Source organism: Dipodomys spectabilis, unplaced genomic scaffold (assembly GCF_019054845.1).
Source record: "Dipodomys spectabilis isolate Male_0828 unplaced genomic scaffold, ASM1905484v1 ptg000552l, whole genome shotgun sequence".
In the NCBI taxonomy this organism is placed as follows: Eukaryota; Metazoa; Chordata; class Mammalia; order Rodentia; family Heteromyidae; genus Dipodomys; species Dipodomys spectabilis.
The window spans coordinates 1-67525 of record NW_024871229.1 but is presented as its reverse complement, the minus strand read 5'-3'; the positions used below and the strand labels follow the sequence as shown (position 1 = coordinate 67525).

Genomic DNA, 67525 nt, shown 5'->3' with positions numbered 1-67525 from the left:
CTTATGTGGTACTGAGGAATCGAACCAGGGCCTCATGCATGCAAGGCAAGCACTCTACCACTGAGCCACCTTCCCAGCCCGAGGACATAGCTTTACTAAGAAGGAAGTATTGTGGAAGGCTGTGCAGGCCGTGGGGCATGGGTAGTTTGGTGTCTGGGCTGTGGCAAAGCAGCTGCATTAGCCGGGTGCCGGTGGCTCACACCTGTAATCCTAGCTACTCAGGAGGCTGAGATCTGAGGATCACGGTTCAAAGCCAGCCCGGGCAGGAAAGTCCGTGAGACTCTTATCTCTAATAAGCAACCAGAAAACTGGAAGTGGCGCTGTAGCTCAAGTGGTAGAGCGCTCGCCTTGAGCTGAAGAGCTGAGGGACAGCGCCCAAGCCCAGAGTTCAAGCACCACAACTGACCAAAAAAAAAAAAGCAGATGTGTTGCAAGTTGTCTAGGAGCTGAGATCTATGAAGTATGGAGATTGGAGGGGTCTTGCAGTTGCATTTGAAGGAAGATTGATTTAGTCTTTTTTTTGTGTGTGGGGGGGGTCTGGTAGTGGGGCTTGAACTCTGGGCCTGGGCGCTGTCCCTCAGCTCTTCAGCTCAAGGCCAGCACTCTACCACTTGAGTCACAGCGTCACTTCCGACTTTTTTCTTTTTGCTTATGTGGTGCTGAGGAATCGAACCCAGGGCCTCGAGCATGCAAGGCAAAGGCTCTACCACTGAGCCACCTTCCCAGCCCCCTGATTTAGTCTTTACTTCCATTCTGTTTGGAAACAAAAACTAAAGTAATTCATGTCCCCTGCCTGATCCTGGAGCAAGCGAGTGTCCCTGCTGGCCCCAGGAGCTTTGCGCACACTCCGTACTGCTGCTTCCTGCTTCTGAGCCCTGGGAGGAGCAGAGCCTTCAGTGAAAATGAATGGACCCGGTTGCTGGTTATTCGTTTTAAAACTCTAAAGATACACAGGGGAGATATGTATGCAGGTAGAAAACCTAGGAAATGTGGATGATATACAGAGGAAACCAAACTCACTAATAAATCCTGCGCCTACAGCTACTCCCGGCATCTTGTGTTATGTTGTTGTTTGTGGCCTGAGGGCCACCCCCAGGTGCATCACCGGGAGCCCCAGCCCTCCTGGTGTTTGTGTTAGACCTTTATCTCCTACGCAAACACTGGCTTTAACTATTTTATTTATGTTTGTTTCTTTCTTTTTTAACAAATGAACTTCCTGAATAGGAGTGCTGTGAGGTCCTGCTGTGCCGTGTGTGGGTGTCTGGTCTGAGCCCTCGCATGGGAGCTCTGCAGACAGGTGTGATGTCCACACCTGGACAGGAGCTGGCCACATTCGAGAAGCTTGTTTTTGATGGCAGGGGAATGTGTGCTGACATGTCATCTCGCACACATTCTATGGATCCAAGTTTGGTGCCACCAAGTTAGAGTTGTCTTTAAGTTCCTACCATCTCCATTTCCGATGTTGAAAGTGGCCTATCAAGAGGTAAATTAAATGGTGGGGCTGGGAAGGTGGCTCAGTGGTAGAGTGCTTGCCTCACATGCATAAAGCCCTGGGTTTGATTCCTCAGCACCACATAAACAGAAAAAGCCAGAAGTGGTGCTGTGGCTCAAGGGGTAGAGCGCTAGCTTTGAGCAAAAGAAGTTCAGAGACAGTGCCCAGGCCCTGAGTTCAAGACTCAGGACTGGCAAAAACAAAAGTACATCCCACAGCTCAGGCTGAGGCCGCAGGAGTGGTCGATCAGGTCTAACAGAATAGACAGGCTGGCTCCAGGGCCGGGTTCTCAGTAAGATCGGCTCTCCTCTGAGTTATGGGGTCCGTGAGGATTTTACTTGGTTCTTTTTGCTTTCTCCTACCATTTTAATGTTGTAAAGGCTTTTTTATGTTTCAGTCAGTATGGAGACAAACATTGAAGGTCCTAAAGCAAAAAGCCAGACTGTACAGAACTGTGTCCTTCAAAACCGGGCATGATGCTGGAGCTGGTCACTGTTAGAAGAGGAGCCCTCTGTGCGGCCCAGCCCCGCCCCCCACTCCCACCCCTACCCCCCCTTCCCAGGGGTGTTAGGCAGCTCCTCCAACCAGCGTGCAGCTGTGGTGCTGAGGGTGTGCACAGTTTGGTTGGGTGGCTGCTTCATGGCTTGGTTGGTGGGTTCTCAGAGCCGCTCTTGTATTGCCCAGGCTGGCTTCAGGCTCTAGCCCCTCCTGCCTCAGCCTCTCGAGCCTGGGGTCATAACGCAGGCCATCCTGCCTGCCTGAGTTAGGTGCTTTTTTTTTTTAATTTTAGAAATGCTCCTAAAGAAAGCACTCATCTTCCAGCAGCCGAGTGAGCCACGCCCAAAGGCTTGGTGCTAAAACCTGAGACCACATGCCAGCCTCCCCTGCACCCCTGGGGGGCTCAGGGCCTCCCATCCTTGACGGCAGGACCTTTTCTCCACACTGTCCTGGGCACGCCGGAGCCAGAGCCAGTGTGGCTCCGCGCACGCTTGGCAGCTCCCCGTCTGCAGCTGAGAGCATTGCCGCAGCCCGGGGCAGAGACACCCGCCTGAGGCCTCCGCACGTCCTTTCAGCCTGCGGCAGGCCAGGCGCTCTGGGGTCCAGAAACACAGCTAGGCAGAGCTTTGGGACTTGCAGAGGAGGGACCCCCATTTCTGTCTTGCTTTGTTAGGCCTTTTGTCCTGAAGTGAACTGGCTAAGGTGGTAAAAGCTATGTCACTAATACTTCATTTAGGCTGTGAGTCTCAGGTCCTTAAAGATAGTAAATGTGTGATGAATACTGCACATACATACATGTATATATTTTTTACATGATACACAGAAGTGTACATAAATATAATTTTGTCAGTTAAAAATAATAAGGGCTGAGAATGTAGCTCAGCGGTAGAGTGATCGCCTAGCATGCATGAAGCCCTGGGTTCCATTCCTCAGTACTGCATACACAGAAAAGGCCAGAATGGTGCTGTGGCTCAAATGGTACAGTGCTAACCTTGAACAAAATAAGCCCAGGGACAGTGCCCAGGCCCCAAGTTCATCAAGCACCAGGACTGGCAATCAATCAATCAATCAATCAATAAAAAGTCTGTGTCTTACAAGCAGCAAAAACAACTTTCCATTTCGTATGACTTAGGAAAAAAATCACTTCATCTCTCATAACCTGTTTTTATTTTTTGGCCAGTCATGCGGCTTGAACTCTGGGCCTGGGCACTGTCCCTTAGCTCTTCAGCTCCAGGCAAGCGCTCTACCACTTGAGCCACAGCGCCACTTCCTGTTTTCTGGTGGTTTATTGGAGATAGGAGTCTCACAGTCTTTCCTGCCGGGGCTGGCTTTCAACAGCGATCCTCAGATCTCAGCCTCCTGAGTAGCTACGATTACAGGCATGAGCCACAGGCGTCCAGCATAACCTGTTTTTTCACTTGCTTTTTTTTTTTTTGGGTCAATCCTGGGGCTTGAACTCAGGACCTGCGCGCTGTCCCCGAGCTTCTTTTGCTCAAGACTAGCACTCTACCACTTGAGCCACAGCGCCACATCTGGCTTGTTTTGTGTATATGGTACTGAGGAACTGAACCCAGGGCTTCATGCATGCTAGGCAGGCTACTCTACCACCGAGCCGCCTTCCCACCCCCCTCTCCCCCTTTTAAGTTATAAAGGAGATGTACAGTTACCACTTCATAAGTGGGGTAGTGGGAACATTTCTTTCTGGACAGTCACTCCTTCCCTTGCTCTCTCCCAGTTTTTTCCCTCCCGTCCCTCTCAAAGTTATAGTTCATTCTCAACTTAGTGCCTACTGAGTACCACTGTTTTCTTTTTTTTTTTTGTCGGCCGTGGGGCTTGAACTCTGGGCCTGGGCGCTGTCCCTCAGCTCTTCAGCTCAAGGCGAGCGCTCTACCACTTGAGCTACAGCGCCACTTCCGGTTTTCTGGTGGTTTATTGGAGATAGGAGTCTCACGGTCTCTCCTGCCCGGGCTGGCTTTGAACCGCGATCCTCAGATCTCAGCCTCCTGAGTAGCTAGGATTACAGGCATGAGCCACCAGCGCCCGGCTAGTACCACTGTTTTCTAATTAGAATCTTGCTGTTGTCTTGAGACTGGGTTGTCTGTCTGTGATCCAGCTGCCCTGCATCCTCCGGCTTCAGCTTCCCTGGTGCTGAGATCACCTTGAGTCCACCACTCCTCACCAGAGCTCCATTGGTGTTGAAAGTCCTGCAGAGCTCTTGTGCACCTGGGCCAACAGGGATCTCTAATCTTAGGTCAGTTCTGAAAAGCCTGTTCTGGCCCAGCCCTAGCTGGTGCTCGGTGAACTTGACAGTTGTGAGATGAACTTTGCCCTCAGGCCTTTACCCGCTGTAAGCAATTAGGAAACGGTTTGCTTCCAGACCTGAAACGTCTTAAGGAGGCTTTTCTTCCGTGGGCCGTGGTTACTGTCTAGTCTGAGGTGCCAGGGTTTCCTCTAGGGAACATTTGCTAACACCCAGGATGGACTGAGTGTCCACTTGGGAGAAGAGCATAGTGACGCTCCCAGAGCCCTTCTGTTTTGGTGGCCCTGGGGGCGGAGCCCAGGCCTGGCACATGCCCGCCCACTCTAGCGCCGAGCCGCACCCCAGCCTCATGTCCCGCGGCCTCCTGACCTGCCTGTGCCCTGCTCGCAGAAGAGCAGCCCCGCCTGCCAGGGTGAGTCTTATGCCTGCATTCCACCCCTGCCCTCCAGTCCCTGGGGCCAGAGGCCTTGCAGCTCCATCCCAGAGAGCCCCAGCCGAGGCCACACTCCTAGTAGCTCACCACCAGACAGTAAGTATCCATCAAGGGGAGACAGGGCGCAAGAGACCCAGTTCTGGCTGCTGGGTAAACCAGGGCAGCACAGAAACGCCTGCTGGGCTGCGTTCGGCTCCCTGCTGGTGCGGGAATTGTCAGGCACCACGCTAGAGAGCTAGAGATTAAGTTTTCTTAGACTCCCTTTCCAGGCGTTGACACTTACCTGTAGGTTTGCTTAAGCAGCATTTGTTTTCTTCTCTCCACAGGTGGTGTGTGGACTCCAGACCTGGTGCCTAGTCCCCCTCCCACTCCTGGGGCCTCTCGCCACGCCCTTGCTCTGAGAGCCGCCCGAGGTATGGAGCCAGGCTGACTGGCCTCCCCTACAAATGCTTCTCCGGTCCTGGGGTTTTCTTTGGTTCTGTGGTAAATGAATGCAGCACTGCTAGTCACTCCCTAAATGGGTGGCTCCTTGGCCCTGAGCACGTTGGCGGCTGCAGCCCTCCCTGCAGCCTCGCTTTCTTTTCTTTTTTTCTGCTTATGTGGTGCTGAGGAATTGAACCCAGGGCCTCAGGCATGCAAGGCCAGCGCTCTACCACTGAGCCACCTTGCCAGCCCCTGCTTTCTTTTTTTTTTTTTTTAAATTTTAAAATTATATCTTTAAGTAGTTGTACAAAGAAGCTCCCATTCTACAAAACAGTGTATGAGAACAGGGTGTCTGACAACATTGTCACCATCCCTCCAACCCATCCCTTCTCTTTTTCTTTAAATTGAGATTAGGTGATTACATAAATTTCACATGTTTCACAGTATTGTGGAATAATGATACTTAGTTAAAGTCACAAACACATTTTAACCTTCACAAGGCAAATTGTATTATCATGGCCTATAAGGTTTGTGAATTCTATGAGCTTTGACAATACAAATTATTTCTCCCACATCAGGTGATGATTACATTTCTTTCCTTTGCCTAGTGTGGGCTGTTCCCTCTTCCCTCTCATTCCTCCCTTCCCATCGCTGTCTTTGTGTTGCTTAGTTCTTTTTCTTCTATGTCCAGTGCAGCTGACGGGCCCCTTTGTTTGTTGTGTGTTGTTCTGTTTCCCACTTATTCTGTTCCTCCTTCTGGCGTCCTTCCATTGCGTGCATATATCTACCATTTATATGGTCAAGACCAGGGAGTCATTTAGCAATGATATGCCAAAGTGGGTGGCTGTCCTTTGTTTCTTGAGGCCTGTTTAATCTTGCATTTTGGCTTTAGCATCCACATATCAGGGAGACCATGTGCCATTGGTCTCTTTGCTCTCCCCGCCACCCATTTCAGAACCTGTTCCTCACTCCCTGAAACCCTGTCCAGTCTTCCCACAGCCCTGGCAGCTGCCTCTCCACTTTCTGACAATGGATTTGCTTTCTCTTAGAGGGTCACAAGTGGAGCCATTCAATTTTTGTCTTTTGAGTCTGACTTGTGATGCTGTGTCACGTAGTATAATGTTTTCAAGGCTCTTCCGTGCAGTGTGTTACATGTCAGATTTCCTTTTGGGGGGGATAGGTAGCTTGAACCTGGGCTTCACACATGCTAGGCAAAGGCTCTACCACTGAGCTATATCCCCAGCCCCCTTCCCTTTGTGTGTGTGTGTGTGTGTGTGTGTGTGTGTGTGTGTGTACATGCACGCGCATGCACGTGGGTGCTTGTCCTGGGGTGTGAACTTAGCGCCCGAGTCTTCTCTGAGCTTCTACTTCCAGCTTTTTGCTAATTAAGTGGAAATAAGATTCTCATACTTTCTTGCCTGGGCTGGCTCCGGGCTGCAGTCCTCAGATCTCAGCTTCTCAGGGAGCTACAATGATAGGTGCAAGCCACGGGCGCTCAGCCCCACCCTTCCCTTTTAAGGCCAATAATATTCCATTTATTCAGACGTCCACATTTTACCATCCACTTGCCCTACCAGGTACCTGGTTGCTCCTCCTCTTGGGTACGGTGAGCAGAGCTCTGTGAGTGCGGGCATGCAGTACCTGAGGCCCCCTTGGATGAGCATGTGCCCAGGAACACCTCGCCCTGCTTAGGACCTCAGTCTCGTTTCTTAGGGCAGCGTGTGCTTTGGGGATGTCTTTGCTAGGTTCGAGGAAGTGAAACCATGCAGCCCCGGCACAGTGGGTCTTAAGTGAGGGCAGGACCGCAAGCCTGAGTTTGCTTCGATGTCTTTGGGGCCTTTTGGAGTGAAACCAGCCTGGCTTATTGAACGGCTAGCTTAGAACATGTTATTTTTAAAGTATAATTAGAATTACTTCTCCCTAAATGTTCCTTCACAGTTGCTTTCACTGGTGGTCATTTGCCGTAATTTCCCTGTTTGTACAGACTCTTAAGAACTTGTGTTTTAATTTCCAACCTCACTTTGGAACAGCTTTAATGCCTTTTGCAAACATGAAGGTTTTATTTTATTGCTTCCACAAATATTCATTGAGTACCTAATGGGGAAGGTAGTGACGAATGACAGATAAGCCTCTTCATAAAGCTTACAGCTCAGCTTTATTCCTCTGAGTGATTTTGAGTATGTGACTCTTTTTCATGGCCGGGCGCTGGTGGCTCACACCTGTCATCCTAGCTGTCATCCTAGCTTCTCAGGAGGCTGACATCTGAGCATTGTGGTTTGAAACCAACTCAGGCATACAAATTCCTGAGACCCTTCTCTTCAATTAACCAGCAAAAAGCAGAAGTAGAGGTGTGTTTCAGGTAGTAGAGCACAAGTTGTGAACAAAAGATCTGAGTAAGAGCGTGAGGCCCTGAGCTCAAGCCTCAGTACCGGGGACACACTTGCCTGGTTAAGAACCTCACTGTTCCTAGTTCTCTGTAGTGACACCACCTAGACGTTCATGTGCGCACAGAGACAGTGCACATACCGCCACTCAAGTCCTACGAAATGTAGTTGCTGAGTCTTTTGGGGGTGCAGTTTTGGCAGTGGAAATTCTGCTTACTAGTTCTACTATAACCAGAAGTCCTGTTTCTTTCCTCTCACTTCTAGTAGGCCTGGTGACCCCCTTCCAAAATTAAGATCATATTTGTTCCTCATGCCCCGCTTATGTGCTCACTTCAATATTTGCTAAAGTTTCCTAGATGAATTCAGAGACCCTCTTAACAAACAATGGGAACTGGTAGTAACCCTTTAAAAAGCTTCTAGATCTTTCCTGAATAGAAACTTCTCTGAAGGGCTGGGTGCTGGTGGCTCATGCCAGTAATCCTAGCTACTCAGGAGGCTGAGATCTGAGGATCGCGGTTCAAAGCCAGCCCAGGCAGGAAAGTTCGTGAGACTCATCTCAAATAAACTGCTAGAAAACCGGAAGTGGTGCTGTAGCTCAAGTGGTAGAGTGCTAGCCTTGAGCTGAAGAGCTGAGGGACAGCGCCCAGGCCCAGAGTTCAAGCCCCATGACTGACCAAAAAAAAAAAAAGAAATTTCTCTGAAGAAAGGGCCTTGTCATACCAACTTGCCAGTCTGGAGTTGTCTTTGCCCCTAGGGGCTCCACTACCTCTCCTGTAGGTGAAATTTGCTCTCACTTCAGACGCAGAAAGCCAGAGAGCTCTGTCCTTTAAACAGCCCAAGTTAGGGAATCAAGCGTGCACTTGCTGAGTAGAGAAAAAGATACCTGGGTGTGGATACCTGGGTGTGGTGTAAAGTCAGGTCTCCTGTGAGAATCAGAAGTGTCCTGCAGGGAGGAAGAGTTCGTGCCATTTTTGTTCTGTTTTTCTAGTGCCATTTTTATTGATTTACTCACATTGGCACTGAAGCTGGATCTCTGGGCCTTGCGCTTGCTAGGCAGGCACTCCGCCCCTTGAGCCAGGTCCCTTTCGCTTCTGTTGTATTTTGGATCAGCTCTGCTGTTGCGGCCTGGTGCTCGGGGATGAGAAGAGCACGCGCGTGTCTGAGTCAGCTTTCTAAGAAGGAGGCTTCTGGCGCGCACCGCCACTGCACGGCACCCACGCCCTGACGCCCCTGAACGTAGCGTGCGGGAGGGGCGCCCTCGCTCCTGGCCCAGAAGCCAGCCCGCGCTGCCCTTCCAAGAGGCTGTAAGAGCTGGCAGCGGGCTTGTCACTGTGCATAGCTGCTCCTCTCCTCTCTTCCCTGCAGCATGGGCGCCCAGGGAGATGCCCGCGTGAGGGGTTCCACATGGCTGGTGGGCATGGGCGTGGTGGCCGTGGATCTGTGCTCTGGGGTCACTCACATTGTCCCCTTCTTTCCTAGCCCTAGCCAGCATCCAGACATGGGGGACATGAAAACTCCCGACTTTGATGACCTTCTGGCTGCCTTCGACATCCCGGACCCCACCAGCCTGGACGCCAAGGAGGCCATCCAGACCCCCGGCGAGGAGAGGGAGGGCCCCCTGAAGCCCGTGGGCCTGTGCGCGGATGACAGTGCGGCCTTGTCGCACGCAGGGGCCGCGCCGGACGCACCAGCCGTGAGTGTCATCGTCAAGAATACCAGCCGCCAGGAGTCACTAGAAGCGGAGAAAGACCACATGGCACCCAGCCTCCTGCCCAATGGGTTCCGGGGCCCAGCGCCACCCCCGGAGCCCCACCCCGGCGGGAAGTTCGACTCCCCTTTTGTGAATGGAGATAGCGCCCGGAGCTTCCCTGGCAAGCTGGAGCTTCCCAAGTCAGAGCCGCTGCCAACCTTCAGCCAGTTCAGCCCCATCTCCAGCCCAGAGCCCGAGGACCCCATCAAAGAGCATGGCTTTGTGATCAAGTCCAAGCACGGAGCCGACAGTTACTTCCCCCCACCCCCTGGGTGCGGAGCCGTGGGGGGCCCGGTCCTCGAGGCTCTGGCTAAGTTTCCAGTGCCAGAGCTGCACATGTTCGACCACTTTTGTAAGAGAGAGCTGAAGCCGGAGCCCCTGCCCTTGGATGGCCGGCAGGAGCCAGGGCAGGGGGTGCAGAAGGCCGCGGAGCCTCACAAGGAGCTGGCTTCTGGCCAGTTTCTTGGGGAAGCCTTGGGGTTCGGCGGCCCCAGCAGTATTGAAGGGCTCCCTGCGCGGCGGGCCCCCGCGCTCAGTGCCTGCGCCTCCGCGCCCCCCCGGCAGCGCCTTAAGCCCGCGCACTCCAAGCTGTCCTCCTGCGTGGCTGCCCTGGTGGCCCTGCAGGCGAAGCGGGTGGCCGGCGTCGCCAGGGAGGACCACCCTGGCCACGCACAGGACCCCCCGGGGCCTGCCAGAGAGGCCCCCAAAGTGCCCAAGTCACCAAAGAGTCCCCGGAGCCCTCTGGAGGCCACGAGGAAGAGCGTGAAGCCATTGGACAGCCCGCGCAGTGCCAGCCCCCGCAGCACCTGCTCCGACAGCAGCAGCCGGGGCTCCCCGCCTGCCATCCCCAAAGTCAGGATCAAGACCATCAAGACGTCCTCGGGGGAAATCAAACGGACTGTCACCAGGGTCTTGCCCGATCCAGATGACCTGAGCAAGTCCCCCGCTGGGTCCCCTGTGGGGGGTGCCCCTGCGGAGGCTTCTAGCAAGGTGCCTGGGGATGAGGGCCTCCCCCAGCCTGTGGAGGGGCCGCCGGAGGCAGGCACGAGTTCAGGGAACCCCCGGGGGGACAGTGAAGGGGATGAGAGCTCTGGGCCTCAGGTCCCTAAGGGGGCAGTCCCTGGCCCGCAGGCAGGCAAGACGCAGCAGAGCACCGCCCTGCAGCCCACGGCCCCGGCCCACCTCCTGCCCAAGGCCGTGCACCTGGCCAACCTGAACCTGGTTCCCCACAGCGTGGCTGCCTCCGTGACAGCCAAGTCCTCCGCCCAGGGGCGGGGCCAGCCGCAGCCCCCCCACATGTCCGTGCCCCTGGTCCACCAGGTGCGGAAGGCCGCGCCCCTGATTGTGGAGGTCTTCAACAAGGTGCTCCACAGCTCCAACCCCGTGCCCCTCTACGCGCCAAACCTCAGCCCGCCCGCAGACAGCAGGATCCACGTGCCGGCCAGCGGCTACTGCTGCCTCGAGTGCGGGGACGCCTTCGCCTTAGAGAAGAGCCTGGGCCTGCACTACGCCCGGCGCAGCGTCCACATCGAGGTGCTGTGCACACTCTGCTCCAAGACGCTGCTCTTCTTCAACAAGTGCAGCCTGCTCCGGCACGCCCGCGACCACAAGGGCAGGGGCCTCGTCATGCAGTGCTCGCAGCTGCTGGTCAAGCCCATCGCTGCCGACCAGATGTTCGTGCCCGCCCCCCTGAACACCGCCACCGCCCCGGCCTCCCCCAAGCCAGGCTCCTCCTCGGGCAGCGCTGCCCCTCCAGTCCCGGCCTTGCCCCTCTACCCAGACCCCGTGCGGCTCATCCGGTATGGAACCAAGTGTCCCGAGTGCCACAAGCAGATGAGAGACTACATGGTGCTGGCCACGCACTTCCAGAGGGTAGCCAGCGAGACAGAGGGTCTGGTAAGCAGCCCATCCAGTGGTGCTGTCAGGATGAGGCTGATGTCCAGCAGGGGGGTGAGGGGGAACTCTCAACATGGGAGCAGTGGAGGAGTGCTAGGAGTCTCAGAAAGCACGCCCTGGCCATAGCGTGAAGTTATAGCAAGTCGAGCCGAGTGTGGTGTGCATGCCTGTAATCCCAGCATGTTGGAGGCTAAGGCAGGAGGATCGTCCATTTGAGGCCACCCTGAGCTACCTAGTGAGACCTCCGTCTCAAAAAAATGAGAGAGCTGGGAAGGTGGCTCAGAGGTAGTGTGCTCGCCTAGCATGCATGAAGCCCTGGGTTCCATTCCTCAGCACCACATACACAGAAAAAGCCAGAAATGGTGCCCTGGCTCAAGTGGTAAAGCGCTCGCCTTGAGCAAAAGAAACCCAGGGACCGTGCCAGGCCCTGAGTTCAAGCCCAGGACAGGCAAAGAAAGAAAAAGAGAAATGATCAGCAAGTATATTTTGGACATGCCGTTTTCCTCGACTCTGCCTCCAGTGGCTGTGAGGGGTTGTGGGCTTTTCTTGCATGGTCTCCTCTCTTCTGGTCTCGGAAGGGGCCTTCATGGTTTCTGCGTGGGGGCGGAAGGAGGTGAGTTACTGGCCCCTTGCCTCTGTCTCTTCTCGGAACTGTGTCTTCACAAGGTCCCCGTGCCTTCTCGTAGACACGCTCCCTTTGGAGCACCTCACCAGGCAGAGGCAGGCCCGAGCTAGAAGGAGGGCGGTGGACGGATATGTGTTCCTTGTAGCAGAAGTTTCCAGACCCTTCCCCTGCACCCATGTTTACAACACTTCAGGAAGGCAGTTGGCTTATCTGCTTGTTTTCAGTTGTGCTTAAGATCTGTTTTGTGTTTTTGTGCTGAGGCCGAGACTGGAATTCAAGACCTGCTCTTGCTTGCTCACATTGGCACTCTACCACTTGAGCTGTGCTTCAAGTCCAGCATTTTGCTGGTTAATTGGAGATGGAATCTCTCAGACTTTTCTGCCCAGGCTAACTTTGAACTACTGTCCTCTGATCTCGGCCTCCTGAATGTCCTAAGATGACAGGGGTGAGCCTCCCAGCACCCAACTTGATGGGGGTGTTTTGTTTTGTTTTTGTTGTGTTTTGTTTTTAAGAATCTTCCGGGAGCTGAGAATGCCCTTTGGTGTCCTCTGTGTTAGCGGCTCTCTGCATTAATTGTTCCCATCAAGAAAGAGGCCTCCAGCCAGGTGTGGCTATGTATTCCTGTAATCTCAATAGTCAAGAGACAGTGGCTAGCGGACTACAAGTTCTAGGCCAGCCTGAGCTACATAATGAGTCCTTGTTTAATAATAATGCCGGGGTGCTGGTGGCTTGCAGCTGTCATCCTAGCTACTCAGGAGGCTGAAATCTGAGGATTGCAGTTTGAAGCCAGCCCAGGCAGGAAAACACAGGAGACTCTTACCTCCAGGTAACTACCAAAAAAGCCAGAAGTGGAGTTGTGGTTCTAGAGGTAGAGCGCTAGCTTTGAGGGGGAGGAAAAAAGCTCAGGGAAAGCACCCAGGCACTGGGTTGGATAATAATAATAGTGATGTCAGATACTGGTGGCGTAAGCCTTTAAGCCTGGCTACTCTGGAAGCTGAGATCTGAGAACTAAGGTTAAAAGCCATCCCAGGTACACAAATCCTTGACACTCTTATCTCTAATTAATCACCGAAATGCCAGGAGTGGAGGTATGGCTCACATGGTACAGCACCAGCCATTTAAAGAGTGAGCCCTGGAGTTCAAGCCCCAGAACAAAGAGGACAGAAGGTCCTCACAAACCCACCCAGCCGGCCCAGCAGAGGCCTGGGTGGAAGCTGAGCAGCATGTGGGCTCTGGAGCCGCTGGGGCGGCTGCTGGCTGGGGGAGGGGGGAGGAGGGTGTGGGAGGGGGTGTGAGGAGCACCCCTGCCTCCCATGGCTCATAGCGACTTAGCCAAGGGGCTTCAGCAGGGGCTTTTCCATATTGCCCCTCACCCATCCTCCCAGTGCGCAGTGGAGGTCAGGGTGCAGGGCTCCAGGCTGGGCCCCTCTCACCCCTCTCCCCTGGGGAGCCGGACCAGAGCGCCCAGGCTGTCAGATGCAAAATCCACCGCTCAGCGTGACTTCCCAGTCCCAAGGAAGGGAGCTGGCGCTCTGGACCAAGAACAGGCCTGTGCTGGTGCCCTGCGCTCCCTGGCAGTGCCCAGGCTTCAGGCCGGTGGATCACACCTGTCATCCTAGCTACTCAGGGGGCTGAGATCTGAGGATCACAGTTCAAAGCCAGCCCTGGCAGGAAAGTCCATGAGACTCTTATCTCCAATAAACCACCAGAAAACCACAAGTGGCACTGTGGCTCAAGTGGTAGAGCGCTAGCATTGAGCAGAAAAAGCTCAGGGAGTTCAAGCCTCACGACCAACAAAAAAGAAAAGGAAAGGAAAAAGGTTCAACTCAAATATATTTTTTTACGTAATTGGGGAAATTTGAATGTAGACCTGCATTTGGTAACACTGAAGAATTGTTATTAACTTTATCACTCGTGGTGACAATATAGTTATGAAAGAGGTCCAGAAAGAAAAGACACTGCACGGGCTGCCAGGCCCTTTGCCCCTGCAGGGAGGTGCGTTCCCGGTGGGCAGACAGCCCTGCCGCCCGGCCGCCATGCCCACCCTGGAGGGCCTGAGCTTTTGCTCAAGACTAGCACCCTTCCACTTGAGCCACAGCTCTCCTTCTGGCTTTTTGTTTGGGTGGTTAATTGGAGATAAGAGTCTCATCCACAGCTGGGATGACAGATGTGAGCCACCGGCGTTCTTTTTTCTTTTTTTTTTTTTTTTGGGTCCGGTCGTGGGGCCTGAACTCTGGGCCTGGGCGCTGTCCCTCAGCTCTTCAGCTTAAGGCTAGCGCTCCACCACTTGAGCCACAGCGCCACTTCCGGCTTTTTCTGCTTATGTAGTGCTGAGGAATCGAACCCAGGGCCTCAGGCATGCAAGGCAAGCGCTCTACCACTGAGCTACCTTCCCAGCCCCCCTTACTCTTTGTTTTGTAGACTATAACCTAGCAATAAAGACCCAATTCAATTCAGATCCCGCTTTGATGAGGACAGGAGGCTGAGGTATTCCTCCTACTTCACCACTACAAGAGACACTTAAGTATCTGCAAGACTTACTTCTCATGCTAGTGACCTGAGTAGTGTGGTAATTCAGACCTCTTCATTATAAAGCTCCCTATCTCCCCTCCCCCTCCCTTCTCCCCTCCCCCTCTTCCTCTCTTCCTTTCTCCCTCTCCCTCCTCTCCCTCTCTCCTCCTCTCTCCCTCTGTCCCTCTCCCTCCCCCCCCGCCCCCCAGTGATCTGCTGATTGAGCCCATGTTCAGCCTTTTTGCTATGAGCAGAGCACAGTAGGTCTCTGCCCCAGTGGCCTGGACTGTGTTCACCCACTCAGCTTGTTCTATTGAAATTGGGGCCTAGAACCCGACCCCGACCCCCTACAGCCTGAGTGTCCAGGGCAACCCGTGTGAGCTGTATTAGCCAAAGTGTCCACGTTTTAACTAATGATTTAGAATCATCAGTAATCACTGTTTGAGTCTAATTTTATTAGGAGCTGCAAGGTGTGTTTTTCTCACATAGAAGCTGGGATTCTGTATAAAATAGCTTTCCCTCTTTCAGTAAGCCGTTAGGCTTCTCTGAAATAGAGTTCCTGTTGTGAAATGGGATAATTGGTTCCCTTTAATGAAGTAGCCAGTTGATCCCTGCCGATCTAGTGGTACTTTAAGAGATCCTCTGCTATTAATATTTTTAACATTGTGGCAAAAGGCACAGATACAGTTTCATTTTTAAGGTTTCCTTTCCTTTCCTCTCAAATATGTTCAATGCTGCATAACCAAATCTCCAGAATGCTTTCAATTGTCAAAAATAAAACCTTGTGAGCTGGGTGCTGGTGGCTCACGCCTGTCATCCTAGCTACTCAGGAGGCTGAGATCTGAGGATCACAGTTCAAAGCCAGCCCGGGCAGGAAACTCCATGAGACTATTACCTCCAATAAACCACTAGAAAACCAGAAGGGGTGCTGTGGCTCAAGTGGTAGAACACTCACCTTGAGCTGAAGAGCTGAGGAACAGCGCCCAGGCCCAGAGTTCAAGCCCCAGGACCGATTAAAAATAAATAAAAAATAAAACCTGTGCCCTAACTAGACGCAACTCCCCATTTTCCTCTCTACCCCAACCCCAAGCACAGTTGTGTTTCTGTCTCTTGAATGGCTGCCCTAGGTCTCTCAGGGATGGGGTTCTTTTGTGAATGCTTCACTGAATAGGTCCTCGTCACCCAGGTAATAGATATGTCAGAATTTCCTTCTTTTAGAAGACAGCCAGGTGTAGTTACAGGTGACACCTATAATTCCGGCACCAGAAGGACCTGGAATTGAAAACCAACTTTGCTCCATAGGGGCACCCTACCTTAAAAAATTCCCAGCCAGGCACCGGTGGCTCACGGCTGTCATCCTAGCTGCTCAGTAGGCTGAGATCTGAGGATCGCAGTTTGAATCTCCAGTGAACCATAAGAAAACCAGAAGTGGTGCTGTGGCTTAAAGTGGTAGAGTGCTAGCCCCTTGAGCAAAAGAGCACAGAGCTGGGTGCTGGTGGCTCATACTTATTATCCTAGCTACTCAGAAGGCTGGGCCCTGAGGATTGTGGTTGGAAGCCAGCCTGGGCAGTAAATTCTGAGACTCTTATTGCCAGTAAACTATTCAGAAAAAGCAGGAAGTGGTGCCATGGCTCAAGTGGTAGAGCTCTGGCCTTGAGCACAAAGAGGCTTAAGGATAGCACCCAGGCCCAGAGTTCAAGCCCCTGGACTGACAGGAAAAAAAAATACCCAAACCGTGTGTGTGTGTGTGTGTGTGTGTGTGTGTGTGTGTGTGTGTGTGTGTGTGTGTGTGTGTACATGTGCGTGCATGCGTGTCCATACATAGCCTACTTTTTGGTGAGCCGTTCATCTATTGGTGGCTTGCCTTTCTTCCATGTCCTAGCTGGTCTGAATAATCCAGTGTAGAAACAAGTGTGTCGGTGAATCTTTGTGTTGGCAAATCCATTTTTTGTTTGTTAGTCGTGGGGCTTGAACTCTGGGCCTGTCCCTTAGCTTTTATCTTTTTTTTTTTTCTTCTCAGTACTGGTACTCTTACTACTTGAGCCACAGCTCCACTTCTAGCTTTTTGTTAATTGGAGCCTATAGACTTAGGGACTTTTCCTGTCTGAGCTGGCTTTGAACCATAATCCCCCAAACTTAGCTTCCCTAGTGGCTAGGCTTACAGATGTGAGCTTGGAAAAAGACTTTTAAAGGGAGCAATGGACAAAGATACATTTGTAGTGGGCCTCACTTTTTTTTTTGGTCAGTCGTGGAGCCTGAACTCTGGGCCTGGGCGCTGTCCCTCAGCTCTTCAGCTGAGCTCTACCACTTGAGCCCCAGCGCCACTTCTGGCTTGTTCTGCTTATGTGGTGCTGAGGAATCGAACCCAGGGCTCGTGCATGCAAGGCGAGCGCTCTACCACTGAGCCACCTTCCCAGCCCCGGGCCGCACTTTTAAAGTAGAGCCTCCCTGCCTTCCTCTTTCCTTGCCTCCCCGCCCCCGCTCATGTTGTCCAGGCTAGTCTTGAACTTGCAACCCTCCTGCCTCAGCCTCTCGAGGGCTGGGACTGCAGCTGAACCACCACCTCCTCACGCCGCACTCTTGGTTGGGAGCAGAGCTCTCCCCCAGGCTCTCCTGTGGCCCAGGCACGCGGTTCCTCAGTGGGGAGTGCGCTGTGGGAGCAGTGTCCTCTTCTGGCTCCTCCAGGAGGCAGGTGGGGTCGTTCGGCCCCAGCCGTGTGGTGGCCCAGGAAAGGCCTAGGCCTCACAAGGCGGCACGTACAGAGTAGAGTGCCCATGTAAGCCCTCATAACGAGGACCCGCAGTAGCACCAGCGATGCTGGGAGGGGCGGACCCCCCCCCCCCCCGCACCTGCCACCCACATCACCTGCTTTCTCGGTGTCTTCCCTAGACCTGCCAAGTGTGCCAGATGCTGCTGCCCAACCAGTGCAGTTTCTGTGCCCACCAGAGGGTCCACGCGCACAAGTCTCCCTACTGCTGCCCGGAGTGCGGGGTCCTCTGCCGCTCCGCCTACTTCCAGACCCATGTGAAGGAGAACTGTCTGCACTACGCCCGCAAGGTGGGCTACAGGTGGGTGCTGCCGGCCGCGCCCCGGCGCCCGGTCCTCTCCCCAGGCTGGAGCTTAACATTTGGGCTTGACCTTTTTGGTTTAGTTTTGCTTTAATTTGAACTCGGGGCCTTGAGCTTGTGAGGCAGGGGCTCTGCCACTTGAGCTTTGTGCTTGTTGGGTTTTCGTGTAGAGCCTCATGCTAACACTGCCCTGGCCAATCTCGGACTGTGGTGTGGCCATGTCAGTTGCTGGGGTCACAGGTCTAAACCACTGTGACAAGTTGAGGTTTGGTCTTAACCCATGGGACAAGAATTTGGGTGGTATAGAGCCAGGCACTGGTGCTCACGCCTGTCGTCCTAGCTACTCAGGAGGCTGAGATCTGAGAATCACAGTTCAAAGCCAGCCTGGGCAGGAAAGGCTGTGAGACTCTTTATCTCCAATAAACCACTCAGAAAACCAGGAGTGGCGCTGTGGCTCAAGTGGTAGAGCACTCACCTTGAGCTGAAGAGCTGAGGGACAGCGCCAAGCCCCAAATTTCAAGCCCCACGACTTAACAACAACAAAAAAATTTGGGTGGTATAAATAGATCCAATGCCAACAAACCCTGTGCAGTGTGAACCGGGAGAAGAAGAATGGAACGAATATTCTACCAAGTGTGTGTGTGTGTGCACACGCGTGTGTGTGCGTGTGCACACGTGTGCATGTGTGAGCTGACACAGCTTTCACTGAGGTCCTCATGCTCTTGCTTACCTTTTGCAGTGGAGGCTGGTACTACTTCTCCTGGCATGCTTCCATGTCCAGCTTTTTGCTGGTTAATTCTTCTGCTTGGCTTCCCACTGTGATCCTCAGACCTCAGCCTCCTGAGTAGCTGGGATTACAGCTGTGAGCCACCAGCGCCCGGCTAGAGGCATGCTTTGTAATTCCTACACAGGGTAGGCTGAGGCAGGAAGAACACAGGGTTAAGGACAGCCTGGGCAGTGTAAGGAGCCTTTGTCTCTAAAATTAACAACAAGCTCTCAACTTCAAGGAGGGGTACTTCAGTCGGCTCACAGGACTCACTGTATCGGACTTGTCAGGAAGGCTTTCTAAGCAAGCCGGGACTTACCGGCAGAAGAAAGAGGAGAGCATATTGGCAAGGGTGCAGGAAGGGAGACAGCAAGCATCGTGAGCTGAGCTGACGGAGTAAGCAGTGGTTGGACGCCTGTCAGGCAGCCTGGGCTGGGGGTGAGCAGCCGGCCAGGAGCGGCTGGCCCGGCCCTAGAACGCCCTGTGTCCCCAGACCAAGGGAAGACTGAAGCCACGACTGTAAGCACCTGGAGAGAGACCTGTGACCTGGGTGGTTGAGAAGCTGATTCGCACTGGAGGCTGCCTCCGAGAAGCCTCCACCATGGGGCCCGAGAGAAGCTAGATTTGAAAGGGTTTGGGAATTCGCAGCATGAAGATTTCCTGACCAGGAAGGCTCAGTGGGGAGTACCAGGTTTCAGACTTGGTGTAAACATTGGACAGATTGACAGCTTCCTCTAACTCCCCTCCTTTTCCTTCCTTCCCCTCCCCTCTTCTTCCTGCCCTTTCTCAATTTACTACTCCCTTTTTTCTGATGGTAGAGGTATTGAGCACCAACTGCTGTGTCTCTTCCTTGGAGATTTGTCTATGCAGGTCCTTAGCCCATTTTACAAGCTGGTTCATTTGACATCTTAATGAGTTGTGAGAGTTTAAAAAAATATCTATTCTGGATAATAATAATAACCTAATAAGTTCCTTGTTAAATTTTGAATGGTAAATACTTCTTCCTATTCTTTTGAAGCTAATGTTTGGTGAATTCTAAAGAGACACCTGTGTTAATCTCACTGAGCCATACTAAAGAGTATACCAAATTTTTAAAATATAATTCTATTGTTATAAATAAAGTATATACAGGGTTAGGAATGTGACTTAGTGGTAGAATGCTTGCCTAGCATGCATGAAGCCCAGGGTTTTATTCCTCAGTACCACATACACAGAAAAAGCCAGAAGTGGTGCTGTGGCTCAAGTAGTAAAGCGCTAGCCTTGAGCAAAAGAAGCTCAGGGACAGCACCCAGGCCCTGAGTTCAAGCCCCAGGACTGGCAAAAAAAAAAAAAAAAAAAAGGTTATACACAAGGGTGTTTCGCAGTCTAGGTAATACGTACATTTCTCTTTTGGACAATGTCGTCCCTTCCTTTGCTTTCCCCCAGTACCAAATTACTTGATTTTTATTTATTTATTTTTTATTGTTGTTGTTGTTGGTCATAGGACTCTTCACCTCAAGTCTAGTGATCTACCACTTGCGCCACTTCCGGCTTTCTGGTGGTTCATTGGAGATAAGAGTTTCACAGACTTTCCTGTCCAGGCTGGCTTTTAATCTCGATTCTCAGATCTCAGCCTCTTGAGTAGCTAGGATGACAGGTGTGAGCCACTAGCACCCAGCTTCACTGTTTTTTTTTTTGTTTTTTGGTTTTCTTTTTGTTGGTCGTGGGGCTTGAACTCTGGGCCTGGGCGCTGCAGCTCAAGATGGGCTCTCTACCGCTTGAGCCACAGTGCCACTTCCGGTTTTCTAGTGGCTTATTGGAGACAAGAGTCTCACGGATGTTCCTGCCCGTGCTGGCTTTGAACCACGATCCTCAGATCTCAGCCTCTTGAGTAGCTAGGATTACAGGCGTGAGCCACCAGCACCCAGCTACATGTGTTTTCTTACTTCTGTTCTTACCTCTGTTCTCGGTAAGATTTCCAAAGGGTCAGCTGCTAGAGAAATGAATGGATGAATCTTCAGTAGCACTTGAAGAATAGATTTATTTCATTTCTGCAGGAATTTAGTCAAACTGGACAAATAAAGCCAGGAGAGAAAATGTGCCAGTAGGTCATGTGACGGGGAGGGAGGGAGCTGCTTTCCCTAGATCGCGTCTACCTGGCACTGGATGTATTTAGAAATATGTTGATTTTTTTCCTCCTCAGATTTCATTACTTTATTCAGCAGAACTAGAAGTAAGTAGCTTGTTTAGAAATATTGAGAAAGTAAGTAGCTTGTTTAGAGATATTGTGAATTTTTTTTAAGATGATTTTTTTTTTTTTTTTTTTTTTGGGTCCAGTCGTGGGGCCTGAACTCTGGGCCTGGGCGCTGTCCCTCAGCTCTTCAGCTCAAGGCTAGCGCTCTACCACTTGAGCCACAGCGCCACTTCCGGCTTTTTTTCTTTTTGTTTATGTGGTGCTGAGGAATCGAACCCAGGGCCTCATGTATGCAAGGCAAGCGCTCTACCACTGAGCCACCTTCCCAGCCCAGAGATACTGTGAGTTTTTTAATGATACTAGGCTTTGAACCTAGGGTCTTGTACTTGCTCGACAGGTACTCTACCACTTGAGCCATGTCCCTAGCTGGGGTTTTTTGTTCTTGCTTTATTATGTAGGGTCTTTCAAGACCATTATCTTCTTACCTGTGCCTTCCTAGGACTGGGATCACATATGTACAACTCTGTGCTTGGCTTGCTGGGTAAGATGAGACCTCACTTTTTTCCTGGGCTTAGCTTGAGCCTGCCTCCCCCCATAGGTGTGGTTACAGACACATGCCAGCCCTAGAAAAATGTGTTATGGAAGCGTGCGTCCGTCTCCTGTGAGTGCTCCTCAGAATCTATTGTAGCAGCCCTCATGCTCAACCCCTGCTCCTTGCTAATTGTGTGCAGTGGCGATTCTTTGAACCTCACCCCCAAGCACCTTCTCAAAAAGGAAGAGGGAAGAGTGGTCAGAATTCTGCAATGGAGAAGAGATGGCACTGTCCTGCGGCGAGCGTGGCGTTGGCCCTTGACTACTGGGCCCCTGGAATGTGGAACTGAGCAGCCGCACTGACCTCCCACACTGAGTCCCACCCTGTGGGACACTGTCGCGCCCGCCCGCCCGCATTCCCAGCGGTTGGCGGCCGCCCCAGCCCCAGCCCGTGGCCTTCTGGGATCCTGCCTGGACTTAGGCCTCTTTCCTGGCATTTCCCGGCCTCTCTGCACTCTGACTGGCAGAAAGGCACCCTGGCCGCCAGGTTGGGCTGGGCTTTCTCCTCACCTCGCCTCCAGGCACGACAGGGCAGGGTGCTCTGGGGAAGCCCAGTGCCGGGGCCCCCCTCAACCCGCCCCACCTCTAACGCCCCCGTCTCCCATCCAGGTGCATCCACTGTGGGGTTGTCCACCTGACCTTGGCCTTGCTGAAGAGCCACATCCAGGAGCGACACTGCCAGGTCTTCCACAAGTGTGCGTTCTGCCCCATGGCCTTCAAGACGGCCAGCAGCACTGCGGACCACAGCGCCGCCCAGCACCCGGCCCAGCCCCACAGGCCCTCCCAGTGAGTGCAGGGCGGGGTGCCCCTGCCAGAGTGGGGTGGAGGGACTGCTGTTCTGACCCGGCCCTGTCTCACCAGGCTCATTTACAAGTGCTCCTGTGAGATGATCTTCAACAAGAAGAGGCACATTCAGCAGCACTTCTACCAGAACATCAGCGCCACGCAGACCAGTGTGTTCAAGTGCCCCGAGTGCCCGCTGCTGTTCCCGCAGAAGCCCGAGCTGGTGCAGCACGTCAAGGTGGAGCCTGGGGGGGGTCAAGGTGGAGCCTGAGGCGGGGGGGGGGGGGGGGGGAGCCTGAGGCGGGGGGAGGGGAAGGGGGAGCCTGAGGCGGGGGGGGGGGGGGAGGGGAAGGGGGAGCCTGAGGCGGGGGGGGGGGAGGGGGAGGGGGAGCCTGAGGCGGGGGGGGGGGGGGGAGGCTGAGGGAGGCCTGGCCAGGCGCTCACCCTGCACCGTCCCCTGCCCAGGTCACCCACGGTGTTCCCCGGAACGTGGAGGAGCTGTCCAGCCTGCAGTCCTCGGGGGACGCGTCCTCCAGCCGCCCCGGCCCGCGGCCCCCTGCAGAGCCCCCGGCCCCCAGCGTGGCCGCGCGAGGCAGCGCCCTGCCCTCCAGCCGCTGGGGCCGGCCAGACGCCCACCGCAGGGCTGACGCGAGGCCCCGGCTGAGGGCCTCGGGGTGGACCTGCCAGGAGTGCCAGGAGTGGGTTCCGGACCGCGAGAGTTATGTGTCCCACATGAAGAAGAGCCACGGGCGGGTAAGTGCCCGGGAGGCGGGGACCCCTGGGTGGCAGCACGGTCAGGGCCGTAACCCAGCGCGCTGCCTGTCCGCAGACGCTGCGGCGGCACCCGTGCCGGCAGTGCGGGCAGTCCTTCCACACGCCCAGCAGCTTGCGCAAGCACATCCGCAACAACCACGACACCGCGAGGAAGGTCTACACCTGCGGGTGAGTGCCCGCCCCTGCGCGGTGCCCCCCGCGGAGCCACTGCCCGCCCTCCCGAGGGGCCTCTCCCGGGAGACCAAGGGCGGGAAGGGCTCTGGCCACTCCGCCATAGCGCTGGGTTCCAAGGCGAAGGGTCGGGGAGAGGCCTGCCCGTGCCGCCAGGACCTAGGGGTCTTTCCCGTGGCCAGTCTGGCCTGTGGGCCCAGGGCCAGCTCCCGGGAAGCACCTGCTGCTCTCTGCCCCTGGCCCGCCCTGCAGGAGCGCTGCTCCCCACAGCCCTGGGCACGCCCAGACCCGCCGGGCACTGTGCTCCGCAGGTACTGTGTGGAGGACAGCCCCAGCTTCCCTCGGCCCTCGCTCCTGCAGAGCCACGTCAGCCTTATGCACGGCATCCGCAGCCCCGATTTGAGCCCCACGTCCAAAGTCACACCGCCAGGCGGCCGCTCCCCACAGGTGAGTGCCCCGCGACGCCCGGGCATGGGGCGGCCCCGGTCCTCAGAGCTGTGGGTGTGGGGCTGGCAGAGCGCCCGGCGCCCTCCTGAGCCCCCGCCCTCCCCCAGGCAAACCGGCTGAAAAGAGCCGTCGGCACAGGCGATGCCCCGGGCACCAGCAACGGCACCACCGCGTCTTCCACCAAAAGGCACAAGTCGCTTTTCCAGTGTGCAAAATGTGGCTTTGCCACGGACTCAGAGCCGGAGTTTCAGAGCCACGTACCTCAGCACCACGTGGACAGCTCCACGGCCCAGTGCCTCCTGTGCGGCCTGTGCTACACATCCACCAGCTCCCTCAGCCGCCACCTCTTCATCGTCCACAAAGTGAGAGACCAGGAGGAGGAGGAGGAAGAGGAGGAGGAGGAGGAGGTGGTGAAGGTGAAGGTGGAGGCTGCAGATCCACAGGAAGGCTCTGGGGAGGAGGTGGCCATGGAAACAAGGGAGAATGGACTAGAAGCCTGTGCGGCAGAGCCCTTGCGGGCTGCCCCCGAGGCTCAGAGGTCACTGGGCGTAGCCCAGACCGAGGGTGGCGCCCGCGATGCCCAGAGCCGGCTGCGGGCTTCTCAGGACCAGGACAGCCCCGCGCTGTCCCCTCAGGTGTGACCCGCGGCTGGGCGTGTGTGGTCAGGTTGGTCCGGGGCCCATCGCCAGCTTTGGAGGGTGTGGCCGGGGTGCGGGGTGCGGGGCCCACCTGAGCCGTGGGTTTGTGTCCCCTTGCCCAGAAACACGGGATGGCCCTGGACCCTCTGTTCTGCGTTTGCTTCTGTTATTTATGGCCTTGTGCTGCTTCCTGGTCTCCACTGCGGCCCATGGCCTGCCCTGGCTGCTGTGCCACCCCGGCGGCTCTGCCATCCGGGGGCTCTGCCGCCCTGGTGCACCGCCCCCCTCAGCCGCTGAGCTTTCTGGTCCCCGCTTGCTGCCTTCAGCCCGGGTGTCCTCAGGCCCTGCCTGCACACACCAGCTCTCCTTCCTGCCTTCAGGGCCCAGGAAGAGGGGAGTGAGGGGGGTCGACACCCCAAGGCCTGGGTCACCTTGCCCTTCCTGCCTGTCCCTCTGCGCCCGCGTGGAGCTGGAGGGGCGGGCGGGCAGCATGGCCGTGGCGGGCAGGTGCCAAGACCTGGACACCTCCGGAAGGGGTGCGCAGGCCTTCGCTGCCCACGGCCGTGGGGAGCTGTGTCGTCACTCAGGGCCGGCCCGGCAGGCAGCCCCCGCCTCCGGCCGCACTCGGTTGCTCAGACTATGTTTCAAATAAAATCTTCTTGCCGCACAGGTAGGCTCTTGTATTCCTCTGGGGGCGCCTGGCCTCCCTGTTCCACTGGAGGGTCCTTGTCCATCCCTTCTAGAATAGAGCTTCCCGTCCAAGGAGATGGGTGGGGGCGCCTGGTCCTCTGGCTCTGCAGGGCTGGGTGCAGGGTCGGGGTTGCAGCTAGGCCGCCCCGCGTCTCTGGGCCTGGAAGCCTGTCATTGCCCTCGTTCCTGCAAAAACCTAGGAGAGTCCAGGCCAGGGGTGGGCCGGCCCTGGGCTGGGGAAGGCCTGTCCTGCCCGGACGGGCGAGGTGCCAGCCAGGTCCTCGGTCCCCCCAAGCGGCCTGCGGGCTCCCAGGGGAGGGAATCCTGCCGGAGCTCTCCACAACCCAAGCAGTGCGCGTTTGTCTCTGTCAGCTGCCACGCTTTTCGGTGGGAAGGTGAGGCTGGCCCCGTTCCTCCCTGCTGGTGCTGGCAGGGTGGCCCTGGCCTCACCCCGCTGGCCGTGACGCTCCGGCCTCCTTCCGTCTGCCCGCCGGCACCCACCGCCCCGCCTCAGCGTCCAGAGCAAGGTCGGAGGCTGACAGGGCCGGCGCCTGCACCCTCCCCCTCACAGCCGGGACGGGGGAGATGGCAGGTAAGCTGCCTGCGGCTCCCTGCGCCCCGAGAGGCGGGGGCCGCCCTCAGAACCCCCAGTGCTCCCAGCCCCCCTCCGCACAAGCCCCTGGGCGTGCAGCTCCCCTTCAAGATGGCCTCACACCCGCTCATCTAGTAGGTGTGACAGCAGGACCCAGTTAGTCCTCAGACCTCAGCCATTCCCCCATTTGACAGAGAGGAAACGGAGATGGCGACGCCCAGTGACAGCCTCCAGCTGTCCCCGACTTCCCAAACAGCAGGGGTCCTGTCCGGGCGCCCATGCCTCCCCCAGCCCCAGGAGGGCCCTGCTGACCCTGCTCCTGCATGAGGCCCGTGAGCAACCCCACCGTCCGTCCTCCTGGGGGTTTCCTTTGCCATCCAGGACCCTCTAGAAGGTTCCTAACCCTTGCAGCTCCTCTGATTTCTCCTGTGGGGTCAGACTCAGCCTGGCTGGGACGGGCGTGGAAGATCCGAACCTGTCTGTGCTGTGAGGCCGAGGAATGACTAGTATTTATTCTCCAAGTGCTTTATCTCTGTAAAATGATATGCCAATTGTTGTAGAAAGAACTTTCCCCTTAACTTATGTACACAGTCTGGCTTTTCAAACTTAAGTTCCGTGCTTTCTGTCCCTAAGACTGAGGCACCCTGTTCTCTCCCTTCTGTACATTCTGCAGTGGCAGTTTCTCATTTTTGTGTTTGTTTTGGAAACCAGACGCATATCCATGGTGAGATTTTACCAGTACAGAAGAATATATGACAAAAAGTAAACTCCCAGGAACATCGGCGCCTTAGTCCCGCCCCCCATCCTGTCAGTCACTGTTGCCTGTGTCTTGTGTACCCTTTCAGAGTAATTCTATGCATTTACAAGTTTATAAATATGTATATTTATATATCTATTTTTAATACAAGCAGTAGCATTCTATACACCGCGTTCTGAAGCTTGCTTTTTTTCCCCATTTACATATATAATTTTCTCTGGGCTTTTCTAGTTCATAGACAATCTGCTTGGAACCCCCTTACTCCAATGCACTCTGCCTTCTAGGAGGCTCTTTGCCAAGGGGGTTGAGCTCCCCAAACTGGTCTTGGTGAGGGCTTTGGATACGGTTTAAAAGTGGCAAAAGGATGGAAGTGGCGCTGTGGCTCAATGGTAGGACGCTAGCCTTGAGCTGAAGAGCTGAGGGACAGTGCCCAACAAAAACAAAAATTATACTCCCACTACATGGGGCTGGGAAGGTGGCTCAGTGGTAGAGCGCTTGCCTTGCATGCCTGAGGCCCTGGGTTCAATTCCTCAGCACCACATAAGCAAAAATTAAAAAGCTGGTAGTGGCGCTATGGCGCAAGTGGTAGAGTGCTAGCCTTGAGCTGAAGAGCTGAGGGACAGCGCCCAGGCCCAGAGTTCAGGCCCCACGACCAGACCCCCAAAAAAAAAAAATGGCAAAAGGAGGGCTGGGAATGTGGCTTAGTGGTACAGTGCTCGCCTAGCATGCATGAAGCCCTGGGTTCGATTCCTCAGTACTACATACACAGAAAAAGCCAGAAGTGGCGCTGTGGCTCAAGTGGTAGAGTGCTAGAATTCAGTACAGAGAGGCTCAAGAACAGCCCAAGCCCTGAGTTCAAGCCTCAGGACTGGCTAAAAAGAAAAAAAAAACTACAGAAGGAGGAGAGCGGGCGGGTGGACAGTGAAGAGGCCGAGACAGGGAAGAGAACAGAATGTTCCTCTCTGGGCTGGGGTGTGGCTCGGTGGCAGAGCCCTGGCCTACCCTGTGGGGCCCTGAGTTCAATCCCTAGCCGCTCCCTTCCTCCAGAAGAGGAGTGGAGAAGCAGGCGGGAGACTGCACTCGGGCTTCAGGGTAGCAGTGGAGGTCACACCTGATTCTTGGTGGCCGCTCTTGGTGAGCAGCCATTCTGGGATGTCGTCCAGCTTTCTCAGCAGTGAGAACATGTAGTTGTAGAGGAAAGGGAAGGCTTAGATAGGAAGCCGGCCACACAAAAGACTTGGGGATGAGGAGAGGCTGAGCAGATAGAGGCTGAGCAGGGAGAGGCTGGGCTGGGAGGGTCTTTCTGAGACACGTTGGGGACTTGGCCCAGTCAGCTCAGGCTGCCCACGCTGCCCAAGCTGCCCACGCTGCTGCGGGCTGGGGAAGCCTTGCCTTCCCTCCAGTTCCCCTTCCAACCCAAGCAGAATCAGGAGTGGCTCCTGGTTGCCAGGGGCCACATCTCCAGTCCTGGCCCCAGCACGCTGGCGGGCTTGAGCTCTCGGGGTAAGATCGGACCAGTGGTCCTAGGACTGCAGAGTGGTCCTCGGGAAGGGAGGCTTACAGGGCGTCCAGGAGCAGCAGAGATGTGGGCTTCGTGGAGGTCAGAGCTAAGCAGGGGCTTAGGAGAACAGTGGGGTGGAGGAGGAGCAGGAGGAGCTGGCTTGCAGCCTGCGCCCCCGGACCGTCTGCGGCTGAGGCGTTGGCAGGAATCCGGTGGAGGCCAAACAAAGCAGAGCGAGATCTGGAGCGTGCCCAGCCCGCGCGCCGCTGTCCCCACGGTGGCCTGAGGGGGACCTAGAGGCGCTTGGAGGATCACCTGTGGGACACGAGGCCCCGCACGGTGTGCTGGGGCTGTGGAAGGGGCCTCGGTGTTTCAGCAAGTGGAGAGAGACCGGCCGGCGTTCACAGGGCGCACCGCCGGGGGCCTCCACACAGATGCACCTGCGGGCGAAGACGGCCCGTCAGGATGGAGTCCCTGGACGGAGAAGCCCTGCTCCTGCCTGGGCCCTGCCCGGCCCTGCCTGCCCTGGCTGCCCAGCTTCTCCAGAGCCAGTGACAGGGCCGGGCTGGGCCGGGCCGGGCCGGGGAGCCAGCGTGGGATGATCTCTGCAGGCTGCAGGGAGGGAGGCCAGGCAGGGCGGACTGCAGGAGTTTGGGGCACACCAGAGGCCTGTTCTCCAGAGCTGACACTTGCCAGCGTCCTCGATGTCCCCCAGGTGAGTCGGGGGGAGGTGAGGGGTAGTCTGTGAGGCGCTGGGCTCGGCTGGACCCAGCCCATTGGCCCTGCCTGGAGCTAGCGAGGTCAATGGGGGGGAGCCACTCTGCACTGCGCACCTGGGTGGGGGGGGAGCCAGGAGGAAGGTGGCGGTGGTGGCCTCAGTGGCGGCCTCAGCAAGGAGCTGGCATTCAAGGGGTGGGAGAATTCCAGGTGTCCAGGTTCCAGGGGTGGGCTTGTGATGGGGCAGCAAAGAGGAAGAGGAAGGCCGTGGCTGGCCTGACCGTGGCGTGGCCTGGCCGTGGCGTGGCCTGGCCGTGGCTGGCCTGGCCATGGCCGGCTGGCTGTGCTGGAGCACGGGTGGAGGAGGGGCGTGGAGCGGCATCCTGAGGGGCTGAGGGTCGTGGCGAGCGTTGGGTACCTAGCCCGGGCCTCAGGGTGCTGCACCGCACAGGCGCAGAAGGGAGAAGCGACCGTCCCGGCCTGGGCGCAGCCCCGCCCGCCCCGCTGTGCCGCCCAGGCCTGGCTCTCCTTCAGACTCCGCTCAGAATGTTTTGGTGAAGAACTTGACATAGCTCAGGTTGGTGGGGGTGGGGTGGGGGGCGGTGTCTCTCCCCCTGGTCCCTCCAGGTCCCTGAGCTTCCCGTGGCTCTCAGGCATGGACAGCATGTTGGCCGAGGGAGGATGGACAGACAGACACTCCCTCCCAACTGGTAGTACTGGTCTTCAGCACCTTGCTCTGAAGTTGAGTGCTTTGTGAGGGCTCCGTCCGTGTCCCCTTCAGGCATGCGCCTTCCTCCCAGGCCCCCTCTTTCCTGGGGTCTCCACCGGGACACTTCCTTGTAGGGAAACCAGCAGTGGGAGGCCCGGGTGGGGGCGTGGGCGGGCTGCCCTCCCCTCCCAAGCCCCCTTGGCAGGGCGGCGGCTGCAGCGGGAGGGACAGCAGCAGGTGACAGCCGGCTATAAATAGGAGTGTGAGCCGCCGGGCACCGAGCTGGGCGGGAGGCAGCTGCGGGCAGCGCCATGGGGTCCCGCAGGGCCGTGAGCCGTGGCTGGGCCTTGGGGGGCCGTGCTGAGACCGGGGCAGGGGGCGACGGCGAGGAGGACGGGCCTGTGTGGACCCCGGGCCCCGCCAGCCGCAGCTACCTGCTCAGCGTGCGCCCTGAAACCAGGTGAGTGGCCCAGAGGGTCTGGCCCCCACCCCCACCCCCGGGCTGGCCCTGGGCCATTCTGATGACCCCCCCCAAGGCCTCAGGCCTCTGGCTGGCCAGGCCCTATTTGGGGGTGACTTCAAGGCTCTCCTTATCTCCCCAGCCTGGCTGCCCAGGGCCTAGATTCCACTGAGCGCGATAAGCAGCGGCGGGGCTGGAATTCCTGTGGGGGTCGGTGGGCCGCGGGTGAGCAGGCACTGGAGGTGGGGGTGTCCTCAGGAGCTGGGCCTGCCTGGGGCGCAGGGCTGACAGCTTTGGCTCTGGTGTGCCAAGTGCCCTGTCCAGGTTGTTTTTGGGGTGCATGAGGGTTGAGGTAACCTCTCGGTGGCCTTCCAAGAGCTAAGCAGATGTGGGAGTTCAGCTCTGTGGTGGGACCCCTCCCCCCAGACAATAGACAGTCCAGACCCCAGGACACCTGCCTTGCCATGGAGACAGACGCTTCCTGCCGCCGCTGGCCCAGTCTCCCTCTCGCAGGCTATTTCCAAAGGAAACGGGGCTGTCTGGCCCTGGCCGGCGTGCGCTCCTCAGCCCCAGCACTTGGCTTGTTGTGTGTGATGTGGAAAACGAGCCCAGTCCTCCCAGGCACCATCCACAAAAGAGCACAAAAAACAAACAAAAAACTTGGCATCCAGGACGTGCCTCGTGGACCGGCCACGTCCCCTTGACCTTGGGGCTGGGAAGGTTCACGGGTAACCGGAACCTGTTTCTGCAGAAAACCCGTCCAATGGCGTCACATGGCCGGCCGGGCGGAGGCCGGGGTTAGGGACTGAGTCAGACTGCACAGGCCCCCGGCTGCCAGGAAAAAAAAAAAAAAGAAGGCCCATTTCCCTAAGTCTGGACCTGTGGAGATGGACGCGGCAATTCACCGTGGGCATGTACTGTACCCCACTCCACAGTCCACGGCCACGGCGCTGCGGGGCTTTGTACAGGACGAGAAGAGACAGAGGCGAGGGAGGAAGGGGGGAAGGGAGGCTGGAAACCGGAGGACGGGGCGCTGGGGCTGACGGTGGTTGGTAGACGTGGTCGGGCTAGGGGCACATATGTCAGCCAGCGCCCTTGGCCCCAGCGGGAGGCTCCCGAAGGAGGCTCTTTATGTCTTTAGAGGCGCAGGGCGGGAGCAGTGAGGGAGTTCTCAGCAGGCCATGGAGCCCCCTAACATTTTCAGGGGAAATGAGAGCCCTGTAAAGAGCCCCATTTGTTTGGCCCTAGGGCTCCGGCACCCTGGGACTGCGGGTGCGGGAGGAGGCAGCCGCAGGCTTGGCTCTCAGGGCCGGCGCGGTCTGTGCCGCTGGCGGAGACGGAGATGGAGAGCAGGGGTCCCCGGGGACCTGCCTGGCTGAGCCCCGCCCACCCGGAGACTGAGAGGCGAATTCTGCCCCCACTCCTTGTGGCGCCAGCATTTCAGGGTCCACCCTTACACAGATCTATCATGGAGTCCTTTGGCCGGGGCCTGTGAGGATGGGCTGGCTGGGGGCGGGACGGTGGGCAGGAGCTGGGATCTGTTTCTCCAGGACCCCTCCCCCACCCCCCCCAGCCCGAGCCTCTCCCAGGGGCGGCCAGTCCTTGCTAGCTCAGAGGTCAGAGGTCAGAGGTGCGCAGGCAGTCCTTGGTCACCCTGCCTTGGGGACTTCACCCCATCTGTAGGGGTGGGGGAGGCCGGGGAGGGGGAACTGCCCCCTTGAGGGGAAGGGGGTCTGAGCAGCCAGCTTTCGTGGGCACCCAGAGGCTCCCGAAATCCCTGCCTGCTCACTCCGGGGAGGCCAGGCCGTAGCCTCTGCCCAGCTCGAGTATGGCAGGTGGCCTCAGGCTTTTAGGGAAACGGAGGCATCAGTCAGAGCTTCTGTCTTCATACTAGGAGTTGAACGCAGGGCCTTGTGCTTGGTAGGCAGGAGCTCTACAACTTGAGCCACCCCTCCAGCTCTTTTTTTTTTTTGCCAATCCTGAGACTTGACCTCGGCCTGGGCGCTGTCCCTGAGCTTCTTTTCTAAGGCTAGCGCTCTACCCCTTAAGCCACAGCACCACTTCCAGCTTTTTCTGTGTATATGGTGCTGAGGAATTGAACCCAGGGCTTTGTGCACGCTAGGCGAGCACTCTACCCCTGAGCCACCTTCCCAGCGACCCCCCCCCCCTTCCAGTTCTTGTTTAAGGTCTTCTGCCCCACTCTGGACGGCTCTGTCCTGACCATCGCGGAGGTGGGCAGTGGGGAGGGGGTTCGATCTGGTCAAGCGACACGGCTGCGGATTTTCCCTTCTGAAGACAGGGAGCCTCCAGCAGCCCAGCCCGGGCTCCTGCCGGGCCTTGTGTGAGCAGGCCTTGCTGGATTGGGGCGTCAGGCAGGGTTTGGGCTCAGGCCCCGCCTGCACAGGAGAACTTGTCACTTTCTAAGTTAGAAATCCTTCCCAGAAACCAGATCCAGACAACAGAGCTGTCTCCCAGTTCCCTGGAAGGGGGTGGAGCGAGTTAGGAAGGGGAGGCGTGGGGGGGGGGAGGGAGGGGGACCAGGAGCCAAAGCCAAAGCCAGCTCTGCCTGCCCAGCCGCCCCAGGAGCGAGGGCTCTAGGCAAGGCCGCCTCCTGCCAGCTTCATCCTTTCTAGAAGCCGCAGCACCCTCTGTGGATCAGGGTCGGCCCTTCTTGTTGGTCCTCTTCCCCCCTGCCTCTTCCTTCATGGAACAATGTGCCGGGCACGGTCAGCCAGCACAGAGCTCTCCAGAGCCAGAGACGAATTCAGTGTGGGGGGGACGGGGCTGAGCACAGGAAGGAGGGCCCGAAGGCTGGGACGTGTCTCCGTCACTCAGGGACGGGGGTCTCCAGCGGTCTGAGCGTTGGGAGGGAGGGCTCCCCGTGTGTGTGGGGGGGGGGGGTACCAGCACATTAAGAAGGGCCTTTGCTGTTGAACCAAAGACCTGAGTGGGAGTACGGCGGTATTTTGTTCCAAGGAGTGCTGTTAGGGGTTAAAGAGATGCATTGGTCAACAAACGTGGAGCCGCAGGGCCAGGTTCGAACTCACCACAAACAGGCGTGGTGAGGAAGGGAGAGAGGCGGGCCAAGGATTGCTGAGGGTGGAGTCCAGGATGGTGGGTTCCGAGCTCCAGGGTTTGGGGGACACTGTTAGTAAACACAAACCCAGTACCAGTAACACTGCATGGGCGGCTGGGTTTTGGGGAGAGGGTGAGTTTGGTTTTGTGTTTTCAAAGAGATGAACTTTGCCGGGTGCTGGTAGCTCAAGCCACCGGGCTGACCTCTGAGGACTCAGGTTCGAAGCCAGCCCGGGCATCCAAGTTAATGAGTCTCTCGTCCCCAATTAACTACCAAAAAGCTGGAAGTGAGCTGTGACGCAAATGGTAGAGGGCTAGCCTTGAGCATGGACGCTCAGGGGCAGCGCCCAGGCCCTGGTCCAAGCCCCGGGACTACCACAAAAAGAATGAGAGCCTCCATCTTGGGGCTTTCCTGTAGGGACAGCCGGAGGGAGGAGGCTGGTTAGCCCCTGCCATCTCCCACGGGGCCGAGGTCTGCGGTCCCCTCCGTGAGCTCCTCTAGGGGGTGGCGGGAGAGGGCCGGAGCCAGGACGGCCCCTGGGGTCCTCAGGGGCCCCTGATGCCCCGCAGCCCAGCCCAGCCTCCAGGCAGGCCGGGCCATGTGCTGGTCTGAGAGAGCTGGTGGCCCCAGCCCTGCTGAATTAACTGCTTTGTCTTTCTCCCTGTCTCCACTCCCCCAGCTGGTCTGCCTGGCTGTTTAACTTTAACACATTAATGGAGGGGCTGTCCAAGCCACCTGTCTGCTGACAGCCCCTTGTCTGGGGATTTCCAGGGATGTGTGCGGGACGGTGGCAGCGGCCCGCGGCTGGCGTGCTCGCGTGGACCCGGCACAAGGATCCCGCTGGAGCGAAGACGCGCCTTTCTCCAAGCCCAGCCCGGAGCCTCCTGCCCGCTAACCCATTCCCGGGTTCTGTCGCACTTACCAAGCTCTTGATTCCAGATCTGCGGGTGTCCAGTGGGGCGGCCACTTGCTAACCGGCAGGAAGCGGCCGCGACAGCTGGTCCCTCCTAACAGACAGGCCTCTGGCCCCCGATGGCGGCCGGGCGACGCGGGTGGACTGTTGCTGGTTTGCTCTCCTCCTCTCCTTGCTTCCCGGCCTAATGATTCCGTTTGCTGTTTCCGCTTAGCTTATCAAGCAGCCGGCTGTGCCACCCCAGCGCTGGAAGGTAAACCTGCCACGGCGTCACGTTGCTCGGTCTGGCCGAGGCCGCAGGGGGACTGCGTGCACACTAACCGGGCCGCATGGGGTCGGGGGCCCTCACGCGGGGCTCCACGGTGCTTGCACGGCCGTCCAGAGGGGCCTGGGACGGGTGCGAGGTCATCCCCGCGCCCCGGGAACAGATGCCGTGGCGACAGGGCAGTAGCCGTGGCCACAGCCACCGGTCACACGCCTCGTGCCCTTGCCCGTCCCGGGGTTCTCTGTGCCCGTCTCCTTCTAGGCACCGTCCCTGCCTCCCCCACACACCCCCAGTCCTTCGAGTTTCTCCTCCACACTTGCTTTTGAGCCCTCCCACCCCCCCACCCCCCCGCAGGCTCAGAGCCGAGGCGCCCCACGCTGCCGAGCCTGGTCCCCGAGCCTGCCCCCCATGCCAGGCCGGGCCTCGAGAGAGGAAGTTGGGAGGATGCGTCCTTCCCACTCAGAGGGATGAAAGGGGTAAACGAGGCAGAGCATTTCCTGTTTTTTGTTGTGTTTTGTTTTTGAGAGAGAATCTTGCCACTTAGCCTAGGCTGGCCTCAAGCTCATCTTCCCTCCTGGGTGGCTGGGGTTATAAGCACAGACCTCTATGCTCAGCTCCTGACTCTGAGTGTTCTTGAAGACACCTGAGCAGAAGCTGGAGGAATATTTGTGGATGTCCCCAAGCTCCCGTCTGTCCTGCTACATGCAGGCTTCCGTTCGTGGGCGAGGTAGGATTTCCAATGTGGAGGGAGGCTGTGGCCAGAGGTCTGGCTATCACAGAAGTTGGATTCTGTTGGGCCCAGATGTTTCTCGCAAATGTCATTGGTATGCCCCCAGAGGCAGAAATTACAGTTGTATGATAGAAAGAAATGTTTTCAAACCTACAAGTCCTAGCTACTCAGAAAGCTGAGGCAGGAGGGTCATAAGATCTAGGCCAGCCTGGGCAGTGCAACAAGATACTACCTCAAAAAGGAAGAAAGGAAAGAAGGAAGGAAGGAAGGAAGGAAGGAAGGAAGGAACGTCAGTCCATAGCCTCTGTTCCAGAGCATGCTCTATTTTAGAGTGACTTAGAAAGCCAAGAAACATGTTTATTCCACAAGCGATTTCTAGGGGAAGAGAGTTGCCAGGTGCACTGGCCCAGCTGGTGTTCAGGGGTGCAGGAAGTTCCTCGTGCTGGGTGGATTTGTGGGGAGACCACTGACCGGCCCCGACTGCCTTGGGCTCTGCATTCCCAAGGAGGAGCGCAGCCGGGTACCCCGCAGCCTGGAAGCCTCTCTGATTTGCTGCTACTCTTCCTGGGTGCATTAACCCCAAAGGCAGTGAGCTTTACAGCAAGGCCACCCTGAGTTCAGAGCCCCCAGCAGGGCCGGAGGGGCGGGCCATCCGCCCGCACGCCTTCACACGCCCTCCACGGCCCGGACCAGGCCCTGGACGGACAGAGCTGGCCCTTCCTCGGGTCTCGCCCCCGTGGGGCCCAGGGAAAGGTGTCTCAGAGTGGTTTGCCCTTCTCCAGGTCCTGCTGCTCGGTTCGCCGCCCCCCACCATCCTCCCTGCTGCTCGGGGCGTGGGGGGGCAGGGGAGGGCACGGCTTGTGTGCCACACTTCTGGCTATGTGGTTGTGCTTCGTGTCTGGGCATGTGGAGGCCCTGCTGGCCCAGGCGGGGTTTGGCACGGGGGTTAGCTTCCTGTGGACTGTGAGCCTGAGGATTGTTGGGGTACGGGCTGGCCACAGAGGCCCCTGAGTCCCAGGAGCAGCTCTGTCGCGGGGACCCAGCGTCTCGGCTTCCAGCAGGAAGGAGTCCGTGCGCTTGTGGCTTGGCCTGTGCCACCGCTGGGGCCGGGGCACAGCTGGCTTTGCCACTGCCTTCTGGGTCAGGACCCCGGCACTGGCCACCTCCGTTTTGCCTGCTGTGGTCTGTGCTCGTGACACAGGAGCTGTGTGTGGAGCCCTGTTGAGTTCTGGGGGGGGTCCCGAGTTCTCGGGGTGCCTGCGTCCTTGAGGGCTGCCTGGCTCCCCCTCCCCCGCGTGCTCCCCCTGCGCGGCTCTGACGGCGCCCCGCCTCTCCTAGGAGCACCTTCTGCTCCGTCATCGCGCAGCTCACCGAGGAGACGCAGCCGCTCTTCGAGACCACACTCAAGTCGCGCGCGGTGTCCGCCGACAGCGACGTCAGGTTCACCTGCATCGTCACAGGTAAAGGCCCCGCCCGCCGTGCAGCCCACAGGAGCCACGCCCGCCACGCACCGGCTGCCTCTCGGGACACGCGGCAGGGTGAGGCGGGCAGCGAGCGGGGTGAGGACAGCGCGGCCACCGCGGCCCGCCCCACCACCTCTGCCCGCCTCGTCTGAACCCTGGGGGTGATCGCTGCGCTCCCCCGTGGGGGGGGGTTATCACGCCGGGGTACCCACGCGGCACCGTGGGGACCGGTGAGAGCTGGGCACGCAGGCCGGGGCGGCTCCCGTGTCTGTCGGGCTGAGCGGGAAGCGGAGGATGCCCACCCCCACCTCACTCCCAGACCCCCCAACACCCTGGCTCAGGGCTGCAGGCCCCCCATCGCGGGGTGTCCCCCTGCCAGCTCACGCGTGTCTGGGCCCCAGGTCCTGGCTCAGGGAGGAGGCGGCCGACCGCGGGGAAGACGCTGCTCTTCCCTTGTAGGATCCTGGCCCATCCCACTCAGCAGGTTCCCCACAGGTCCCTACCGGTTCCCACCGGTTCCCACCGGTTTCCTAGCAGAGCCCAGGGCTCTCCTACCCCGCACGCCCCTCCACCTTCATTTAAAGAACATGAAATGCAGCCGGGTGCCGGTGGCTCACGCCTATAATCCTAGCTTCTCAGGAAGCTGAGATCTGAGGATCACAGTTCAAAGCCAGCCCGGGCAGGAAAGTCCGTGAGACTCCTATCTCCAATAAACCACCAGAAAACCGGAAGTGGCGCAAGTGGTAGAGCGCTAGCCTTGAGCTGAAGAGCGCAGGGACAGCGCCCAGGCCCAGAGTTCAAGCCCCACCACCGACAAAAAAACAAAAAACAAAACACACAAAACGCCATTTCACGCGGTTAGTACGCGCACATCCTTCACAAGCTCCCGCCGCTACGAGAAGATGGAGGGTGACGCGGCTCTCGGGTCCTGCGGTCAGCTCCCGGCTGCGCCCGCTGCCCAGCGGGCGGCTCTGGCGGCTCGCGGTGGGCGCGCGGGCTCGTCCGAGGCAGGCCACGCCACGCCACCAGACCGCCCTGCCGCACCCTCCACCAGAGCCCCGCACTTCCACGCACCAGCCGCGCTCTGGCTGCCGTGGCGTGGGCCCAGGCCCAGAGCCCTCGCTGCTCCCGTCTGCCCGTTTGGGTTTATAACACAGGGTCTCACTAAGTAGCCCAGGGTAGCCTTGAACTCACCGCCCTGTTTCAGCCTTTCGAGCGCCGGGATTGCAGGTGCCTGCTGCGCTCCCAGCCACGTTTCTAAGCGCTTGGGAGGCACCTCCCTCCCGCCGCTGCCAGCTCTTCGGGCCCTGGGGATTTTCTAGTGTTCAAAGGGTAGCTCTCAGTTTCCCACTGCTGGCTTAGGGCTTGGCTATCTGGACTCACAAAGTCCATCCGACCTGCCTGTCTGCTTTGTGAGCTCTCTGTTCAGGAGCGTGTAGGTGCATGGCTTCGTAGGTGCACGTGCCCGGCTTGCACCCCCGTGCGTGTACCTTGCACATGCACATGTCTGGCACGTAGCTTGTACCCGCACATTTGCACCTTGTGCGTGTGCTGGGCTTTGTCCACGTGTGCAGCTGGGATAGAGTGAGCCCCGTCCCACCTCTGTGTGCTTTATATCAGTGACATTCTCCAGGGACCCGCGGTGTGTGTCCCCATTGCTGCCCACACCCCGCAGCCTTGAAGCACGGGGCGGGGGGGAGCGCCAGCCTGGGGGCCGCGCCCTGTACTCAGCCCCACTCGTCCCCCTGGACTCAGACGCCCGGGGCTGGGCGGGTCCCGGGGGAGGGGAAGTCCTGCCGGGTGAGGTCATCCCTCGGGACGGCGGACACCTGTGCTGGCACTGGGCACGGGTGCGGTGATGTAACCCAGGCTTTACTCACAGTGGAAACACGGGGCTCAGCTTACAGCCCAGGCTGCCGAGCCGTCCCTGGCTGCTCCCCAGCCTCGGCTCCCTGCCCCCTCGCTTTCCCGGCGTGCCCTCTGCGCTGCCCTCCCGCTGCCCGCCGCCCGCCGCCCGCCGCTGTCCATGCCCTGCCCCCACTCCCTCACTCCTCCTCCTGTTCCCCAGAGCTCTGTGTGTGTCAGCACTGGGGCTTGAACTCAGGGCCTGGGTGCTGTCCCTGGGCCTCTCTGGTAGGCTGTCACTCTACCACTTGAGCCACAACGCCATTTGTGGGTTTTTCTGTGTATGTGGTTCTGAGGAATCGAACCCATGGCTTCACGCACACTAGGTGAGCACTCTGCCGCTGAGCCACCGTCCCCGCTGGCCTTGAACTCTTGGTTGGCTTTCTTACCTATGGCAGGCACTCTGCCACTTCAGTCATGCCTCCAGACTGGCATTTTGCTGGCTAATTGGAGATGGAGTCTTGAGACATTTCTGCCCAGGCTGGCTTCAAGCTAAGATCCTTTAGGTCTCTGTGATCCCCGAGTAGCTGGGATTACAGGTTGAGCCCCAGCACCTGACTCAACAGGTCTTTGCTAAGCATCTGCTCCATGCCACGCTCTGTCTAAGGGTGGTGGAGATGTAGCAGTGAACAAGAGACCATTTCTGCCCACATGGGGCCTGTGTCTAGCAGGAGAGAGACGAGGGCATCAGGCCATGTGTGGAGGAAGTGCAGGCTGGAGTTGAAGGAGACAGAGGTGTGCAACACACGTTTTCCATTTCTTCCGCATGCTCCCTCCTCTGCACGCGGCCTGGGCCTGTGTTTTCATTTGTAAATATTTCACCAGTGCGGGGTGCATGTTTAGGAACCGGGAGCCCAGCAGCGGTGGATGGATACAGAGAGGACTCTAGGGGTCAGGTGCGGCTGCACAAGGTCAAACGTCAAGTACTGTGGGAAGAAAACAAAGGAATTGGGAGCCCTGGGAGGCCCTGGGGAAAGGGAGGCCCTGCTCTGCCGGCAGCCGGTGTGGCCTCTACCAGGAGGTGTGGAGGGATGTGTTAGAGGGGAACCAGCAGGACTGCGGGACAGGGGAAGAGAGGAGGTGAAGCAGGGCAGTCATGGGGCAGACCCCAAGGGCTGAGTGACGCGGGCAGAGTGCGTGTGGGTGAACTTCATTTCACGAGTTTCACTCTGCCCGTTGCGGTGAGAAGGAGCTGGAGAGAGGCCAGGGCAGAGCCGCGAGATCAGCGAGCAGAACTGATGGGCGGGGGTGAGGGGTGGCCACACTTCCTGTGGGCGGCAGAGGAGGGGCTGGTACATAACCTCCACCCGCCCACTCCAGGGCTCGGGTGGGTAGACAAGTGTATTGGATGGACAGATGGGTGGATGGACAGATGGACGGACGGATGGATAGATGGGTGGGTGTTAGCTATGTCGTCAAGTAATTCAGCTTAGGAACTTGGATAGGGTAGGTCACTTCTAGTCAGCAACTTCTGGAACAGCTTCAGTTCCCTTCCTACTGGGAGGCTAGGAATTTCTTCCTCTGTGTTTTCCTTCCCACCAGAGGGGAGATGGCTCCAGCTTTGTCAGGTTCTGGTTTCTGGAGAAGAGCTGAGCTCCGGGCTTCCGGCAGGCCGGGCGGGTGGTCCCGTCCCGTCCCGTCTAGCTCCTCAGCCAGTCTGGACCATCCAGGGCCTGGAGGCTGTCCGCTCTGTTCTAGAACTCACCTTGCCCTGTACCCTCTCAGGATACCCCGAGCCGGAGGTGACATGGTACAAGGATGACCAGGAGCTGGACCGTTACTGCGGCCTGCCCAAGTACCAGATCACCCACCAGGGCAAGCGCCACACGCTGCAGCTGTTCAGGTGAGGGCCGCTCCGCCCGCGCCCCGCCCGGCCGCGCTCTGGGGGGCACGGCCCCCCCCCCCCCCGAGGCCCGTGGGGGAAGGGGAGTGAGTGGCGTGAGCAGACGAGCTTCTGACCCACAGAAACATTTTCCATGAGGTCAACTGCCCAAAAAAGCAACCGTGTCACCCCCGCTCCACGAGGGCCGACACCTGCTCCCGAGGGCCCCGCGTGGCCTCGGCCAACGCCCCTCTCTTCTAGCCTCAGTTTCCTCTAAAGCACAGGAGGGTGGGGCATGGCTGGGGGGGGCGGGAAGGCTCTGTGGGGAGGGAGCAGCTCTCGCCCCTCGGCCCCCTCTAGGTGTCAAGAAGACGACGCGGCCATCTACCAGGCCTCGGCCCGGAACTCCAAGGGCATCGTGTCGTGCTCAGGGGTCTTGGAGGTGGGCACCATGACCGAGTACAAGATCCACCAGCGTTGGTTCGCCAGGCTGAAGCGCAAGGCTGCGGCCAAGATGCGGGAGATGGGGCAGAGCTGGAGGCAGGGCCCGGAGGCCGCGGCCGAGGCCGAGGCACTGCGCAAGCTCAGCCCCGACCGCTTCCAGCGCAAGCGGAGACTAAGCGGGGGCCAGGCGCCCGTGCCCCCCGCCCCGGCGCGGGAGGCCGAGGAGGAGACCCCGGTGGCCTGGCAGGAAGGGGAGGCCCAGTCCGCCCAGCACGCAGGCTTGGGCCTCCTCAACAGTTTCGCTCCCGGAGAGGCGCCCACCAACGGGGAGCCGGCCCCCGAGAACGGGGAGGACGGGGAGCAAGGCTTGCTAACCTACCTCTGTGAAGCCATGGAGCTGAGACCGCACAGAGCCCCCCAGAAGGAGTCCGGGGCCAAGAAGAAAAGGAAAGACGAGGAGCCGAAGCCCAGCCCGAGGAGGGCCGAGCCGGACAGGGCGGCCCCCGGCCAGCGCCCGGCCGAGCACCGCGGCTCCGAGAGGCCCGGCTCCCGCGGGGGCCCGGGGCCGGGGGCCACGCAGCAGGCCCAGGCCCCGCCTGGGGCGCACGGGGCTGCGGGAGCCCACCGCACGGGCACCGGGCAGCCGTCCCCGCCCGCGGCCACTCAGGATGAGACCCAGGACGCCCCGGCTCCCAGCCCAGGCCCCAGCCGGGAGCCTGAGCTGTATTTCTCCCTGAAGGACATGTACATGGAGAGCACCCAGGGCCACAGGCCGCAGGAAGCACCGGGGTCCCCACCCCCAGGGGCGCTGGCACCCGGACAGAGCCCCCCGGGGAAGGAAGACGCCCAGGCTAGAGGCAAGGGGGCGCCCGCTGTGCCCAGCCCCCCCACAGCCTCCCTCACGCCGCCACCGCCCCGGCCTTTCAACAGGAAGAGATTCGCCCCTCCGAAGCCCAAAGGGGAGCCCGTGGCCACGGCTCCCCCCAACACGGCCACGGAGCCCGGGGCCTCGGGGACAGCCCCGCCTCCAGCCTCCGGCCAGGTGCCCACGCCCCCTGCCCGGCGGAGGCACGGCGCCCGGGGCAGCCCGGGGCAGGGCCGCAGGACCGCGGGAGAGGTGAGCGGCCGGACGCTGAGCTCATGGAAACTGGCTGTCACCCGCCTGGCAGCCAGGGCCGCAGCCATTTATAGACGGGGCGGGAGGGGCATGCCAGCCGGGGCAGAGGACCAGGCTGCAGGCGCAGGGCTGACCTGGCAGCCGGCCCCGGGGAGGGTGGGAGGTGCTCCTCTCTCCTGGGTTGAGGCTGGGGGCAGGTGGTTTCCTGGGGAAAGATGAAGGGAAGCAAAGTTGAGCTTTGGGAGGGGAGAGGATGCTCATGGGATCCCGGGGAACCCTAGTTCTGGGGAGATGGGGACTCAGTCTCACTTCAGGGGGTGCTGAGGTTAGGCTGTGGGAACAGTACTTCAGAAGGCTTCAGAAGCCAGGCACCAGTGGCTCACGCCTGTCATCTGAGCTATTCGGGAGGCTGAGATCTGAGAATCATGGTTCAAAGTCAGCCCAGGCAGGAAAGTCCTTGAGACTCTTATCTCCAACCAACTACTCAGAAAAGCTGGAAGTGGTACAGTGGTAGCCTTGAGCACAAAGAGGCTCAGGGAGAGAGTGTCTGAGCCCTGAGTTCAAGCCCCAGTACAGCAAAAAAATAAATAAATAAGGGGCTGGGAAGGTGGCTCAGTGGTAGAGCGCTTGCCTCGCATGCATGAGGCCCTGGGTTCGATTCCTCAGCACCACATAAGCAGAAAAAGCCGGAAGTGGCACTGTGGCTCATGTGGTAGAGCGCTCGCCTTGAGCTGAAGAGCTGGGGGACAGCGCCCAGGCCCAGAGCTCAGGCCCCATGACTGCCAAAATAAATAAATAAATAAAAATAGATTGAGGCTTTGGAGTGGCACAGGCCCAGCCGAGGAGGCCGGAGCAGGCTCTGGGGCCGCCCGTGGCTTTCGTCCCTGCGCCTGGTCCCAGGCGGGGTCATGGGGAGACAAGGAGCGCCCGGAGGGGCTGAGCAGGGCAGTCCGGGGTGCCCTCCCGGGCCCCCAGGGAGCTCAGGTAGGAGATGACCGGGCTGGCTGCCAGACCTGAGTACAAGTCTGACATCTCTCCCCCACGTGAGGGCAGTGGCACCCCAGGAGGTCCTGCCCTGCCCCTGAGGTGGGCGGGGCTGCGGCCCTGCCGCCATCTAGGCTGGTGTTACTGCTCCTGAACAGCCCAGGGCGCAGGGAGTGAGGGGGGGGGGGGATCCTGGGGCCTGGACTTGGGGCCTGGGTGCTGCCTCTGAGCTTTTGTACTGGAGGCTGGTGCTTACCATTTGAACCACAGCGCTACTTCCAGCTTTTTTTTTTTTGATGTTTAATTGGCATTGAGAGTCTCGGGCTTTCCCGCCCAGGCTGGCTTTGAACTGTGATCAGCGCTCAGTTCTCGGCTCTTTGAGTGGCTAGGATGACAGGACCCACCGGCGCCTGGCTCACGCGAGTTTTAAGTTGGGGAGTGGGTGTTCCCATCGGACACGTGTTGCACAAAGGTCACTTAAGCGTGGCGAGGACAGAGCGGAGGCAGGTGGTGGGAGGGGAGAGGAGGGATGGACGCTGAAGGGGCTTGATGGGGGAAGGGAGGGGGGAGGGGGAGGGCAGCTCCCATCAGGCCCTGCTTTCTGGAGTCTGTGTCCTGCAGTGGGCTTGTGCCTAGCTAGCACTTCCTGTGTAAATGGATAAATATCATTCATCTCTCCTAACCCTGGAGTGTCAGGTGTTGAGGAAGGTTCTAGTCTGTGAGGTCAAGTCTTCGCATCGGTCCCTGTGTTCTCAGGTCCCGGAGTCCCAGGCTGCCAGGTCTCCTCGCGTGCCTGCCAGCGGCGTGCCCTCTGCCGCTGCACAGCAGGGTAGCACGGACCCCATGGATACCGACGCGGCCCTGGCCCCCGGAGGCCGGGGAGGGGCACAGGCCCCACGGAGCCAGGTGGACAGCGTGCCAGCCACCGCCCAGAGCACGCAGACAGGCCGGAAGACGCGGGACGGTGAGAGGCAGCCGGCACCCGGGAGTGGCCGCGAGGACGTGGAGACGCAGCAGGGACAGACCCCGCAGGAGGATGCGGGGCACACGAGGGCGCAGGGCGAGAAGGCGACCGGCCTCAGCCCGCCGCCCGGGACCCCCGGACCCCCGCGCTCCCAGGCACCCAGCGCACGGCTGGCAGAGTCCGTGCTGACCCCTGAAGTGTGTCGTGACCCCGAGAAACCTGGTCCTGCGCTCAGATCCGAGGAGCCCCTAGTCACAGCCTCCAGAAACCACGGGCACACCGCCCAGGGTCCCCCACCCGGGAGCCCCGGGCGCCCAGCTCAGGAGGGGAGCCTGGAGTGGGCAGGTGCAGGGGAGGCCAGCCCAGAGGATGGTGGGTCCCAGCGCCCCAAGGAGCTGCCAAGGGGGCATGCAAGCCAGGTCCTGCTCACCGCGCCTGCACGGCCCTCACAGGAAGAGCCCCACGGTACCCCAGCGTCTCCACACGGGGCCCCCGATGCCCTCCTGCCCTCTGAGCACCAGGCCCTGCCCAGCTCTGCCCCCACACTGCACCTGGGCCCAGGGCCCCCCGCCCAGAGCCCCCTCGGGGGGCCCTCAGCTGCCAGCCATGGGGGGGCCTGCGCCAGGGAGACAGAGGTGGAAGGGGGGCCCCCGGGAGCCCGGGGCTGTGACCCCGGCCTCATAGACTCCCTGAAGAACTACCTGCTTCTGCTGCTGAAGCTGTCCAGCGCGGAGCCCGGCGGGCCGGGGGCTCCGGTGCCCGCTGTGGCCGGGCTGAGTCCCTGCACGTCGAGGCGCATTCTGGAGCGCGTGGAGAATGAGCACCTGGTGCAGAGCGCGCAGACGCTGCTGCTGAGCCCTGCCACCTCCCGCCGCCTCACCGGCCTCCTGGACCACGAGGTGCAGGCCGGACGCCAGGCCCTGGCTGCCGCCCAGCGCCCCGGCCCCGGCCCCAGCCCCGCCACCATCCCTGCCATCGTGGTGGGTGAGGATGAAGATGCCCTCGAGGGGCCCAGCCCCCCCAAGTCTTCCCAGGAGCAAGGCCTGAGCGGGCCGGCCCCGGAGAACAGCATCCCGGAGAACAGCACCCAGAACAGCACCTCAGATGACAGCATCCCAGAGAACAGCCCCCCGGAGCCCTGCCAGGATGAGGGGGTCCCAAGAGGGGATCCCATGGGCCTCCCCGCAGCCACACCCGAGGAGCTGGCCCTGGGGGCGCGGAAGAAGAGGTTTCTCCCCAAAGCGAGGGCCGCAGCTGACAGGGAAGCCGCCAAGCCCGAGGACAAGGCCACGAGCCCCACGGTCTCTCCCCGGGGACCCCGGAAGAGCCTGGCACCGGGGTCTCCGGGGACGCCGGGCAGGGACAGGCGCTCCCCCACCCAGGGCAGGAAGGGCAGCATGCTGGAGGTGCCCCGGCCCGACGAGGAGCCCACGGCGGGAGACCCAGGCCCCGATCCCAAGGCCAGCGGTCAGGACACAGAGCCAGGGCCGGAGGAAAACAAGGCCAGGAAGGCCAAGGACCTGCTCAAAGGTGAGGCCCGCCAGGGCGGCCGGGGCTGCGGGCGGTCGTTCCTAGGGACAGGCCAGTGACCCTGGAGCTGCTCACCCCACGCAATAAGGGGCCAGGCCCTGGTTGCACCCTGGTGAGCCTCGGGGAGTGAGCGGGCAGGGGAAACCGGGCAGCCGGCACAGGGTCTCGGTGCACTGGCTGCATCTCAGCGCATCACCCTCCTCTGACTCACCCGCGACCAGGACTCGCGGCGGATCCCCCACAGGTCCCGGGGCTGGGAGTGAAGGGGGAGCTTCCTCCTGCCTCCCAGCTACTGCCCAAGCCCCCCACCCTGGCTGGGCTGGAGGGGGCCGTGGGGCCAGGCAGGAGGCCCAGGCTGTGCCCGGGCTGGGATCCCGCTCCACCAGGGACACAGAGTGGGGAGAAGGGGGAGAGGCCAGGCGGGAGGGTCTGCCCCGGGGGCCTCCCTGCCATGGGCCCCGGCCGCAGCCCCACAGGTGATCCGCAAGATCCGCGTGGAGCAGTTCCCGGACGCCTCGGGGAGCCTGAAGCTCTGGTGCCAGTTCTTTAACGTCCTCAGCGACTCGGTGTTGACCTGGGCCAAGGACCAGCGCCCGGTGGGCGAGGTGGGCCGGAGGTAAGCGTCCGGCTTCCCGCTGCGGACCTGGGCTCCTGGCCCTGGGAGTCACCAATGCAAAGTCAGGCAGACCGAGCTCCAGGGCGGCCCCAACGGCTGCCCGCCCCAGCCCCAGGACGGCCCCACCGGCCGCCCACCCCAGCCCCAGGGCGGCCCGAGCCCCGCCGCCCGCCTCTCTGAGCAGCGTCTCCGCTCTCCACGCAGCGCCGGGGACGAGGGCCCCGCGGCCCTGGCCATCGTGCAGGCGTCGCCCGTGGACTGCGGCCTGTACCGCTGCACGCTCCGCAACGAGCACGGCGCCGCCGCCACCGACTTCTGCCTCAGCCCAGACGGTGAGGGGCGCGGGCCGCCGCCGGGCGCGGCGTGGGGCGGGTGCGGCATGGGGGTGGGGTGGCACAGGATGGGCGTGGCACTGTGGGCGTGGCATATGGAGGGCGTGGTGCATGATAGGCATGGTATGGGTGGAGGGCGTAGGGTGGGTGTGGCACTGGTGGGCGTGGTATGGGTGGGCGTGGCGTGGGGGGTGGGTGGGCGTGGCTGTGTGGGCGTGGCATATGGAGGGCGTGGTGCATGATAGGCATGGTATGGGTGGAGGACGTAGGGTGGGTGTGGCACTGGTGGGCGTGGTATGGGTGGGCGTGGCTGGGGTGGTTGGGTGCGGGTGGGCGTGGCACTGTGGGCGTGGCATATGGAGGGCGTGGTGCATGATAGGCATGGTATGGGTGGGAGGGCGTAGGGTGGGTGTGGCACTGGTGGGCGTGGTGTGGGTGGGCGTGGCTGTGTGGGCGTGGCACGGGTGGTATGGCGGGCGGGGCGTCTGATGAGCGGTGTAGGGTGGGCGTGGCATTGTGTGGGCGTGCACGGGGGTGGGTGTGGAGTGGGCGTGTCGCGGTGACGGCGGGCGTGCGTGGCGCGTGCGTGGCGCGCAGCGGGCGTGGCGCGGGGTTCTTCCAGCCTGGCGCCGTGGTGGGAGCGCTCGGGTGTAGCCGCGCCCGGCTGAGCCCCGGCCTGGTCTTCCTTCTCTCCGCAGTGCTGTCTGGCTTCGTCTCCAGGGAGGAAGCGGAAGGTACGCTGCCCCGCGTGGGGAAAAGGGCTCCGCAGGGAGGCCACACACTGTCCCCAGGCCAGGCCGGCCCGCGAGCGAGGCGGAGGGCTGGGGGCCGGATTCGGCGCTCTGCCCGGGTCGAGGGGGCACGGACGCCTCCTTCCACGCCGAGCTGCTCCCGGGCTCCACACAGGGAGGTTGTGGGGTGCGGGGGGCTGGGCCCTGCATCCCCAGCTCGGTGGGCTGGTTGATGGCGGCCGTTCTGGCATCGATGGCGCCTGCGCCCGGTCCACGGGGTCCTGGCAGCCGTAGACGAGCCGCAGGGAAGGGGGCCGTCCGCCTTGCGCGCGGCGGGGCGGCGGCTCGCGTGCACCTCTCCCTGGTCTCTTTCAGTCGGGGAGGAGATCGAGATGACGCCCATGGTGTTCGCCAAGGGCCTGGCGGACTCGGGCTGCTGGGGGGACAAGCTCTTCGGGCGGCTGGTGAGCGAGGAGCCCCGCGGAGCCCGGCCCCGGGGGGACCTCCGCAAGGCCTCCCGCGCCAGGGTCATCTACGGGCTGGAGCCCATCTTCGAGTCGGGCCGCACGTGCGTCATCAAGGTGTCCAGCCTGCTGGTGTTCGGGCCCAGCGGCGAGACGTCGCTCCTGGGCAGAAACTACGACGTCACCATCCAGGTAGGAGGCAGCGGCCTCGGCCTCGGCCCTCAGGCTCCAGAGCGGCGGAGGAGCGGCTGCGATGCGGCCGGCCCGGCTGCTCGCTGGGAACTGGACAGCGCAGCACACGGGGAGCCCAGTTTTGAAACTCTTCTATTGCCGTGCTGTGGAAGCCCAGTCCCTCTCGTAGCCCTGTCGCTGCAAGGTGACAGGAGTGAGGGATTGGGGGTCTCCTGGGGCGCAGGGGCCAGGGCTCCGCCAAACAGGAAACTCTCCCACACCCGGGTTTGAATCGGGTGTGAGGGGACGAGGTGCCGAGAAGGGAGTGGAGGGTACAGGCCCCTGCTCTGGGGCGGGAAGCCCCCTGCAGCCTGCGCGTGCCCGCGCCCCGGCTGGGCAGCCACGGGAGGGGGGGCGGGCTGGGCAGCCACGGGAGGGGGGGGGCGGGCTGGGCAGCCACGGGAGGGGGGGGGGCGGGCTGGGCAGCCACGGGAGGGGGGGCGGGCTGGGCAGCCACGGGAGGGGGGCGGGCTGGGCAGCCACGGGAGGGGGGGCGGGCTGGGCAGCCACGGGAGGGGGGGGCGGGCTGGGCAGCCACGGGAGGGGGGGCGGGCTGGGCAGCCACGGGAGGGGGGCGGGCTGGGCAGCCACGGGAGGGGGGGCGGGCTGGGCAGCCACGGGAGGGGGGAGCGGGCTGGCCCATGGCACCCGGGTTTCCCTGATCCTAGGGCTGCAAGATCCAGAACATGAGCCGGGAGTACTGCAAAATCTTCGCAGCGGAGGCCCGGGCCGTCCCCGGCTTCGGCGAGGTGCCCGAGTAAGTGAGGGGCGGCCGGGGCAGAGGGGCTCTGCCCCGTGCGTGGGTACCCCACGGTCAGCCCGAGGGCGCCGTCACTGGGTCTAGAAATAGATGTCCCCACTTTAGAAGGGGTCTGTCCCGCCCCCAGGTTTTGCAGGTTGGCGGCTGTGGGCTCTGGGCCTCCGTGGGGGGTGAGGACACGTGGGTGGGGGCCTCCGTGGGGGGTGAGGACGCGTGGGTGGGGGTCTCCGTGGGGGTGAAGACGCGTGGGTGGGTGGGGGTCTCCGTGGGGGGTGAGGACGCGTGGGTGGGGCCTCCGTGGGGGGTGAGGACGCGTGGGTGGGTGGGGGTCTCCGTGGGGGGTGAGGACGCGTGGGTGGGTGGGGGTCTCCGTGGGGGGTGAGGACGGGTGGGAGTGCTGGCCTCCCTCCCGAGGTGCAGCGCGTTTTCTCCCGGCTGGTGCTGGTCTCTGCCCCAACGGCCTCTTCCCTGCACAGGCCTCTGCCCCCACCAAGCCCTGGGCCGTCTGCCCGGGGGCCCTCTCTCACGGCGGAGGGGGGGGGGAGGGGGAACCATGAAGTCAGCGGCCTGGGGTCCATTCTGAGCTGGGGCTGGGGCATCTCCCTGGCCAGGCCGGCCCTTCAGCTCCAAAAATACAGAGGGGCTAGAGGGAGGCGACCTGGGGCCACACTCCCGCCCATGTGCTCAGGATCATCCCGCTGCATCTGATCTACCGGCCCGCCAACAACATCCCCTACGCCACGCTGGAGGAAGACCTGGGCGAGCCCCTGGAGCCCTACTGCTCCCGGGACTGGGGCGCCGGGGCCCCCACAGCCTCCAGCGGCTCTGAGGCCGTGCAGAAATGCCGGAGCTTCCAGCACTGGCTGTACCAGTGGACGAACGGCAGCTTCCTCGTCACGGACATGGCAGGTACGCACATGGGCAGCCCACCTGTGTGTGAAGGCACGTGGAGGGGCAGGCCGCGGTGCAGCGCAGGTTCGATGCCCGCAGCGCCCTCCCGCCAGCTCTCCCAGGAGACCCGCTCGGGCCGTTTCCTGTGAAATCCCAGTGCACACCCAGGGCCTCGTGCAGAGGGGCCTTTTGTGATGCTTTCTTTCTAGGAGAATACTTCCACTCCCTCAAAATTGGAAAATAATTTGCTTTAAAAACAATGACATGAAGCCGGGCACTGGTGGCTCATGCCTGTAATCCTAGCTACTCAGGAGGCTGAGATCTGAGGATCATGGTTCAAAGCCAGCCCGGGCAGGAAAGACTGTGAGACTCCTATCTCCAATAAACCACCAGAAAACTGGAAGTGGCGCTGTAGCTTGTAGCTCAAGTGGTAGAGCACTCGCCTTGAGCTGAAGAGCTGAAGGATAGTGCCCAGGCCCAGAGTTCAAGCCCCACGACTGACAAAAAAAAAAAAACAATGACATGGGAGGCTGGGAAGGTGGCTCAGTGGTAGAGTGCTTGCCTTGCATGCCTGAGGCCCTGGGTTCTATTCTTCAGCACCACATAAGCAGGAAAAAAAAGCCGGAAGTGGCGCTGTGGCTCAAGTGGTAAAGTGCTAGCCTTGAGCTGAAGAGCTGAGGGACAGCGCCCAGGCCCAGAGTTCAGGCCCCATGAAAAAGAAAAAAAGCTAGAAGTGGCGCCGTGGCTCAAGTGGTAGAGTGCTAGTCTTGAAAAGAAGGCGCTCCGGAACAGTGCCCAGGAACTGAGTTCAAGGCCCAGGATTGGCAGAAACAAAACAAAACCAAAAATCAATGACACAGGCCGGGTGCCAGTGGCTCACGCCTGTCATCCTAGCTACTCAGAAGGCTGAGAGCTGAGGATTGCAGTTCAAAGCCAGTCCCAGGCAAGAAAGTCTGTAAGACTCTCTCTCTCACCAAAAACCAGAAACGGCACTGTGGCTGGAAGTGGTAGAGCACTAACCTTGAGCAAAAGAGCTCAGCAAGAAAGACAGACAGACCAAAGCATAACCAAGCATGGTATTGCTTTCCGTAATCCTAGTACTTGGGAGGCAGGGGCAGGAGGATTGCAAGTTCAAGGCCAACCTGGGTTATACAGGAGACTTTGTCTTCAATATCAGGGACAAGGAAAGAAAACCGAAGCGCAGACGGCCTGCACACTCAGGTCCCGCGCGGGGGTCAGGGAGCACTGGTGTAATGAGAAAGGAGTGTGCTCCATGCGCGTTTGTTGCACGGAGCCGTTTCACACCTCTGGAACCACCCATGCATGGTCCTCGCCGCACTCTTGGGCAGTTGAGAGTTTAAGTGACTCGTGAGAGAGCTGGGCTGGAAATCTGGATGCAGCCGATCCTACAGCCCGCACTGGTTCTCCCGCACCGCGATAGCGAAGAGCAGCCGTGGGAAGATCCTGGGCACTTTGAAAATGAGGAGCCAGCATCGGGCGCCTGGTGCACGTGGCTGAGCCGCGCAGGCAGGGCTGGGCTGGCTCCCCCCGTCCACGCTGCGGGCTCCACCCCCCACGGTCCCCCACGCCTCGGTCCCCCCTGGTGCAGGGAGAGCTTGCAGCTGTCCGCATGGGAAGTGTAAATCTGCCGTATCCAGTGCAGAGTCCCCAGTTTCTCCCCCCTCCTCGGGAGACTTTCATCTGTGGAGACCGAGGTCAAAGTTTTAGTCGAGCCGGGGCTGGTGCAGTTGGTGGCCCGGCTTGGTCCGGTGAACTCAGCCTGGCAGCTACCACTGCACTGTCAGTGCAGTGCTGTTACTGAGTGAACGGGTAACTACAAGGTGCCAAGGCATTGGTCTGAGACATCTCCTGTCCTGGGAGGATGGGGTACGGGGCTCCCAGTGGTGGCCATGAGGGGGGCTCTGAACTGAGCCCCTGGGAAGTTCCTGTCCTGCATGGTGTCCGTGCGGATGGGAGACGTGGGGCCCAGGCCCCGGCCGGCCACATCCACAGCCTCTCTCTTTCCCTAGGGGCGGACTGGAAGATGACTGATGTGCAGATCGCCACCAGACTGCGAGGGTGAGTGCTCCTGGGGTGGGAGAGGCACCAGAGAGGACCTCCTGGTTCTCCTGGCTCTGCGGTGCTGGGCCTGGGGGTGCTGCCCCCCTATGCCTGGCCCCAGGTCTGAAACTGCGCACTGAGGCCCCCGGCGCCCCGCAGGTGTGCCCCTCGGAGTCTCCCCACATCTCACTTGAGAAGGGCTGGCAGTTTTGCTGCTAGGCACCGGTGGCGCACGCCTGTAATCCCAGCTACTTGGGAGGCGGAGATCTGAGGATCGCAGTTCCATGTCAACTAGGGCAGGAGAGCCCTGACTCGTACCCCCATCAATCACCAGAAAGCTGCGAGTAGAGCTGTGGCTCAAGTGGTAGAGCGCCAGCCTTGAAAGCTCAGGGACAGTGCCCTGCATGCAAGCCCTAGGGCTGGCGTGCACGTACATGTGCGTGCACACAGACACACAGACACACAAGCCAGGCTCCTACCACAGGGCAGCCACACCAAGCCCGGTGTGAGGTGGAGGGAGCCAGTGCCATACTGAGGCTCTGGATACTGCCACCTGACGTGTCCCTGGGAGTGTCCTCTGATGGGGCCATTTCCCAGCCAGCCCCAGGCCCGTCCCCGGCCCGGCCCTCACTCAGCACCCCCCGTTTGGCTGCAGATACCAAGGCCTCAAGGAGAGCTGCTTCCCTGCACTGCTGGACCAGTTTGCCTCCTCCCACCAGTGCAACCCCTTCTGCGAGATGCTGGGGCTGACGCCCCTCAAGGGCCCCGAGGCCGCCCACCCCCCGGCCAAGGCCAAGGGCTCCAAGAGCCCCTCTGCTGGCCGGAAGGGGCCCCAGCTGAGTCCTCAGCCCCAGAAGAAACCCCAGCCCAGCCCGCAGGGCGCCAGGAAGAGCATGCCGAGCCCCAAGGCCACCCCTCGGGCCTCAGAGGCGGCCGCTGCCCTGGCACCAGGTCACCCCCCAGCCCAAGAGGGGGGCTCGAAGCCCCAGGGCACGCGGTAGCCCCAGCTGAGGCTGGGAGCCTCCACCTAGCCGCAGACCAACCAGAAAGCAGCTTGGACCGGATGGACATTCTTGATCAGGACTGGGGAAGAGGCCCCGCTGAGGCGCCTCCCGGGCCTCTCTGCGCCTCGTGGAAGGCTGGGGCCGGCGGCAGCTGCTGGCCTCTCCCGTGCCGGCCGGCCGGGGGCTCCCCGGGCTCCTAGGCCTCGAGCCGGCCGCGCCTCCGCGGGCCGTGTTGAAGTTTACACTTGCCACTGCCAAGCTCCCAAGCCCTCTGCATGCGTCCTGCACCCCAACCTTCCCCTCCCCTGCCCTGGCCCAGCCCGCCGGGGGGCAGGGGGCACCCTGGCGCTTTTGGCTGGCACTGGCCCTCAACTCGGCTCATCCCGGCCTCCGCTGGGCCTGTGACTGACCCTCAGGGTCCCTTCTTCCAGCAACTCGGCCTCCCTCACTGCTGCGTACCCCCAATCCCCGCAGGGCGCCCCCAGAGCCAGCCCTGCACCCTGGTCTCTGCCAGCAGGCGCCAGCTCTTCTTCCCGGTTGCTGATGCCCGCTCACTGCGCCCCTCGGCCGGCTCCGAGCCCGCCTGCCGCTGCAGCTCCTGGCTTGTCCTTTGTCCAGAGGCTCCACAGCCCGCCCACCAGGGCCAAGTGTGGGGGACAGACCCAGGGGCCTCTCCTTGCACCCCACTATGTCCCCCATGTCTCTACTTCCTGGCTTGTGAGGCAAAACCTGGCACGGGGGATGTGTGTGCCGACTCAGAGGGGCCTCGCGCTGAGGGGTGGGGGTCACGGTGAGGGTCACCCACAGGGAGAGGTCTGGGGCCCTCTGGGGCACATCTGTGTCAGGAAGGCTGCTGTGTGCTCATGGGCTTGGGCAGAGGGGCGCCCACGCCACGTCCCGGCCAGCGCCAGACTCGCACTGCGGCCCTGCGCCCTCCTGCGTGGCCCCGGGGACCCCAGGGCCTCGTGGGATGTGGGGCGGGAGAGGGGCGGGCTAGCCTGCTCCCCTCGGAAGGCAGGAGGGGCAGCAGCACGGGCCCCGCTGGCCACGTTGGGCGTGGGGTGCTCAGCCCTCTCTTGCCAGGCTCCACGAGGGTCCTGTCACCCCCAGACCGGCGGCAAAAGGGAACCGTGTCGACTGGAGTAGAAAGCCCGCGTCGGGGCTCCCAGCACGACTTGGGGCTCAGCCTTCTGTGGCCACGGCACGTCTGTGCATCTGGGCACTGTCAATGCATTTGGGGACTGTCCCTTCACCTGGAAGAGGGTGGCGAGGGGGGAAGAGCAGAGCCCCGGGGGCTCAGCCGCCTCCCTGTGGCCACCTCCACCGTGGCAGGCCCCGGAGCGGCTGAGCCTCCTGTCCCCTGCACGGGTCCTTCCTGGCTGGACGTCTTCCTTCCGTTCTGACATTTCTAACTTCTCTACCTCCTCCTGGCTCGGGCGGCTTCTTGGTTTCCGTCTGGCCCCCTGTCCCCCCAGCCCCGCCCGCACGGCCGGGAGGCCGGGAGCAGGAGAGCGGCCAGTGAGCGCTCGGTCCAGTCTGCAGCGGCCAGCGAGCGCTCGGTCCAGTCCGCCGCGCTGCAGACACACTGCGCAGGCCCCGCCCGGGCGGCCGGCGGGAGACCAGGCCCAGGACGCTGCCCTTCAGCCCCCGGGGTTCAGGGCAACAGAAATGAATGTGGACCAACCTCAGCAGGAGAAAAGCTTCCTGGGAAAGGACGTCGGGCAGCTCACAAAACAGAACGAGTGGTTGAGCCATCAGCCTCGCCTGGGGTGCTGCGGTCAGTCTCCAGCGGAGTCCGGCGCTCGCGATTCAGATTCCAGGGAGGAGAATCTGGCTTGGATGGCAGGGCCTCATAGATGGGAGAGAGGAAAAGATGGGATTTCGTATCAGAGGAGTGGATGAGTTGACAGGGTTTCATGGGCAAAAGGTAGACCTGCGTACACACATGTGCATACACACACACACACACACACACACACACACTCGCCACGCTCTCTGACTTCCATCCAGAACAAGCCCTCTCTGCTTGGGGTATTTCGGGGGTGACACGGCCACTCTTATCCCAAGCCCAGCATCACCATGGCCATCTTCCCCTGTCTAGTGCTGTCATAGTCCCACTTTGAAATTCTGTGGGGAAAACCCACCAAGCCGGCCGGCGGGGTGGCGGCGGCGTGTGTTGACTCTGCCCCGGGGACCCTCAAACCTCCATAGCAGCCTGGGCCTGGGCCACGCAGCCCAGGAAGATGCAGGCCCCGGACGGCCTCTCTGCGTGGTGAGTCCCCCCACACCACCTCGCCCTCACCAGCCACTGCCTGCGGCCGCAGGAAGCCTGGGAGACCGGTGAGCACCTGACGCGGCCCCAGGGCTCGGCTTTTGCTGCTACAGCACGTTCTCTTGTGGATGGAATGAGGGAGGAGAGGGCCAGGAGAGCATTGTGGGTCTTGATGGCTGGAGATGCGTGATAGGTAAAGAGGGCATGATGGGTAAAGAGGGCATGATGGGTAAATAAAATGAGGCATGATGGGTAAATAAAAGGAGGCATGAGCTGGGCGCTGGTGGCTCACGCCTGTCATCCTAGCTACTGAGGAGGCTGAGATCTGAGGATCGCGGTTCAAAGCCAGCCCGGGCAGGAGAGACCGTGAGACTCCTATCTCCAATAAACCACCAGAAAACCGGAAGTGGCGCTGTAGCTCAAGTGGTAGAGCGCTCGCCTTGAGCTGAAGAACTGAGGGACAGCGCCCAGGCCCAGAGTTCAAGCCCCACAACCGACAAAAAAAAAAAAAAAAAAAAGGAGGCATGATGGGTAAAAGGAGGCATGACGGGTAAAAGGAGGCCTATCAAGGGCCATCTTGGCCAGGGCGGGTGGAGAGGAGGGTGGGAGGAGGCGGGAGGGAGGATGAGGGGTGCTCCACACCCCGCTGTGCCTCCCGGGCCTCGGTCTGAAGCAAGCAGAGCGGTGGGCCAGGGAGGGGGCTCCTAATCAGCCAGAGTGTGGCCAGACCCCAGGCCCCCGGGTCCCCTGCCACACTTCTCATCAGGACACCCATGACCACCCCTCCCCCGCAGAGGCCCCGCGGGTCACGTGACTGGGCAGCGGCCCTGACCGTGTACAAGGCTTTCCCAGGTCGGGGCCACACTTGACCCAGCCCAGAACCGGAGCTCCCCAGGCCCGTCCGCTCGAGTACGATGCCCCCGGGTGCCGTATACAAGTTTTGCCCGCCTTGCGAAGGAACCATGCGGACGCCAGCCGCCCCGCAGCTCTGTGTACGGGCGCAGGAGTTTGTGCAGGTGTCGTGAGGTCGCTGGCCTCTGAACATGCATCCGACCGCCGCACGGGGAAAACTCTCCCCCGACCCGGCCATAGATCCCAGATACACAGCCCCAACTCCCTCGGGCAGGCAGGACGGGGGACCCTGGTGCCCCCTGAGAGTCACAGTCAGGTTTTCCTCGAGAGAGTTCCTGGGATCTTGTCCTTCTGGCCAGCTGGGTCCGGATACCTGGTGGGAAATCGTGGCTTTACCTCGGCAGCTCAAGGCAGACTTGTCAGCCACCCTAAAGTCTTCAATGACAGGAGTTCCTAGGCGATGTCTCAGGGCTGTCTGGCCATTTTGTTTTGTGGGTGCCAGCCATTGCTGAACCACAGCTGAAGGTCTGATTTCCATGCTCACACCGAGACCCCTGCCCAGCCCACGATGCCCGCCCAGCCCACAATGATGCCTGCACAGCCCACGATGCCCGCCCCTCTGCTGCCCAGCGCAGGGAACCGCTTTCACCACATCTTCCAACTAGCACTTGGGTGTAGCCAGGAGGGCGTCTGTGTCTGTGTTCTGGGCCTGCGGAAGATGGGAGGCCGGGGGGCGGGGGGCTGGATGCATGCCAGGGACCCAATAAAGCATTTGTGCCACCCTAAACCTCTGAATTCCTGCCTTTCTTCTTTTTTTTTTTATCATCATCATCATCATCACTTTGCAGGACTGGGTTTGAACTTAGGGCTTCATGCTTGCTAGGTTGGTGCTCAAGTGCTGAGTCAAATCTTTTCTGGTGGGAGGTGTGGGTCCAGAGGAGCCAGGCAGAGGAAACCACAGGCCAGGACCCTCAGGCCTGCCCGTGGCGGCTCTCCCCCCAGCCGGGCACATCTGGCCCCGCCGCCGCCGCCGCCACCACCGCCCCCCGCCGCTGCCGCTACTGAGGACCGCAGCAGTCTGCAGACAGGAGCGGCTCCCCGGCAGGCGCCGCCCTTGCGGGTCACCCCACAGCCTCAGACCTGACCACACCCAGGACAGACGAGGCCCCCGGACGGAGGGGCCTGCCTGCACAGTGGCCTGACAAGGATCCGCACGGCCCAGCGGGCAGCTGCTCTGCCCGGGCTTTGAGCGATCCTCGGGTCAAACGTCAACCACACATCCAGGCCAGGGGAACTCCACCCATGGACAGTTCCGGTAGAATCCTCCTCTGGGCTATTGGGGGTGGGGGGGGCTGAGAAAGTGCCTTCCTCCCCTGCAGGCGTGGGAAGCCGGAGCTGAATCCCGGCCACGGAGCCACACCGTGGGTGGGTGGGGGGCAGGGTCAGTCTTTTGTGAATGAGAATGCTTCTCCCCATGGGGAGTGCATGAATTCTAGGAGAGCTTTGTGCAGAAAGATAAAGAATAGGGGCAGGGAGCCTGTAGTCCCAGCCACTCAGGAGGGGAAGATTCCCCCCACAGCTGGGAATGCAACCTGTCTACAAGAAAATGTATCGGGTGACAGGCATCGTCCACCTCCTGGGACATCCCAAGCCTCTGCCTGTGGTCTTTGTCCCTTGCACGCATTTGTGCTCTGAATGACACAGGACCTGCTTTCCAAACGAAACAGATGTGAGTAGAGGCCGGCAGCAGTGGACCCCGTCCCACGCAGGAGAGAAGCAGGCGGGGGACCCACCTCGGCCGGGTCTGAGGAGGCTCCCTGCCCGCTGCCGGCTCCTGGGCGGGGTGCAGCAGTGTGGGCACACGGCTCTGCCAGCCCAGCCAGGGCCATCTGGAAGGGCGCCCCTGTGGCGGGGGCAGAGTGAGGGGAGGCCTGGTCCTGGGGCCACCGAGGCTGGAGGAGGAGCACCGCCCTGCGTGCTCCCCAGGGCTCCCAGCACCCACCAGAGGGAGCCGGAGAGTCCCCCCTCGGCCCAGCCCCTGGGGCCGGAGGAGGCCTCACGGCAGTACTGTGGCCACGCCAGGCCTCCAGGGGCCATTATCTTAGCAGACGGGGTCCTCACTTCTTGCCCAGGGTGGCCTGGGCTGTGATCCTGCGATTCGTGCTTTTCGGATGACAGGTGCACGCCACTATCCCCAGCTATTTTGTTAAGATGAAGTCTCATACACTTTTTGCCAGGGCTGCCCTAAAAACTGCAATCCTCCCGATTGATTTCAGCCTCCAAGAAGCTAACATTGGAATGGGGGGAGAGGGGGGAGTGGCCCAGGTGGTAGAGAGCTTGCCTAGGAAGCAGGAAGCCTGAGTTCAAACCTTAGTAGAAAAAAAAACAAAACTAAGATTATAGGCATGAGCTGCCACACCCTCCTCCCCCTCCTCCCCAGGCCCCCCCCCTTCTCCTCCTCCTTCTCCCCTCCCCCCCCCAACTTGAACTCTTGAACCTCCTGCCTCAGCCTCCCGAGTTCAGGGATTACAGCCATGCGTTACCACACCCGCCCAGTGCAAGAGTACCATTAATTATTAAAGAGATGTGTTGACCCCTTGCGGAAAAGCTTCCTGTTTACCTTGAAGACGGAGGAACCGAAGTGTTTGCCCCTTTGCTCTGTACCCGGTTTTGCTTAGGCATTTGTTGGAACGAAACAAGATACAGGAGAAGAAAATGGTGTGACTTTTGCTTGGTGTGTGTAACTGTGTCAGGCTGCAGAGCTGACACGCACTTCCTGTTTGTGTCACCCCACTCCGTACCCCCTCTTCCCGCTCAGGGGGACACAGCTCCAAGAACAACGGCCCCTCCAGTGAGAGGAGACAGATGCAAAATGAAGCTGAGGTGCGGGGCTGGGGGGCGGCAGGCACGCAGCTTCCCGGGGGAGGGGCCTGGGGCTAGGCCTGGGCGGGGTGGGGGGGTGGGAATGAGGAGGGGAGACTTTGGGGGCTGCTGTGCCTCCCCTCCCTCATCTCCTGGTCCCCGGCCAGAACTCCTGGGCCCACGCCCAGCCCCCCCCCCCTCTGGACTCTGCCCCGAGTTCTGCTGAGATGACAAGGCGGGGCTGGCGGGAGCAGCCTGGACCCAGTCCCCCGCAGTGCAGCGTCCAGGCCACCTGTCACCAGACCAGACTGTGAGTAGGACCCCCGCCCCGCAAGGGGAGGTCCCACTGTGTGAGGGGGTGTTTGGGTTAAATGGGGGTGCTTCCTAAGGCAAGGAAGGAGGGGAGGCAGGAATGGGAAGGAAGGCTTCCTTACCGCTCCTTCCTCTTTGATTTGAGGCAGAGAATCCACACACACACACACACACACACACACGCAGCACAGGCTGGATTTGAACTTTAGATCCTCCTGCCTCAGCCTCTCCCGGGCGCGGCTGGCTGACTCTCCCTGACAGTAGCACTGCGGTCCGTGAGCAGCTTCTGCTTCCCGGAGGCGTTGGCGTCCGGGGAGGGCGAGGGTACGGATGGGCCTCGGTGGGGCCTGGCTGGATCGCCAGATGAGGCGCCCCGCTGGCGTCCCCGCTGGCGTCCCCACTGGCATCCCGCTGGCGTCCCCGCTGGCGTCCCCGCTGGCGTCCCCGCGGTGTCCCCACTGGCGTCCCCGCGGTGTCCCCGCTGGCATCCCGCTGGCATCCCGCTGGCGTCCCGCTGGCATCCCGCTGGCGCCCCGCTGGCATCCCCGCTGGCATCCCGCTGGCATCCCGCTGGCATCCCGCTGGCATCCCGCTGGCGTCCCCGCTGGCATCCCGCTGGCGTCCCGCTGGCATCCCGCTGGCATCCCGCTGGCGCCCCGCTGGCATCCCGCTGGCATCCCGCTGGCGCCCCGCTGGCATCCCGCTGGCATCCCGCTGGCATCCCGCTGGCGCCCCGCTGGCATCCCCGCGGTGTCCCCGCTGGCATCCCGCTGGCGTCCCGCTGGCGTCCCGCTGGCGCCCCGCTGGCATCCCGCTGGCATCCCGCTGGCGCCCCGCTGGCGTCCCGCTGGCGCCCCGCTGGCATCCCGCTGGCGCCCCGCTGGCGCCCCGCTGGCATCCCGCTGGCATCCCCGCTGGCATCCCGCTGGCGCCCCGCTGGCATCCCGCTGGCATCCCGCTGGCGCCCCGCTGGCGTCCCCGCTGGCGTCCCCGCTGGCATCCCGCTGGCATCCCGCTGGCGCCCCGCTGGCATCCCGCTGGCATCCCGCTGGCGCCCCGCTGGCGTCCCCGCTGGCATCCTGCTGGCATCCCCGCGGTGTCCCCACTGGCATCCCGCTGGCGCCCCGCTGGAGTCCCGTCTTTGGCCCCGGGCAGCTGCAGGGAGTGGCGGCGCTCGGCCGCCCTTCGGGCGCGCTGTGGACGCTGGCCGTGGCTCGGTCTGCAGACACTCGTCTGGCACAGGCCCACGGCTGAGCCAGACGGGTACCCCAGGCGCTGGGGTCCAGCCCGGGCATCCCCGGCCCCCCTCCCGCCCCTCTCCTCTGACCCCTCCTCTGGCCCTGCTCTATCTTTCAGCTGGACGGTCCAGCCCATGGCAGAGGCCTTCTCCCTGGCGCCCGCGGCCCGCGGCCTGGACAACATGGGGGCCGAGTTCTTGGAAAGAATGGTCTGTCCACGCCCTGCCTGCGCGTCAGCTCCCGGGGCCCGGGCGGCCGAACCCCCGCTCCCCTCAGCCCCTCCTTCCGCAGCTTGTGTTCTCAGACCCCCCCCCCAGGCCCTATCAGGTGCTGCCCCGCACAGTCCTGCACAACCCCCCCACAGTCCCGCACAGCCCCGCACACAGCCCCCCCCCACAGCCTCCCACACAGCCCCACACAGAGCCCTACACACAGCCCACACACAGCCCCACACACAGCCCCACACACAGCCCCACACACAGCCCCACACACAGCCCCACACACAGCCCCACACACAGCCCCACACACAGCCCACACACACAGCCCACACACACAGCCCCACACACAGCCCCACACACAGCCCCACACACAGCCCCACACACAGCCCACACACAGCCCACACACAGCCCTACACACAGCCCACACACAGCCCCACACACAGCCCACACACAGCCCACACACAGCCCTACACACACAGCCCTACACACAGCCCACACACAGCCCTACACACAGCCCACACACAGCCCACACACAGCCCTACACACAGCCCCACACACAGCCCTACACACAGCCCACACACAGCCCCACACACAGCCCACACACAGCCCACACACAGCCCTACACACACAGCCCTACACACAGCCCACACACAGCCCTACACACAGCCCACACACAGCCCACACACAGCCCTACACACAGCCCACACACAGCCCACACACAGCCCCACACACAGCCCCACACACAGCCCCACACACACAGCCCACACACACAGCCCCACACACAGCCCACACACACAGCCCACACACACAGCCCTACACACAGCCCCACACATAGCCCCACACACAGCCCCACACACAGCCCTACACACAGCCCCACACACAGCCCCACACACAGCCCCACACACAGCCCCACACACACAGCCCCACACACAGCCCCCCACACACAGCCCACACACACAGCCCACACACACAGCCCCACACACAGCCCCACACACACAGCCCACACACACAGCCCCACACACACAGCCCCACACACAGCCCACACACACAGCCCCACACACAGCCCCACACACAGCCCCACACACAGCCCCACACACAGCCCCACACACAGCCCCACACACAGCCCCACACACACAGCCCCACACACAGCCCCACACACACAGCCCCACACACAGCCCTACACACAGCCCTACACAGCCCCACACACAGCCCTACACACAGCCCACACACAGCCCCACACACAGCCCACACACAGCCCTACACAGCCCTCCCCACAGCCCCACACACAGCCCTACACACAGCCCCACACACAGCCCCACACACAGCCCCACACACAGCCCCACACACAGCCCTACACACAGCCCCCCCACAGCCCCACACACACAGCCCCACACACAGCCCCACACACAGCCCTACACACAGCCCACACACAGCCTCCCCCCCGCCCTGCACAGCCTGCACACAGCCCGCCCCCAGCCCCATACAGCCACACACAGCCCGCACAGCCCCATGCCGCCCGGGCAGTGGGGAGGAGGGGCAGGGGGCCTGGGGGCCTGGGGGAGCGCACGGCCTTGTCCTTGCTCCCCACCGGCCTGGTTGAGGCCGATGGAGGACCGCGACCAGAGTTAGGAGTGGAATCCCGCACCCCATCCCTCCTCAGTCTGACGGCAACCCCTCATGGCCTGGGGTGCCCGCGAGCGCCCTGGCCGCGCACGCCCTGGCTTTAGGAGGAAGGCCGGCTCCCGGGCGGCGACCCGAGGCCCGCACAGTCGCAGGTCGGGGACGGCTGGAGCGCCGTGCACCCCGGGCCCTCCTCCCGGTGGTAGGTGACCGGTGACCCCCCCCGGGGGAGGGGGGAGGCCACCTTCCCGCCCGTTGGTCTCTGGGACACTTTGGAGAGCCCCAAAGCTCGGTTCAGATTTCCGAGCTGGGCCTTGAACAGGACCATTGCTGCCGCCCCTGCGGGAGCTGAGCACAAACAGGGAGGGGCCGGGGACACCCCTAAAGAGCGGCCGGTCTGGTAGACGCTCACCTGCCGTGCCCCAGCTCCCCCCTGGCCCAGGGTGCGGCCGACACACCAGACCAGAGTTTGCAGGGCTGCGGTGCCTTTCACACTGGGAATGCCCACGGGGGGTGCTGGGGCGTCAGGGAGTTGGGGACCCCCACCGGGTGGGAGCTCAGAAGCACCCCGTGGACCCCGTGGACCCCTCCCCAGGAGGAGCCTGCAGCCGGTTCGGAGAGCCAGAAGCTTCTGCCAGGAGCATGCCCAGCTGCTGCGGTGGATGGTCACAGGCCTGCTCTGCACGGGTGAGGGCCTGTCCCACGCAGGACGCCGTCCATCCACCCGTGCCGTCACAGGCACGGCGCGGGGAGCCCCAGCGGGCCGGTTGTCAGGGAGGACTTCCAGGAGGAGGTGGCCTTCAGTGCCGGGGTGGGGCAGAGGTCAGGCAGGTGGAGGAGAGAAAGGCGCGAGGCGGGAGCCTGCACCTGTGCGGGGGGGGGGGGGGGGGGGCACGTGTGTGTGTGTGTGTGTGTGTGTGTGTGTGTATGGATGGCACCGCCCTGTGGATCGTTCACTCCAGACGCCTCTCCGCCAGTAGCTCAGGTCTGAATCCACGAGGCTCCGTGCGCACCTGCACCCAGCAGTGCTGGGAATCCCCCGGGGTCTCAGGCAGGCCAGGCCAGCTCTGTGCGCGGGTCCGCCTCACGAGGAAAGCCAGCCTGGGCCAGGGTGGGGTCGGCCGTGCCCAGCCTCCGCGTGAGGCTCTGGGGGCGGGTGGGGGTGGGTCGCGGGCGGGTCGCAGGCAGGGCGCAGGCAGCCGGCCTCACCAGCGCGCTGCTGTCACTGCAGCCTACGCGGCCTTCCTGCTGGTGGCTTGCCTCCTGGACGTGCACAGGGCCCTGGCGCTGCTGGTCCTTACGGGCCTGGCCCTGGTCTTCCGGGCCCACAGCCTGCTGAAGAGGCTTCTGGGGCCGAGGCTGGGCAGGTGCATGGCATTCCCATGTGTGGGCCTCCCCGGAGGTTCCCGTCTGAGCCTCTGGTTTAAGAGGTAAGTGGGGAGGGGGGCTGGGAAAGCGGCTCAGGGGTAGAGCGCTTGCCTTGCATGCATGAGGGCCTGGGCTCGATTCCTCAGCACCACATAAGCAGAAAATGCCAGTGGTGCTGTGGCTCAAGTGGTAGAGCGCTAGCCTTGAACTGAAGAGCTGAGGGACAGCGCCCAGGCCCAGAGTTCAGGCCCCGTGACCACCAACAACAACAAAAAGAATGCCCGTGCATGTGCGTAGGGATGCGCTGTGTGCGTGTGTCTGGGGGTTCTCAGGTGTGCCCAGGAGTGAGGCGCGGGGCTTCCTGCCTCTCTCTGCAGGGGTCTGGCGCTGGCTGCCGCCATGGGCCTGGTCTTGTGGCTGTCTCTGGACACGTCCCAGCGGCCGGAGCAGTTGGTCTCCTTCGCGGGGATCTGCGTGTTCGTCCTCTTCCTCTTTGCCTGCTCCAAGCACCACCGTGCCGTGAGTGCCTGGCTGCGTGGCTGGCTCCATGTCCCTCGGCAGCCCCGTCCTGAGAGCCTGGAGTGGCGTTGGCCGGGCCGGCGGGGACGCAGCCGGAGGAGCTGGCTGTCAGGGGCGGCTGCGGCTTCTCCTGGAGCCCCAGCAAGTCTGTGGGCTCAGGGCCTGCCCCCCAACAGCATACTCGCCCGTGCCAGTGAAGGGGCAGCCCCTGAGCAACCCTGTCTGCCTCTGCTGGGCCTCGCGCAGCTCTGTCCATGGGGGGACACTGCGGGCGCCGGCCAGGCGGTGACACCCCCGAGGCCACGGTGGGGGGACGTGGCGCGGCGCGCCCGGGTCCCGACGGGTTTTCCGCGGTTCCTTGGTTAGGCTGTGGCACTGCGCCGGCTGCCGCTCTGGTGTGGACACCAAGAGGACGCGGCCCCGTCCCCCGGGCCACGGCTCCCCCGTCCCCCGTCCCCCAGCCCCGCTCGCGCGCTCTGTGTGGAGCGCCAGCGGCGGAGCTCACGGGACCCTCCGCGGCAGGTCTCCTGGCGCGCCGTGGGCTGGGGCCTTGCGCTGCAGTTTTTGCTCGGACTCTTCGTCATCCGAACAGAACCCGGATTCGTTGCCTTTCAGTGGCTTGGGGAGCAGATCCAGGTGAGTCCCGGAGACCCCGCAGGGAAGGGGGGACACTATGTTGGGAGGATGGAGGGGGAGGCGGCCACAGAGATGGCCAGGGCCCAGGAGGGCAGATGGGACCCGAGCCCCGGCGGCGGGGGATGGGTGCCGGCCCGGCAGCTGCCCTCGGCTCAGGCTGGGCTGCAGCCGGGTGAGCAGCCCAGAGCAGAAAAGCCCTCAAGGGTCAGTGCCCAACCCCAAGACCAGCACACACGCGCGTGCACACACACACACATGCGCGCGCGCACTCGTGCACACACACACACACACACAACTGTGGATTACTGCTTTGGTGTGCATTGATGGACACACCCCCGCCCAGAGCCCGGAGGCCCCAGGTCCCCCCTCCCTGCCCCCCCACCCCGCATCTGTGGCCACAGCATCCCACCTCCCGCCCTCCCCTGACCCCCAGCCCCCCCTGACCCCCACCATCCCCTGACCCCTCCTGTGTCAGGTCTTCCTGAGCTACACCGAGGCCGGCTCCAGCTTCGTGTTCGGGGAGGCGCTGGTGAAGGAAGTCTTTGCCTTTCAGGTGTGTGAGCTCTGGGTCCCGGCCCAAGGCGGGGCACGGAGGGAGCCCAGCGCCTCTCCTGACCACCCCCATCGGGACAGGAAGTGCTCAGGCAGGGGGAGGGCAGCCGGGGGAGGGCAGAGGCTCCGGGCGTGGCGGTGGGCCCGTCCAAGAGTCCAGGCCCTGCCGGTCCCTGTCACGGCCGGCCCGCCGGGCCGCTGCTCCGCCAGGTCTTGCCCATCATCGTCTTCTTCAGCTGTGTCATGTCGGTGCTCTACTACCTGGGCCTCATGCAGTGGGTCATCCTGAAGGTGAGTCCACGCCCCACCGCCCGACCTCCCCACTGTACTCCCTAGAATGCCTTGACCCTGCGGTCCACACCTCCCAGAATCTTCCACTCCCAGGGTTGGGAGGTCCTTGCACCGCTGACACTCCCCCCACCCCCGTCTCTCTCTCTCTCTCTCCCTCTCTCTTTCTCATCTATCTCTCTCGCGTGCTCTCTCTCTCTCTCTCCCTCTCCCTCTCTCTCTCTCTCTCTCTCTCTCTCTCTTGCTCTCCTCCCTCTCTCCTCATGAAGGCTGCCTGCTCCCTTCCAGATTGCCTGGCTGATGCAGTTCACCATGGGAACCACAGCCACGGAGACCCTGAGTGTGGCGGGAAACATCTTTGTGAGCCAGGTGGGTACGGTGGGGGACCCCAACTCCTGGAGCTCAGAAGCACCCAGAAAGAGCCGCTGAGCCTCCTCCCGGGGTCTCCCGACGCTCCATGCCCCCCCCCCCCCGCCCCACTCACTGTCCGCAGAGTCCCGCACTTCCCACCACTCTGCCACTCCAGCCTATCAGCTTAGAGACTCACAGATCCGTCCTCCCAGGGTAAACTGAGGCTGGGCCTGGGCTGAAGACAAGCTTGGTGTTCTAGCTAGCTTCTTCCTGCTGGATCTCTCCACAGCCTCCCCCCCCCCTTTTGGAAAGTGTATTTCCAGTGTGATGTGGGCTCTAAGGGTGCCGCCGGCCCCCAGTCCCCTCAGCTCCTCCCAGGCAGGGCCGCTGGGGGCTGCCGCACGCTGGAGTCCCTCAGACCCCTTTGCCAAAAGGTGCTCTGTTTCATTGGATAGTTGGAGGAACTTTGGAGAGTTTTTATCTTTTTTTGTTGTTGGTCGTGGGGCTTGAGCTCTGGGCCTGGGCGCTGTCCCTCAGCTCTTTAGCTCATAGCTGGCACTTTACCTCTTGAGCCACAGCGCCACTTCTGGCTTTTTCTGCTTATGTGGTGCTGGGGAATCGAACCCAGGGCCTCATGCAGGTGAGGCAAGCGCTCTACCGCTGAGCCACCTTCCCAGCCCCACGCTCGGCTCTTTTTATGCCGTGGCACACCTGCGCGTGTTTTTCTGCCATGCACACCGCGAGGGTGTTGAGTTTGCTTCCCTGATTTCAGCCAATTACCACAGATATAAGCTAAGTTGTCTCCAGTGTCCCTGAGGCTTTCAAATGAAGCCTGTGCAGCGATATAAAGACACCTTCCCCCCCCCCCCCCCCCCCGCTGTGGGATCAGACGTGTCCCCTGCTCCAGCCCCCTTGGCTTTCCTGGGTCTCGAAGGGTGTGGGGAGCGAGGCCCGGGTGCCCACATGCCAGGATCGGATGGCAGTGCGGCTCCAGGGCGGGCCCGTGGGACCCCTGCCCCAGGCGGGGGTGGGGGGGTCCACAGCCCGGCTGGGCCGCCATCTTTCCTATCTGTAGACGGAGGCTCCTCTGCTGATCCAGCCCTACTTGGGGGACATGACGCGGTCGGAGGTGCACGCCGTCATGGTGGGGGGCTACGCCACCATCGCCGGCAGCCTGCTGGGCGCCTACATCTCCTTCGGGGTAGGAGCCCTCCCCCTGCCTGCCCAGGTCCTACCCACCCCCAGGCGCCCCCCACTCCATCGGTCTGTGGTAGCCGGGCTGCGGGGCTGGGGAGGGGAGCAGCAGGCAGGCCTGGTGTGCTGGGTCCCCGGTGTTCCCCTTCCCTCCCCACCTCGCTCCACTTAACGAGCATCCAGGCAAGGTGCCGATGCCCACGGGCCCCCGTGGGATGGAGGGGGCTCAGAGATCCAGCGCGGTGAGGGGGGGGGCATCAGAGCCCGGTCTGTCAGACTCCCAAAACGGTGCTCGTTTCTCCACCATCCCACACCTGGTGTCCCTGGGGATCTGTGCAGCCCCGGCCTGGGCTCGACGACCCCAGCACAGCATGTCTCTAGGTCAAAGTCCAGCGGTGTCACCAGGCCCCACCTGCCGCGTCCCCGCCCCCCCCCCCAACAGCTGGCGCTTTCTGCGTGCAAAACGCTGCCAGCCTTCTGAGAGCCTCTGCTTTCCTTTGCTTCTTCCCAACGACCCAAGAGACGCTGGGGTGCTGTGCAAGTTCAACAGAAAATCTCTTCCCGCCAGCCTCCGGAGGCGCCGGCCACGGGGCTGCGGAGAAGCTCTCTCCTGCCCCCGCCTGGCTGTCGCTGCCACTGCTCTGGCCCGAGTGCCTCCCTCCCTAGCTCCACACCCTCCCGGCTCCCCCCCCCCCCAGCCTCTCGCTCCACCTCTGGATTCCAGACACCTTCCTCTAAGTCCTGGGGTCCTGTTGCTGGTACTGGGGTGTCCCTGGGCTAGTGGTTACCACAGGCCCCATGAAACAGACAAACCCCTCACACAGGGCAGCTGAGCTCTGGAAAGGCCCGAGGGCAGGGCCAGGCTGAGAGACACTCAGCACAGAAGAAAATAATTATCAATAATCCGGATGGATTAGCTAAAATGGGCCTGGTAGCTCACTCCTGTAATCCTAGGTACTTGGGCAGATCAGAGTTTAGAGCCAGCCTAGGGAAAAAAAAAAAAGTGAGACCCCCCATGTCAACAGAGATCTGGGCTTGGAGCTGTGAACCTGACATCCTCTATGTAGGAGGTATAAACAGGAGGCTCAAGGTTCAGGCCACCTGGACAAAAAGTGAGACACCATCTCAAAAATAACCAGAGCGCTAGAGGCATGGCTCAAGCGGTAAAGCACCTGCCTGGCAAGTTCAAACTCCAGGACTGCCAAAAATTAAAATTAAAAACTAATTTGACTATTTCTTTTTACTTTTAAAACTTCTGCTGCCCAGAGGGACAGTGGGCTTGGGATGGGGGGGGGGCCTGGGCCGTGGAAGTATGCATGGTTTCTGAGAGGGGTCTGTGTGGGACTCACTGCTGCCTAGGACTCAGCCCACGCGAGGGCTGATCTGGGCCACCTCTGAGGGACCCCAGCTCGGCTTCCAGAGCCATCAGCTACTGGGAGGAACCCAGAGCCTGTGGTTTTGGGCAAGTCCTGGTTAGTTCCTTGGGGGCTCAGGGTTTAGCACTACATCTTGCTTGCAGACACCCCGGAGCACTTGTGGGGTGCTGTGTGGAGGGCCTGTGACCCTCCACGTGTGAACAGTCATGCATGGCAGACGTGGGTCCACCCGAGCCTGGCTCGAGGCCCCCCCCCCCCACCGCCACCCTGGGCCAGGCCCCTGCTGGCATTCTTTCTGTCTGGCTCTTCCCAGCCCCACAGTTCCCTCCCTCCCTCCCTCCCTCTCTCTCTCTCTCTCCCTCCTCCCTCTCTCCCTCTCTTTCTCTCCCTCTCCCTCTCTCCCTCTCTTTCTCTCTCTCTCTCTCTCTCTCTCTCTCTCTCTCTCCCCCTCTCTC

General features: G+C 61.2%; 3 protein-coding genes across 5 annotated transcripts in view; all 3 read left to right on the top strand.

Moving 5' to 3' along the window:
* Window positions 1–25888, top strand: part of Znf592 (zinc finger protein 592) — a 30812-nt gene extending 4924 nt beyond the window's left edge. Inside the window, exons 1-10 of one of the 3 annotated variants that reach the window (XM_042670448.1) lie at window positions 4038–4241; window positions 5010–5096; window positions 8970–11136; window positions 17162–17340; window positions 21480–21656; window positions 21732–21891; window positions 22119–22406; window positions 22483–22595; window positions 22910–23045; window positions 23153–25888. In XM_042670448.1, the coding sequence (XP_042526382.1) occupies window positions 8989–11136; window positions 17162–17340; window positions 21480–21656; window positions 21732–21891; window positions 22119–22406; window positions 22483–22595; window positions 22910–23045; window positions 23153–23686 (3735 nt within the window). In that variant the 5' untranslated portion in view covers window positions 4038–4241; window positions 5010–5096; window positions 8970–8988 and the 3' untranslated portion in view covers window positions 23687–25888. Of the gene's footprint in view, window positions 1–4037; window positions 4242–4730; window positions 5097–8969; window positions 11137–17161; window positions 17341–21479; window positions 21657–21731; window positions 21892–22118; window positions 22407–22482; window positions 22596–22909; window positions 23046–23152 lie in introns of those variants that run through there. The other 2 variants (XM_042670446.1, XM_042670447.1) reach the window with 2 other exon arrangements.
* A 3072-nt stretch (window positions 25889–28960) lies between these two features.
* Window positions 28961–51409, top strand: Alpk3 (alpha kinase 3). Its single transcript, XM_042670451.1, has 14 exons — window positions 28961–29109; window positions 33313–33351; window positions 35432–35553; window positions 39187–39304; window positions 39644–40844; window positions 42585–44322; window positions 44791–44938; window positions 45143–45270; window positions 45969–46004; window positions 46377–46657; window positions 47365–47453; window positions 48145–48365; window positions 50378–50426; window positions 51064–51409. Exons 1-14 carry the CDS (start codon window positions 28961–28963, stop codon window positions 51407–51409), a joined length of 4665 nt encoding a protein of 1554 aa, XP_042526385.1.
* A 6250-nt stretch (window positions 51410–57659) lies between these two features.
* On the top strand, window positions 57660–65763 carry Slc28a1 (solute carrier family 28 member 1; the record flags this gene model as incomplete). Its single annotated transcript, XM_042670430.1, has 11 exons — window positions 57660–57708; window positions 59067–59157; window positions 60894–60988; window positions 61382–61473; window positions 62018–62216; window positions 62532–62673; window positions 63196–63309; window positions 63785–63862; window positions 64072–64152; window positions 64438–64518; window positions 65576–65763. Coding segments are annotated over exons 2-11 (1145 nt in total), but the record flags the coding sequence as incomplete, so codon positions are not given.
* Window positions 65764–67525: the final 1762 nt, after the last annotated feature.

Bases quoted from the DNA above. Each gene is read 5' to 3' on its own strand.
- Alpk3 (XM_042670451.1), top strand. From the start codon at position 28,961: ATGGGGTCCCGCAGGGCCGTGAGCCGTGGCTGGGCCTTGGGGGGCCGT. The intron at 40,845-42,584 runs GTGAGCGGCCGG...CTGTGTTCTCAG, and splicing joins GCCGCAGGACCGCGGGAGAG to GTCCCGGAGTCCCAGGCTGC. The intron at 44,323-44,790 runs GTGAGGCCCGCC...CCCCGGCCGCAG, and splicing joins GGCCAAGGACCTGCTCAAAG to CCCCACAGGTGATCCGCAAG.